The following is a 50,800-nucleotide window of genomic DNA, read 5'->3' on the forward strand; positions in this document are numbered from 1 at the left end:
TGGCCTGATAACCAGCAGTAGGAGCTCTAACATGTGTCTCTGAATTCACATCTCGCCATTCAGTTTGTGCCAATACTTCCAGGTTAAATTAATCAGGAAGGGTCATGTGACATTCATTTTAGTCAAACTGAGAATACAACAAAATAAAGTACAATACCAACAAAATTATGAAATTATCACACGCACACAAACATACACACTTAAATCGTGAAATCATAAAGATACAAACAATATAAACATTAATCCCTAAAATCGCAATACGTCCGTCATAACTCATAACTGACCTATCAGCGTCAGCTACATCATTTTCATATAAGCTGGGTCTAATTTCGGAGACTGTGTCATCCAGAGGTCGTATTTGAAGGCTGCATGGGCCTACGTCATTGGAGGCAGTCTCATTTAAGAAAAGTAACTGTTAATTTGCAAAGTAAAAACAAGTATTACAGCGTTTTACACCTCACAATGAATAATAATGAAGAAAACATAATTTTATTATGGTTACTTTTCATAAATAAGAAAAAACAAATATGCCTCCGAAATGCACAAAGTCTTATAGAGTGCTGCAGCTTTTATACATCGTTTTTTGAAGTTGAGGTTCATACATGATCTGAAAGGGAAATAAATAAGCTTTCCATTGATGTATAAGATAATATTTGTCCGAGATACAACTATTTGAAAATCTGGAATCTGAGGGTGCAAAAAAAAATCTAAATATTGAAAAAAATCACCTTTAAAGTTATCCAAATGTTCTTAGCAATGCATATTAGTAATCAAAAATGAAGTTTTGATATATTTACAGTAGGAGATTTACTAAATATCTTCATTGAACATTCTTTACTTAATATCCTAATGATTATTGGAATAAAAGAAACATCGATCATTTTGACCCATATAGGCCTATTGTTGGATATCGCTACAAATATATCTGTGCTACTTATGACTGGTTTTGTGGTACATGGTCACATATGTTCCCTATTTTCATATGGGGTTTCATAATGGGGTTGTTAGAGTAAAACAAGGTCTATGGTAAATACAAATTGACGATATTTAGATGGTATGCTGTATAGCATAAATTTGAAGCAGTTATGTTTTTTTTTTTTAAATGAATGTTTGCAATAGGAAACTGCATAAGAACATTAAAAAAAAAAAAAAAAAAACATATGCAAATAATGAGGGAAGCAATAGTGAATTTAGTTTCACATCTCAAGCACTCTATAAGGCTTTTCCTCACTCCTTTTCTCTTGTGAATGTTTTTGCCACTTGCTTGCTCACCCGAGAGTTTTGTTTCAGACCTCATTTGTTGTCAAGTAAATTCTATGTTAAAACATTCATATACAGATTTCACGCACGATTAGTGAAATAAAGCATTCTCTATCTAGCTCTCTCATAATTAAAGTAGTTTATTTGAAACAAACAAAAATATTTAGTTTGTTTGAGGGCTCTCCATAGGCGTAATGGTTTTTATACTGAACAAACTGTGTGTGCTATTGCCCTACACCAACCCTACACCTAAACTTAGCCTAAAATTACACCTACAACTACACCTAAAATTTAGTATGTTTTTAAGCCTTTTGAATTACGGGGACATAGGCAGTGTCCTCATAAACTACCTTCATATTGTAATACCTCTGTCATACCCATGTCATTATACAAATTTGTGTCCTCATAAACCACATAAACATGCACACACACATACACACACACACACATTGGTGAACATGCACAGCAGCATGTCAAATTAATTTCCTCTCCCATACCTTGTAAAGCCACAGACAGAATGACAGAAGCCCTTGAGAAAAGCAGTATTCAATTTGTAACTCTCTTCGACACAAGGCCATATCACTTCATGGGTAAAGTCATAGAGGCAGGCAGGAAGAAATTTGAGTTAGTTACTATAGTAACAGACAAAACCTCTCATAACACAACAAGGCAAGAAGAACAATTTGGCCCAAAAAAGTTGTTTTTTTTTTCTTCTGTTTTTAAAAACGAACTTGATCTTCTTTCTTTCTTTCATTTTCATTGCATATGGAAGGACACTAGACTAAACTGTTTTTTTTTTTAATGTTGTATAATTTATTATTCTATGAAATGTATTCATCAGAACTGTACAAAGCAATGCTATAGTATTGAAAAGATTACATATTTGCAAACAGAGGAAAAACGATAGAAGAAGGGTAAATAAAGAAAGACATTTTTCGTACTCTTCAAGGTTGCTGCTGCGAAGTTGAGCCAAATTCTTATTCTCATTGGGTCATGACAACCTAGTGGTCTGTTTCTGGGTTCTGTTTGTGCATGTCTGTAAAAGGGAGGCTGTTCTAGGCTGAGAATGGATTTAGTTACCACAGAGACGTTTATGTAAACATAAGCACTCTATGCAGACTGAAAACATTTTTGCTGTCCAAAAATAATGTGAAAATACATAAATGGAATATAATTCAAATACACTATTATAAATATACTATACTTTACTATACCTATACAATATAAATATAATATTACTTAATTCTGAAATTACAGTTTTTTTACAATCGCTATATCAAGTTTTTCAATACTTTTAACAATTTTCCTAAACTCTTAAAACAGTTAGCACAACATCCGTCTGTGTATAGGCTATACAATTAACACATTTCTTGTTGTTTTGACACAAAATGCATACAGTTAACACAAATTAAAAATGCTTGAACTTCTTTTACACACAAGCTCAACCTGTCAGACTTTGTCTCTGTGTCTTGTGTTTCCCCTCCTCTCGTGCCCATATTTGGTTAGTTCCTGTTCCTGTCCTCGTTTTGCTTATTAGTTCATTAGTTCCCAGCCCTGTGTTATTAATTATATAGATTAGCTTCTGTTTATAAGCCCTGTGTTTCCCTGTCTTCATGTCGGCTGTTAATTGTCTTTGTGTGCATCAATTCCCCTGTGATCTCCATGTTCCTGTGTTCCTTGGCATTTGGTTTCGATTAAAAGACGTTGTGAAGTTATCTCCTGAGTCTCCTCGCTCCTTACTCCTGGTGACCATGACAGAACAGGCAACCTTAAAAAATACAGTTACCTCTGCGTCGTTTTCCCCCGTTGAGACTGTGTCAAGCCAGCCGGCAATGAGTATGGCAAGCCCGCTGGCTAGGAGGATGGCAAGCCTGCCGGTTGTTGCTCACCCAAGCCCAGTGCCCGCTCCTCGACAGCACGCTCCTGTGCCCTCTTCTCTAGGGCCAGTCCCTCCAGTGCCCACTTCTCCAGGGCCAGTCCCCCAAGAGTCCGCGTCCTGGGCTGATGCGCAGCGTGCGGGAACCCCCGCTGATGTCGGTGCGGGCGGCGTGGTTTGCTTGCGGTCCTCCCGAGGCAGCGGAGCTCGCTTCAGGCCTCCCGGAAGTGGCGGAGCCCGCTGATGCTCCCTCCGAGGCAGAGGAGCTCGCTTCAGGCCTTCCCGAAGCGGCGGAGTCTGCTGATGTTGCCTCTGAGGCAGCGGAGCTCGCTTCAGGCCTTCCCGAAGCAGCGGAGTCCACTGATGTTCCCGCTGAGGCCGCGGAGCTCGCCTCAGGCATTCCCGAAGCGGCAGAGTCCGCTGATGTTGCCTCCGAGGCAGCGGAGCTCGCTCCAGGCCTTCTCGAAGCGGCGGAGCCTGCTGATGTTCTCGCTGAGGCCGCGGAGCTCGCTTCAGTCCTTCGAGGCGGGGATGCCTGCTCACGATCCTCCCGAGGTGGTGGATCCTGCTCATAGATCTCCCGAAGCGGCAGGGTCTGCTCACAGTTCCCCTGAGGCAGCGGTATCCACTCACAAAGCTCCCGAGATGGGGATGCCCGCTCACGATCCTCCCGAGGCGGTGGATCCCGCTCACAGATCTCCCGAAGCGGCAGGGTCCGCTCACAGTTCCCCTGAGTCAGCGGTATCCGTTCACAAATCTCCCGAGACGGGGATGCCCGCTCACGATCCCCCCGAGACAGCGGTGCCCACTCACGAGCCTCCCTGGATGAATCGACCAGATCCGCCCTGGCCTCCTGCTCAGCCGGCACTATCCTGGCACCCGTGTCTACCTCTGTCTCCAGGCCTTCTTCCGCTACACGGGCCTGGCCCACCATCCCTCCCCCTGTTCCACCTCCCTCCGGACTTTTGGGGTTTTTGGAGGAACGTCTGGAAGCCGTAACTTTAAGGAGGGGTCCTGTCATGAGTCCGGATCCTGCAGTTCTTCCTGTCACCACCGGAGGTCGCCATCTCCCATCCTCCCGGACTCCATCTCCCTAAACTCCACACAGCTGTCACAAACCACACACATCTGCCGCATCAGTCAACTATTATACTCATTACACCCGCAGCTGTTCCCCATTGCCACAAACTATATAGTCTCCCCTCTCCCACCACTCTGCCTGGTTGCATTAAATGTATTTTGTTTCTAGAGTTTGCTCTGGTCTGGGATACATGCACTGCGTTGCCGTTCGTATCCCATTCCTTTTCTGCTTTGTTTTTTGCCGTGTTGGCTTTTTGTTTTGAAATTAAAGAGCGCCTTACCTGCATTTGGACCCTGACCTCATCTTTTCACGGCGCATCTTTTCCGTTCCGTGACACGTAGGCCCTAGTGGTATTGACATTAGAGACTAACAATGTTTTTAACAAAAACATTGTAATTCAAATGCAGTTTTTTATGTTTTTTGATGCTCTTAATACGGCTCATAATTGTGGTTATGAAGTTCTGAAACAGTGAACATAACAGTTCCTGAATACTTATTTTTTCATTGTCTTCTCTCTCTCTCTCTTTTAGGAATGATGGAACTAATAAAAGGTTCTGTTAACCAGGCAACAATCAATAAAAAGCTGATAAACATGAACTTTTAACGTTTGAAATTCGCAAATGTTTATCCATCCATCCATCCATCTTCTTCCGCTTATCCGGGGCCGGGTCGCGGGGGCAGCAGTCTAAGCAGGGATGCCCAGACTTCTCTCTCCCTAGACACTTCCTCCAGCTCTTCCGGGGGGACACCGAGGCGTTCCCAGGCCAGCCGGGAGACATAGTCTCTCCAGCGTGTCCTAGGTCTTCCCCGGGGTCTCCTCCCAGTGGGACGCGCCCAGAACACCTTCCCGGGAAGGCATCCAGGAGGCATCCGGAACAGATGCCCGAGCCACCTCAGCTGACCCCTCTCAATGTGAAGGAGCAGCGGCTCTACTCTGAGCTCCTCCCGAGTGACCGAGCTTCTCACCCTATCTCTAAGGGATCGCCCAGCCACCCTGCGGAGAAAGCTCATTTCAGCCGCCTGTATCCGGGATCTTGTCCTTTCGGACATGACCCAAAGCTCATGACCATAGGTGAGAGTAGGAACGTAGATTGACCGGTAAATCGAGAGCTTCGCCTTGCGGCTCAGCTCTTTCTTCACCACGACAGACCGGTACATCGACCGCATTACTGCAGAAGATGCACCGATCCGTCTGTCAATCTCCCGTTCCATCCTTCCCTCACTCGTGAACAAAACCCCAAGATACTTAAACTCCTCCACTTGAGGCAGGAACTCTCCACCAACCTGAAGTGGGCAAACCACCCTTTTCCGACTGAGGACCATGGCCTCGGATTTGGAGGTGCTGATTCTCATCCCAGCCGCTTCACACTCGGCTGCAAACCGTCCCAATGCCTGCTGAAGGTCCTGGCTTGATGAAGCCAACACGACAACGTCATCTGCAAAAAGCAGAGACGAAATCGTGTGGTCACCAAACCTGACACCCTCCGGCCCCTGGCTGCGCCTAGAAATTCTGTCCATAAAACTTATGAACAGAACCGGCGACAAAGGGCAGCCCTGCCGGAGTCCAACATGCACCGGGAACAAGTCTGACTTACTGCCGGCAATGCGAACCAAGCTCCTGCTTCGGTCATACAGGGACCGGACAGCCCTTAGTAAAGGACCCCGGACCCCATACTCCCGGAGCACCCTCCACAGGCCGCCGCGAGGGACACAGTCGAATGCCTTCTCCAAATCCACAAAACACATGTGGACTGGTTGGGCAAACTCCCATGAACCCTCCAGCACCCTGTAGAGGGTATAGAGCTGGTCCAGTGTTCCACGGCCCGGACGAAAACCACACTGTTCCTCCTGAATCCGAGGTTCTACTATCGGCCGTATTCTCCTCTCCAGTACCCTGGCATAGACTTTCCCAGGGAGGCTGAGAAGTGTGATCCCCCTGTAGTTGGAACACACCCTCCGGTCCCCCTTCTTAAAAAGAGGGACCACCACCCCGGTCTGCCAACCCAGAGGCACTGTCCCCGACCGCCACGCGATGCTGCAGAGGCGTGTCAGCCAAGACAGCCCCACAACATCCAGAGACTTGAGGTACTCAGGGCGGATCTCATCCACCCCCGGTGCCCTGCCACCGAGGAGTTTCTTGACTACCTCGGTGACTTCAGCTTGGGTGATGGACGAGTCCACCTCTGAGCCCTCAGCCTCTGCTTCCTCAATGGAAGACGTGACGGCGGGATTGAGGAGATCCTCAAAGTATTCCTTCCACCGTCCAACGATATCCCCAGTCGAGGTCAGCAGCTCCCCACCTCTACTGTAAACAGCGTTGGTAGGGCACTGCTTCCCTCTCCTGAGGCGCCGGACGGTTTGCCAGAATCTCTTCGAGGCCAGCCGATAGTCCTTCTCCATGGCCTCACCGAACTCCTCCCAGGCCCGAGTTTTTGCCCCCACAACCACCCGGGCTGCAGTTCGCTTGGCCTGTCGGTACCCGTCAGCTGCCTCAGGAGTCCCACAAGCCAGCCAGGCCCGATAGGACTCCTTCTTCAGCTTGACGGCATCCCTTACTTCTGGTGTCCACCACCTGGTTCGGGGATTGCCGCCTCGACAGGCACCGGAGACCTTACGACCACAGCTCCGAGCGGCCGCTTCGACAATGGAGGTGGAGAACATGGTCCACTCGGACTCAATATCTCCAGCCTCCCTCGGGATCCGGTCGAAGCTCTGCCGGAGGTGGGAGTTGAAGATCTCTCTGACAGGAGACTCGGCCAAACGTTCCCAGCAGACCCTCACAGTACGCTTGGGTCTGCCAAGTCTGTCCAGCTTCCTCCCCCGCCATCGGATCCAACTCACCACCAGGTGGTGATCAGTTGACAGCTCCGCAAATGTTTATTAACATCATAATCCACAGATAACAGTCCATGAAATTAGCCTGAAGTCTAGAAAGGAAAAATAATTATTTAAGCAGAAGCACAGGAGGGAGAGAGAGAGAGAGAGAGGACACAAATCATCCAGCATGACCTTGCAATGAAGGGAGACATGATTGGTAATGCAGTAACTCTAACTTTTGATCAAATTGAAAATTCAAACACAAGCATGATACTTTTGATGGTCAGTCTTTGATTTGAAGTGTGCAGCATATGCATTTATAGTTTTTCTCAATTGCTTAAAAGCATTTCTTGAAATTATTGGAATTACATTCCTTTTTTTTTTTTGCGAAACTCTGAACACAAATCCATAACTTCTAACTCAATTCCCCAAACGTCCTATATTCAGGTCAAAATGAAGCACTCCACTCAAAACAACTCACTCTTGCTGAAAAACCAAACTTCGCTCTCAGACATGACACACAGTTGGCCTATTTATTTCTCTCTCTCTCTCATTCTGTGTTGTTCTGCATCCACAAAACCAATTCAAAGAGGTCTTTTTTACTCTGTTGTTGATTTAATGGAAAAGCTTCAACACCTGACTATTCCTCCAACTGAGACTGGAATCAGCTATTTCTAAATATTTCAGTGATCTGTTACTTAAAATTGCTTATCAGTTGTTACACTATTTTATATAGATTTTTTCAATACTTTCGAGCTGCTGATGTAGCAGAAGTAGAAGCTTTATACTATATATAAGGTTTGAAACATTAGGTTTTCATTTCTGACATGCTGTATTTACAGTTTTTCTTGATTGCTAACACAATTGATGAAACAATTCACCATTTTATAAACTATAAACACAATCTCAAAACTACACACCAACTTGTGCCAACTTCAAACTTCCAGGTTTCAAAATCAAATATTTCAGTCAAAAACACATTCTCTTTTGTCAGACTCAAACTTTGGCCTCAGATGACAAAGATGAATAACAGAAGAAAATAAAAATGAAGGGGATGGGGAGGGGAGGTCAAAGGTCATTTGTTCCTGATGAAATACAAAGCACTATAGTTGACCATGTTCTTCTGCATGCACTGACCAAGAGGGAAGCTGGCCTACAGGCTCATCTACAATTTTTCAATACTACTTACACATACAATATAATTACAGTACATAGTAGCAGTACTTCAGATGAGACAACTATTCTATGTACAGTAAATACTGTACACCCTCAAACTCATTATGTTGAATTGATTTGTAGCCAAGTAGTCCTTACATGTCCTCTATTTTTGCAGAACTGAGAGATGAATGTCTAGAGAAATCTTTTTTCAGAAGACTAAGAAACTGCTATAACAAATAAGGATATTACCAATACTGTAATGCAATTTGACAAAGGATGCTGAATGAATGGATGTATTTATTTATGCATTCATAATTTATTTATTTATGTAAAGTAACTGACAATATATTCCAGTGTGTGTCTACTGTATATTCAGTTGTTTGGTCTGTACTTTTCTCTTCTAGTGCTTTTCATCTACTGTAAGATCTCTTTACAGTAGTGTAATGAAAGTAAACTTTTCTTAAAGTTTATTGCTGAATTTCACTGTATCTGCACCGCTCTATTTATGTCGTATACTGTAACAGACATTGACTATCAAAAGGATTCCTGTTTCCAAAAAGGAGGTTTTTGTAACAGTGTTTTGAATTGATCTCACTAGTGTTCTCTAGACAGGAAAGTATTGTGTGTATTTGACATGTTTGTGTATCCTCTGAGGCCAAAGTTTGAGTTAAATTAAATTAAATTAAATTAAATTAAATCTGTCTAAAGTAGTGTGTGTATTTGACAGGTTTGTGTATCCTCTGAGGCCAAAGTTTGAGTTAAATTAAATTAAATTAAATATGTCTAAAGTAGTGTGTGTATTTGACAGGTTTGTGTATCCTCTGAGGCCAAAGTTTGAGTCTGACAAAAGAGAATGTGTTTTTGACTAAAGTATTTTTGACCCAGAAGTTTGAAGTTTGCACAAGTTGGTGTGTAGTTTTGAGATTGTGTTTACAGTTGTGAGAAAATGGTGAATTGTTTCATGAATTGTGTGTTAGCAATCGAGAAAAACTGTAATTTTCCAAAATACATAATCACCGGAGCTCCTGTTCGTATCATCCTGAGATTCTGACCTGTGTGTCATCAGTTTTGCTACTGAATGTTCACACAAGGATAAATGAGTTCTGTTTGAGTTCATTTTTTGATGCTTGAGTTAATTATATTGTGTGTTTGTGTTTTCTGAATGAGAACAAGGTTAAACCTGTGCAAAATGATAGTGGTTTTGTGTAGTTTTGCAGAAAACACTGAGAAAATTGGAGCATGTGTGAAAACAGGTGAAATGTGTTAAATGTTTTGAGAAACGGGTCTTTGTTTTGAGAACTGTATGAATGGTTTGGAAAATTGGGCCAAATGAATCAGTTATAGTGTGTTAGCAATCGAGAAAAACTGTAAGCATTTGTAAATATGACTAAAAAGATCCATGATTTTGGTTTTGGGTAACAAAAGGATGTTACCACCTCCTACTCTTCATCTTTTATAATTTCTTCCTCCACTCCCTTCTCCTCCTCCTCTCTGGTGTCCTTGACTGCTTCCTTCACGTCTCTCTGGATACATTGTTTCAAACCCGAATGAGCTGACTTTGGCCCTTTTATCATCGAACCTTCTGATTGGTGTGTGATAAATTTAGACTCCTAGTGCTTCCACTTGGGTAATTGTGTGCTAATTGAGCTCAAACTGTGCTTACTTGAGTGAACTATTGACTGCTAGTGCTTTCATGACCACATGGTGTAAGCACTGAGAAATGTAGGGATTTGAGTGTAACAGTAACAGTTCACCAAATCTGACTCATGTGTCAAAGCCGGGGAATAGTGTTTATAGTTTAGGGAAATGGGTGTGCTTTTTAAAAAATTGGCACAATTTTATTTCAAAAGCTTGGTTGCAGTGTTTCCGCAATAGATAAAAACTGTAATAAACAGCTGAAAGAAAAAATTCTGTCATTATTTACCCACCTTCAAGATGTTTCAAACTGCTCTTTTTGCAGACTTCACAAAGTTCTTTCCAGACGTTGATAGTGACCATGTCTCTGAAACCACAAAAATAAATAAATAAGAAACACTTGTGCATTGAAGTCACACAATAGCTTTGTGTGAGAAACAAGGGTAACTTCTGCTTTAAAATCTGCTCCTCCGCTGAAGTTAATGTCAAGCTTAGATATGTATGGTGTCTAGTTGTGTTAGCGGTCGGGAATAAAAAATGTCTCATTGCTGCTAAACAAATAAATATATAAACATTTTCTTTAGCCAATACTTATTCAAATGTATTATTCATTTTAATATAGCAATATATTTTCAATATAGCAACCCTGATTTTTTCACGATAGCTACAATTACGTCGTGAGAAAACGTTTTTTACGTTGAGATCGACAACTTTCGTTATGTCGAGAAAACAACTTTCGTTATGTCGAGATCACGAGAAAATTAAGTCGTGATAACGACAAAACAACTCACGAGAAAACAAGACAGAAAAATTATAATAATGCATGGCCGCTTAGAACTTCCGTACAGTGGAAGACGAGAGAGGACCAGGCCTGGACTTTATTTTGTGTTTTGTGTGCGGCAGTCGTCCGTGAGGGGCAGCCGCTTTACTTTTGTGTTTGGTTATTTTGTTATTAAATTCTTGAATGTTTGCCGGTTCCCGCCTCCTTCTTCCCGACCTACGAACTTTGTTACAATTATTATATGGCATTGTTAATTAAGAAGGTACACTGGGCTGCATTTTTACTGACATTTCTTAGAGTGTAGGCTGGCTGGATCAGTGTTTGCTAAAAAAGTTGAAGGCTAGTCACTTTAAGGGTCAATGGTCTCAAAGTCATGCTCATATTCACACTAAACTCAGAGAGAACAAGCTTTGCACGGCAATCAAAGAATCAACATTTAGCTGGCACTGAAATTCAGTTTAATTCATTTTCTCAATTCATGATTGACGAAAGTGAGCAAGATAAGGCATAATAAGGCATTTGAATTTGAACAAAATTACTTTTTACAGATTAAACATTACAGCTAGTAAAGACCATTAAGAATGAGTTTGATTTTTAAAAGATTCAATTGCATTCTTTGTACTCTCAGACAGTCAGGTACTACGGTATTTTGCGTGATGATTTCTTTCTTGACAATTCTAAAATTAAATAGTGACAGTAAACACTAGCCTTGTGATTATGTTATCTGGACCAACTCTTCTGATGTTGATCCTACAGTTACTGACAATGTTCTTGACGTGAGCTTTGGCCCTCAAACTCACTAAACAGAACATAACTAAGAGCCTTCATCCAAGATGCAGTCCCAGTTTCACAGATGAGGACAGGTAGGTGAAGAATATTTGCAAAATCTGGCAGTTAGACCTGTTGACCTTGAACAGTTGCAACATTATTGTGTGTGAGTATAAGTGTGTTGCTTCATTGGGGGGAGGGGGGCAGGTGTTAGAGAAGGCTGCGAAGGCTGTTTATTTGACATTGGCCTTGATGTAAATGGTAAAAAAACATTTCTTTTTTACAAATAGATCAATTGTGCGAGTTGTCTTTCACTGCACAATATTCTAATGCTTTCATCACTTCCACCATAGACTTGTCCTTCGGCTATTCAGCATCAGGAGTGGCGCCTTGATATGACTTTCCATACAGGCTGCAAATCAATATGCTTTTATATTCTTCTTCAGGAGAGCAATGACATCAGTACACCCCCGTCTGCCTCAGACAAAACTGGTAAACAGTGCACGATACAGGTGACCCTGGACTTTAATAACAAAACAAAAATAATAAATTATCACAAGCGCTTTAGAGTAAAGTGGCCTGCACACACACACACACACACATCATCATGTTACTATAAAACTGTCAAACCAGCAAGGCTAGACTGGGGCAGATGCCAAACAAGGAGGTAGCGCCTACTGTCACTTGTCATAGTATTCAGAAATGAATAGATAAATACCATGAGGCAAAACATCGGCCTTCTATACAAATCTTTGGTAGTGCAGTCTGGAAACAAGTTAGTTGTGGTCAGATTAGTGCAAGAAGTATGTCTGTGTAATCCAGACTTTTTGTTGTTGCTGTTGTCGTTGTTAACATATACCTAAACTTATTAATTTATTCCTCTTCTTGGCTTAATAATTTACTTTAATTTAGGGACTGGTAGAATTAATATCATTAAAGTAATCTATGAAAGCTTGCCAGATTTTATAAAAATTCTCTTCTATCTTTTTCAAAGAGAATGTGATTTTCTCTAGCTCCAAATGCTTCATGACATATCTCACCAGATGGAGGTGTGTAGGTACAGCTTTATGTTTCCAGAAATAATTGTAATTTTATAGATAATTAAATAATATAAAATTATATATTAACCCTCTTTGGGATATCGTCATTTATAAATGATGCTAAGAAAATTGCATGTAAAATACAGTTCAACCAACAAAATTTTATATTAGTGATGTCAAATAACACCCCCTTCAACCAGTAAAATTAAACTTTATTAGCCATGTGCTTCACATTTTTGTCAACAAAGTAGTAAAGAAGGCATTAGCACATGTTAGGTCACATGCTCTCAAGGCTCCATATTGAGCTCATTTTAGACTAGAAAATACAAATAAATTCAATTTAAAATATAATTGTACATCCAAATGTGTTTTCTTAATTTTATTTTAAATTTTTTGTCATTTTTAATGCACTTTTATAAAAACAGTAACTCACAGACCAAAAAATCTGAGCATCATCTATAACTGACAAAGTCCTTTAATGGGATGCATATTTGCTGTAGCTGGCACTATTGACCAGCATTGGCAAGAAGTATAATAGCCTTTATGCATGTGTTTTAGGTTCATTTTTGGAAGATGGAGAAACAAATCTGTACTTATTTCATAAGGTAATTGATGGCAGTAAAAGGAGTGCGCCAGATAATCAGGTTGTAGTAATAAAATAAGTTGTTGAGGACCAAGGAAGATAAAAGCGATGAGGATGAGGGCAGTGTTGAAGAATAGGTTGCTATTAAAGTCAGGCATTTGGGTAAATTATCGTATGCCAGTTTAAAAGATGTGACCCATAACCAGATGTCAGAAAAGATGGCATTACTATACTGACAGGCAGTGATGGTCCAATCATGACTGCACAAGTCAACATCTACGTACGTGTGGGATGTGTGACTTTCACTTAAGATAATTGATTTGAAACACGTGCCCCCTCACTTTCAATGGGCATGACGCCTCTGCTCTCAATGTTGGTTATTTTAGCTTTTATAGATTTTTTTTTGGTGACATTAGATGTCCAATCATGTACAGTAGGCACAACCTGTTGTGGCAAAACCACACATCACTACAGGGAATATAGCGCCCCCTATGTGTGCATCAGAGAGAGACAGTGGGAGGTGTCCAGCGCTCTTTAAAACTCTAAACTATTTTTGGCATTTGGGTGGATGGTAACACTCAGACATCAGCCATGCATGGACATCTCCAAGCGTAAAGCTCATAAGAGTTTCAGCAACGAAACGTAACAGTCCCCGCAGCACCAGGAGGATGGCGTACTTTGACAGCAGCTGCCACTGCAGCAGCGAAAGGCGACAGAACAGCATCTTGTACAGCATTTTAAAGAACGACAGTCAGTCTGCGCAATTTGGGAACCAGCCAAGGACCCCGAGGCTCGCCTTGTCCATGCGCGCGTGTGCGTGCGGCTCCAAGAGGAAGGTGTCTCTCCGCTCCCCTCAGACCACATGCAAAGCCGCTTCCGCGGTCCTGGTCAAGACCCTGAAGTTCGTGAAGAACGTGCCGTGTTTCCGGGAGCTGCCGGTGGATGACCAGCACATGCTGGTGCGGAGCAGCTGGGCGCCGCTGCTGGTGCTCGGCATGGCGCAGGACAGGATCGACTTCGAGACTTCGGAGACACAAGAGCCCAGCATGCTGCAGCGGATATTAACGAGCGGACAGGACAAGCAGGACAGCCAGAGTAATAACGGCGGAGTGGCGTTGACCGACGTTCAGGGTATTAAAATGTTTCTGCGGAAATGCTGGGGACTGGACATAAGAACTCAGGAGTATGCGTACTTAAAAGGGGCGATACTCTTCAATCCAGGTGAGATATAGGCTACTTGCCACACTGTCACACCGGAATTGGGACACTTCCAAACTGCCGTTAAGAATGACCGGTTTTATTATGACTCATTCTGAAATTAATTTATTAACATTCATAACAACAACAATAATAATAACAATCATTAATATGATGATGATTATTATTATAAAACCCGAATTAAGAGAGTTCATATAGATGCTTTTAACTGCTTTACATTTAAATCACATTGTAGCCTAATAAATAATAATAATAATAATATCCAAATTAGAACAGTTTATAGTTGCTTTTATCTGCTTTAAATTATCACATTGTAATAATTAATATTAATCATATTAATCATAATAATAATCATAATGCATACATACATGCAAACATGCACATACATACCTAAATTACAGTTCATAGTTGCTTTTAACTTTAACTGGCTTAAATTTAGATCAACTTGTAATTAATTATATTTATAAGCATTAACTGTATAATAAAAATAATGATGATAATACACACAACTAGAGAAATATAAATATTTTAAAAATAGTGCTTTGTTTTGCTTAAGCTGCTTTCAATATAAGTCACATTGAATTATTATCTAATCATATTGTAATAATAATAATAATGTTGGGGTATGTAACAGATCACTAATTCAAATATGAATATATGACAATATATGAATCAAAGTTTCATGACATGTTTCTTTGTTTTTTATGAATTATTTTCAAAAATTCATAATTTTGAGAATTAGAGTACAGGCAATCAAAAGGTATCTTTGCACATCATCAGGTTTTTTCTGGTACAGGATATAACAAGTCTCTTTCCATCACTTGCTCTTAGATGTTGCAGGGCTGCAGTGTCAACATTACATCCAGGCCCTGCAGAGCGAGGCGAACCAGGCACTTAATGAATATGTCAAAATGATTCACCGCGGGGACAGTGCAAGATTCGCCAAACTCTTCCTCGCCCTCTCCATGCTGAGATCCATCAACTCCAACGTGGTGGCCGGTCTCTTCTTCAAACCGGTCATTGGCGCTGTCGACATGGAGGAACTTCTTCTGGAGATGTTTTATGGAAAATAAACTCTAATGCAAATGCCTGGACAGAATGATCAAACTTGGAAGGAGTGGCAGTCAGCAGTCAATGGACAGATTTTGAAAATGACTGATTCCTTTTTACACATGCTATTTTTGTACGATATATAAGAGCTCTCTTTTTGCCTTCTGAGTTGAACTCATCGCTGAATCCAAAGTTGATGACAATGTTTTTTCCATTTGGGGAAAGAGCTTTATAACTTTGTTCTGATTGTGCAGTTTTTTTGTTTGTTTACTTGCTTCCCTGTGATGTCCTGCAGCCTTCTGATGAATGTTATTTAATTCTCTGACACATTGTAATAACTTTCATTAAGAAATCATTAACAAGCATTCATAAGCATTTATGTATTGCATGTAATATATACATTGAAATATAATTACACAAATTAACTAATGACCTGTTTTGCATTTTATAATAATTTTAATTTGTAATAATTTTGGTTGGTATTGTTAATGAAAGTTATTATAAAATGTAAACTATATTTGAATATTAGAAATCATTGAACATTTTTGTTATGCAATGACATAATGAAACAGTTACACACGCTTCACATTTCCCACAACATGATTGACAGGTAGCCTATGTCATTTTTTTGCATCACAGTAACAGTACGATTTCGAAAAACATGTCAAAGTGTCGACAGACCTAAGCACAAATACAAAACAGATATGAAAATAAAATATTAATTAGGAAATAATTGATTGTGGCATTGTTCTTACTTCAGTGTAGTTAACCATACCACTGCATATTTTGTCTATACCCCAGTAGGTGGCAACAAGTTACTCTCTTAATGAGTGACTCATAACGTTTCCTTCAGAAAAAGCGAATATCTTATATCACTGAATCCGTTTAACTTATTCAAACTCACTTAGACGGGAAACAAGGAAATGCTTCGATGTGTGAGTCACTGAATTCACTCAACTGATTCTTTCAAAAACACTGATTCATTCGAAAGTATTGTGCTTTAACAATTTATCCTGCTTTGACATTGAAACAGTTGTGAAAAATATTCAAAAACATTTTCTAGAGTGAATTATCATAGTGCGGTTATAATATTTAAGCAGGTCCTGCAGTGTCCACTCAGAACGTTATTAAGTCATTAGAGAATCATTCGCATCCTGTCTGCTCAGTGAGTCCAATTGTGGATGTTCGTATGGATCAAACCGCCAGAAATAAGTTGAACCAGGTAAGCATCTTTCACCTCGTCAACCTTAGAAAAACAGCAAATATTAATGAGGAAGAATAACTAGGCTCTCTGTGTGTATTTATGAAGACCTTGTAGGGCAGGAGGGAGGAGATGATATATGACTGTTGAGACGAGGAGTCCTCTCCTTCATTCATCCCGCTTTCCAATATACTGTCACCAAATGTATTTTTAATGAGTCTGACTAACTCTGGCGGCCTGTTCTTGAAGGTCGCAGTGACCCCATTTCTTTCCCTGTAACTGTGCAGCTAAGCATTCTGTGTCAGATATTCACCTTATGTATGGAATTGTGGCTCTGTAGCTTTAGTCATGGCACAAGGTTAGTCTGGTATTATAAAGCGCTGTTCTAGTCATTGTTGGAGCATAAAATTACAGAAAAACATGTGAAAGAAATCTATTAGGCTGCATTGAAATGTCCTTGTACAATAAAATAAAACAAAATAAACATAATTAGACACAAATCCAAGATGACCGAGAGAGAGTGTTGCTCTGCCTCCTTTTCATATAAAATAAAATACAGACACTACAAATGTCTAATGGTTGAAGACTTAGCTGAGCCAGGTACAGGTGAGATCGAAGAGAAGAGAGCTTGTCATAGTAGGTTGTATAGCTTCATAACTTAATCGTTGAGCCACTGATGTCACATGGACTATTTTAATGATGACCTTACTACCTTTCTGAGCCTTGAATGTGGTTGCATGTGTTGCTGTCAGTGCAGGGTTAAAAAGCTCTTGGATTTCATCAAAAATATCTTAATTTGTTTTCCGAAGATGAACGAAGGTCTTTTGAGTTTGGAACGAATTGAGGGTGAGTAATTAATGACCGAATTAAAATTTTTGGGTGAACTAACCCTTTATTACTTTTATTCAGCAAGTACATGTTAAATTGCTCAAACGTGACACTTTTACATTAATGCATTTTTTTCTCCAATATATGCTTTCCATTCATCAAAGAATCAAAAAAAAGCATTAAGGTTTACACAAAAATATTTAGCAGCACAACTGTTTTTAACAGTGTATGCAAATTCAAATATGCTTCCTGTAGTTGCGTCACACATTTGACGTCAAATACCATTGGCTTTCATGTATCACTATACTGACACTGATGTCAAACCTGGCTACTCATTTAGAATATTTCTTAAATATTTGTCATGATCATTGTCTTTTTTCATAAATCTCCACGAATGGTTGCTTGTCTCACTTGGCTAGCTGTTTATCCTTTAATCTGTGTTAATTTATGTCTGCTTATACAGTCTGTTTAAAAGCATTCTCTGGGGCATTGGTCTGAAGTGCTGTAATCTGATTTTATGAGATGCTATGTTAAGTTCTCTTTCCATTCTCACACACAGGGAAGGTGATGACAGCCATGATCAGCAGACCCAACATTTCACAGAAACTTAATGGCTGTAGCACACTGAAAAACCCCACCCTCTATCATTGGTATACAAATGGTCTCCTGTGTTCCTCTAAATGTATTTTAATGAACATCCAGCTGGTTTGAGGGATAAGCAAATCTTTGAACTTTTTAAATAGATTAGTCTATTTTATTTATCAAACTTTTGCTCAAAAAGGCTGTTCAGCACTCACAATCAGTATTTATTTGACAGCACACATAAAAATCATAGCTTTCAAGAATTTTTCACACAATCATGACAATTTTAGTTTTAAATATTTCCTATTTTCTCTCTAATACACGCCAGCATTATTTTTTTTAGATACTTTAGTATTTATTTTCGATATACTTCCTGTAGTTTAAGATTTTAATTGTACAATTTAATTAATTTTTGTTATGCGTTTTTGTCTTTTTTGTTTTTCCAATATTTAGTGTCAATCTATTTTTTGGTTTTAGCTTTAGCAAGTACTTCATCTTATACAAGTTATTTGATGAACATTCTAATTTTCATGTTTGTTTTTTAAATTTACATTTTACAGTCTCAGTAAACAAAACAAAAAAAAATAATCACAATCCACTGGTCTGTGAAACATTTATCCGATCTAATTGGTTTATAGTTAAGGTCCATTTGATTTGACACATTCATGTTATCAATATTCCATTCATGTCCTTCTTATTTTTCAGTTACTGTAAAGCCCCATGTTCATGTGTTGGCATCTAGCACATGCTTGAAAATACATGCCACATTCGTGGGCAGCGTTCACCATCATCCTGACATGCAGCTCTATAGTGGCATCTCTTTGCTACAAGAGACCTTTGAAATATTTATCTGCTTTCCTTGCCAGCAGAAGTCACTGCTCTTTAGTAGCATTTCAGCAGGTGGCATGATAAGAGAGTTGTCTGTGCCAGGGTCCCGATTATATCCTGCTGAGCGACTCTTCTGATTGCAGCTGGAGGAAGAAATGATGTGTCATTCTGTCTTCTAATGTTTTAATATATGCACTTTGAGCGGTGTTATAGTAACATCGAATGCAAACCGGTTTTGTTCAGCAGTCATTGCACAATCCTCACATATTTTCACTACAGTGTCCACACAGTCATTCTCAGGCTTTTGAAACCTGTGAATACATCAACAGTATACAATTTAATGAGTAAAATATTTAACGACCCATATTAAAGGCACAGTTCACCCAAAAATGAAATTTTGCTGAAAATGTACCCACCCTCCAAACAGGTAAGAATGTCACAGCAAGTAATCCACATGACTCCAGTCCATCAATTAAAGTCTTGTGAAATGAAAAGCTGAGTATTTGTAAGAAACAAATCCACCATTATGGTGTTTTAACCTTTTTTTTTTTTGCAGTCCATAATCTATAAAAATGCTTCCTTCAGTCTCCTGGTGTCCTGTTGCGGTAAACGGTACTTGATCTGTGCATATTTCTCTCTTGATTCAGATAAGACATTTTCACTGGAGAAAGCAACATTATGGATGGAGAAAATTAACCATTTCAAGTTAAAGAACTCTTAATCATGGGTTTGTTTCTTACAAACATACAGCATTTCACTTCACAAGATATTAACTAATTGACTGGAGACGTATGGATTATTGTAATGTTTTAATCTCATTCTGATTGATTGGTGAGCAAGTGATGTAATGCAAAATTTCTCCAAATCTGTTCTGATGAAGAAACAAACTCATCTACATCTTGGATAGCCTGAGGGTGAGTACAATTGTTCAAATGTTCATTTTGGGGTGAACTATTCTTTTGCTGAAGTAAAATATTCAAATATAATATGAATATTTCAATGGTAAAACAGAAAAACAACCTGGGTACTAGACGCTCTTTTACTTTTGCTATGGATAAGATGTAGGGTCCAATTTGTCGTGCAATGGTTGTCAAGCAGGAATTTTCTTGCTTCAACTGCAGAAGGTCATGGAGCTGTGCTGTAATTAGCAAACAAATTAGCTGACTAATTAGTGGAAGGAAACAGCTTAACATGCATGGTAAAATGAACCCTGAGGCAGCACAGACACCTTGTTGTTTTTTCCTCACCTTCGTAGATCTCTTGCTCTTTGGTTACTCTTTGAAAGGTTACATCCCATATCTAGAAACACATCCAGAATATGGTAAGCTGCTGCTGTGTTTTGAAAGAATAATGTTTTTGATGAAAATTATAATTTAGCCTCACCTCCTCAAATATAGCCCTCTGGCTCTGCACAGCAGAGTACTGAGATGCGATCTGTTTGTCAATGTGTAGAGACCTTTCCAGGATCTCATCCATAGCGTCCGTGTTGATGAGAGAGTGATGTATTGTTAAGTCTCTGTGCATCTCCTGAACCTCGTCCTTCAGCCTCTGGACCTCTGTCTGAAGAACCTGGTGCATAAAAAAATATCTAGAATTAATAAAATACTGTGGCGGGAGGAGCCAACGACAGACACAGTGGGCGTGGCGTCAAGCCTCGGAGAGGTTTTTATTAAACAATATATCAAAATAAAGTGTCCAGAGGGGGAAAAGTGTCCAAAATAAACAGGGATCTGGTGTCCTCGTCGTGCTGCGGGGCTGTGCAGGAGGGCAGTGTTCAGGAGGGAAGGGTCCAGGGAAGGGGCGGAGTCCGGTGGCCGCACGCGCTCCCCTCTCGGGGCCTGGAGCGAGTGGCGGCGGCGTCTCTTGCGCGGCTTCGTCCATCTTCGGAAATCCCGGCGCTTCTGGGGAGATTCGGCGGCCCAGCATCCTGGCCCGTCAGCCGCCTAACGGGTGCGGCAGTCCTCCTCGACGCTCCCTTCCTGGACCCACGAGGACACCAGCGTGCATGCACGGGGGAGAGACCGGTCTCCCGAGGAGAGGCGCGTTCGGCATTTAACGGCGGCGGTGATGAGGCTCTATTCACGTCAGGTGCGCCTCATCACACGCCGCCAGCCCTGGCTGTTTCAGCGCCCCTCCTCTCTCACACACCCACTCCTGTCGGGAGCCTGGTGAAGGGCGGCGAATATGGGACTGGGTGGTGATGATGGACAGGGGGGAGGCAGCCGACTCGTCACAATACACATATACGTTATTTTAAGGGACACTCCTGCCGATAGTGACCCCCGGCGGACGGCCAGGGTGGCGCGGGCAGGACAGACCACAGGGGGTCGAGGGGTAGAAATTTATTGCTGGCCATTTTGGCCGAGACAGGACAGACGGGCCCATCTCGGGAGCACCGTGAGCGGGCACCGCCGCCTCAGGTGGTTCGAGAGGGGCCACCGCCACCTCAGGTGGTTCAAGAGGGGCCACCGCTCTCCTCGGGAGGATCGTGAGCGGCCTCCGCCGCCTCAGGAGAATCCTGAGGACCACGTATCTAGTTCCCTCAGCTCCTTCCAGTTTACAGGCTCATCCAGGCCCGCTAGAAACAGGTGGATGAGGGTACTCTCTCCAATCCCTAGCCCCTGGCCTGCATAGAAGAGGTCTTCGGCATACTGCCCAAAGGGGCGATTTTTTTATGGGCAGGTATGCGGCCCACTGGCTATGGTCTGGTTCCTCTGTCGTCAGGGAGCTGGGAATAAAAGGATTCCAATCACTGCTGAATCTTCAAGTGGTTGGTACGTTCTGTCACGGTATGAATGGGAGGCAAAGACTCAAATGCAATAGATGGGTTTTTATTCTTATAACAGAAAATAAACAAATCAAACCACCCCGAAGGGGAACACCAAAATTTCAATAAACACACAGGGAAAAGCCAGGGAGCAGGCAATAAAGGTTCCAGGCAGACATCAGGGAAATATTGTGAGACGTACCAACCCCAGAAAGCAAACACAGGGAGCTTAAATGGGGGAAAAGGCAATCAGGTAAATTAGGAAACAGCTGGGCAGAATGGTGAGTGCTAGGAGAACATGTAGCCTGTGACAATGGGGAACAGCTGAGGGTGTAATCATGAGTGACAGGTGAATGGAATCTGGAGACTTGAGTCCGGGAGGATGGGAGATGGCGACCTCTTGTGGTGAGAGGGAGAAGATTATTATTTATGAATCATTAAAAAAATGATGAGGCTAACATATAAAAAAAATTGACAATTTTTTAAAAGACTGATAATTGTTTAACTTTGTCAATGTTTAGGAGTACAGTAACGTATCCAGACCTTACACACACACAGAATAAAAGCCATAAAACTCTTGTTTTGAAATTGACTTCATGTGGTCTGTAAAAGACTATATGGCTGCATTTATTATTGAATGAGGACTAATTCTTACCCTGTAGCTCTTCTCAAAGTTGCGGCAGTGCTCAGTGAAGGGTGACTCTATGCCCTCAGCCAGCAGCACCTTGGTGCAAATGTTTCGGTGAAAGGTGGGCCTGCAGCCAAAAGGCATTTCACTGAGAGAAGGGGACGGGCACGACATAAACAGAGGGGACAGCCTAAGGTAGGATAAGAAAGAGACAAGTATGACAACCCTCTATTTAAAAAAAACTCCCTAAAAAAGTCTAAATTGTTTTACTTATCCTGATAACATTCTTATTTGTCACCTGTTGGGCTTTTGCAATGCTCTCGTGAAGATTTGGACTTGGCAGCTACTGACAACGGGTTACAAATGTGCAGATCCTCAAATATGCTGACACCAATAAACAAAAGTATATTTAACAATGCTAAATTAGTAACAATTTTGATAAAAAGTTAATAAACAATTAAATGTACATAAAAAACTATTTTGCTATCTTTATAATTTTTTTTTAACCAAAACTATATTTTACAGTAAAGACTTTATAATAAATTTACATGTAATGCAGTGTTGTTTTAATATTACTATTGAATATTAATATATTACATACATATTACTATATTAAATATTATCAATACAATTAATATTAATATTTACTAATATTTTGAGTTTTGTTTTGTATTTGAATTGTATATTAAATTGAGTAATTATGTTAATTTGATTACTTTTTTATATTTGTACTTAGCTTTCATTTTTTATTTACATTATCAAATAAGTTTTAATTAAATGATTACATTTAAATTGTAAAGGTTTAGTAATTTTAGTAATTCTACAGTTAGCCAAGGCAACATTTCTACTCTTTGTTTACATTTTAAGTTTAGCTCATATTTAATATTTAATAAAGTCTAATATTTATATTTTCTTTTATTAAATTTTTTAATAGCTTTAGTAAACAATACCAACACTTATTTAAAAAAACAACAACAACAACTATGTTCTAAGCCTAAAGCAGAGCAATAACAGATTATATAAAAAGCAACCATCAAAACATTGATATTCAGACTTATTTAGAATAAAATTGAACTGAGATTCTGTTGCTTATCACGTTTTCAGAGCTTCATGACCATTGACCTTATATTTAACGGTGCACAGAAATGCAGCATTCCCACCTCTGCATTCACAAAAACTTAGATGGGAATTCCTGAGGTTCAGGAACAGGAATTAAAAGCTTAAGAATGAAAAGCCTATTGAAAGCTCATAATGAAGCAAACATCTAGAAAAAAGAGAGTTACCTTAGTTTCAAAGCTCGTTTAATCTCTCTTTCCTAGTTCCACATACCGTGTCAGTACAAGTCCCACGAGTGAGTCTGGACACTGTATGTTCTCTAAGCCTAAGTGACAAGTGTCCCACCCCCGAACTTTTACCAATCTAAGATGCTGGCACCGGCGTGACATCAGCGGCATAGGAACAAAGTGCTCCCATGGCCTAGCGCCTTTCTGTGAGCTCAGTGCTATGAGCAGAATCTGAGACGCTTCTCTGAAATTCTGTTAAAAATAGTGAGAGAAGCCTGACCTGTACTATCCTGTCTGATGGCGCAGGGACAGGTGGGGGAGGACGTATGTTTGATGGAGGACTTCACAAACCTGAGAACGGTACGGATGATTGATGTGGAAAGTAGTCACAGGGACTTGCGTCATTGGACTCTCTATGGCGAGATGGAGGCTGCTGTGGCGGAATGGCTGTATTCATTCTGATCTCTTATCACTTTGGGTATTCTGTGTAGATGCATTGAGGCTGTAATGCTGAGTCTTTTGTGTAAACGTGCAGAGCAGATGATGTGGCATGGCAATGAAAATTCAATATGGAAACTTTTAATCATGATAGTGGACTAAGAGGATTGGGACTGATATTTTGCAATGGCTCCAACAAATATTTGGACGCTTAGGCCAGACCTAAAATTGTATGACAAGCATTGCATAACAAAAAAAAAAAACATTGCTTCTACAGCCAAAGACCATTGTTTGTTGAAGAAATTGACACTGAAAATCAAGCATGACTGTCAACAAGTTCAGCTGAAGTGTTTTTTTTTTTCTTTCAGTGCTAAAAAAAACAAAACATCTGGCAACACAAAATTATCATAGTGATGAACAGTGAACATGTCTCGTATTGTAATTTTAATTTTCATATTGTAATTTCGTATTATATTGTGGCATCAAAGGGGCTCTTATATCATATTATATTATAAAATGTCAGAAATGTAATTAATTGTATTTTACAGATGTAAACATTTTGGTTAACATTTTCATCACAGAATTTATGTTCAAATGTACTCACCCACTTCCTTCTGCTACATTATTAAATCATTTATGTATATTACATTATATTATATGATATTATAGATTGCTTAAAGGGATAGTTCACATCCAAAAATGAAAATTTCCCCATGACCCCCTCCCCACCTTTAAACCATCGTATGTGTACAGTATATAACTTTCTTCTTTCGAATGAATACAATAGGAGTGACATTAAAAGTGAATGGGTGATATCAATAGTCTAATAAACTGCATCCATCCATCCATCATAAAAAAGTGCTCCAGACAGCTCCAGGGGGTTAATAAAGGCCTCCTGAAGCGACTCAATGCGCTTTTGAAGAAAAATATCCATATTTAAAACTTTATAAACCGTAATAGCTTCTGCTATCTATCATACTTGCGTTCACGAGAGTGACATTCCAGCGGATGATGTAGGACGTAGCGTAAGCACTAGTGAGAATATTCTAGTCTCACGAGAACCAAGTTTTGTTTACAGCAAAGGAAAACCAATCTCCTCTTGGCCTATGTTGAAATCCTTTGAAATTTTTCCTCACAAATCCTCATTTTGTGCTTCTAATTCGTGACCAGTGCTTTGTTTTGATCTCTCCTCTACGATTCCATGTTCGTCAATTGTCACCAGAGCTTACGCCACTCTCGTGAACGCGTGTATGGTAGTTAGCAGAAGCTAGAAATTACGGTTTATAAAGTTTTAAATATGGATATTTTGCTAACAAAAGCACATTTATTCGCTTCATGAGGCCTTTATTAACCCCAGAGCCGTCTGGAGCACTTTTTAAAGATGATTAAATGGAGTTTATTGGACTTCTATTTGACTATTGAATATCACCCATTCACTTCCATTCCAATGCTTGGAAGAGCCAGGACATTTTTTTAGTATAATGCTGATTGTATTCGTCTGAAAGAAGAAAGTCATATGCACCTTGGATGGCTTGAAGGTGAGTAAATCAGGTGGTAATTTTCATTCTTGAGTGAACTGTCCCTTTAAAATGTTAAGTGAATGGAATAAATACATGCATTGAAGTTAGCCCAAACAAAAACACTAATGTTGTGCAACATAATTATTTTATCCTAGACTTACAGAGCTTTAATAATAAAGTTGTAGATAAAGAACCATTTTCTCAAAAAATATAACATTTAACACTTGAAAATAGTTTCAAATTGTAGGTTAGTTTGTTTATATTACATCTTTAATCAGCATCATAAACTAGTGATATTTTACTAAATTGGCCAATAACAGAAAGGCTTGTTATAGGAGTCAAATGGTGTAACCGGTTACACCACTTGACATTTCAATTTAAAATCAAATTTGACATGCATTATCATACTTACATCGGACACCGATGTAAGTACATGGCCTTGGTGGGAATATTTCAAATGTAATTTTTAAAGTTAATACTCATTTTCATAATAATAATGAATTATTAATGTATTTCTGGGGTCATACCATTTGACATGTGTACCTAACAATACCTGTCCATACTCTAAAAAATGTCAAATTATCTCACATTTTAAAGAGAGTTACTAACCTTTGCATGCAACAGTTAGTATCACCAGAGGTCCTTCTCTGTGATATAATTTCCTGTCACATGATCTTCTTGCAAAACATTAACAAAATGGCTCCTTGAATGGTGGTTACACCACCTTGACACTCAAGGAATTTGTCTTGACTCCCCTAATTCCCCAAATTAATTATAATATTCAGAACAATGGTGCTCCATTTACTTTTATTTACTAAATAGTACTAATGTACGGTTATACCCAACTAGCTGATCTGGTTTTTTATTGAGAATTTCAATTTTTTTAAACAAGATAAATTTTTTGGTACAAGGTTTTTACACCACATTGACATTTTTGCAATAATCCCCCAAATATTCTCTCAAAATGAATTAAAATCAGTTGTAATTAAATTTTAGACTTGGTCCAGAAAAACGAGAATGTATGCAATTAATTTTCATATTTATTTTGAAATTTTAACCCTTTTAAATTTAATTAAACCATATGGACACAAAAAAAATAGCGTCATGTCATTGACCCTTGGAGAGAAAGTTGATGAGAAGATGAAGTACAATATGACGTCAAAAAAATCGTTCAGCCGTTTTGGCGGAAGTGATGAACTGCAAGCTTTCAGTGCTTATATCTTCTAAATGTGGATGTTGTCACTGTTTTGGAGCACACTGGAATACAGATAACCTTAAGACTAACACATTGATACTAACACCCAAAAAAACTTCAATTGTGATTTCGCAATAGTTCACCCAAAAAAGAGAATTCTGTAATTACTCACTTTTCACCCACATGTGTATGTTCCAAACCCGTAAGATCTTCGTTCATCTTTAGAACACAAATTAAGTTATTTTTAATGAAATCTGAGAGCTTTCTGACCCTGCATAGACAGCAACACAACTGACACGATATTGTCAAAATGGTTAAAATTATTAACGACATTGTTGACATCAGTGGTGCAACCATCATGTTATGAAGCTTTGAGCTTTTTGTGTGCAAAGAAAACAAAAATAATGACTTTATTCAACAATTGCATGGCCCTTTCTGGGCCATAAAACATTTGAGTTGCGTTGCTGTCTATGCAGGATAAGAAAGCTCTCGAATTTCATCAGAAATATATATAAAAAATATATAATAATATATATTATTTTCATTTTTGGGTTAACTATTTAATTCAGTACTGGTGTGCTGTCTGTAAAGCAGCTCTCTGTGAACGCTGGCATCCGACAAGTGCATATGTACAGAAAGCCGCCTCAGACTTTTGAGGAGTGACCTCGTAAACACAGTCTTAAATTAGTTAAAAAGTCCTAAATTACTGTAAAGAGTTGGGAGAAAACCTGCTGCAGTCTGTGTCATTGATGTAAATCACAGAACAAAAGAAAAAGAGAAATCACTTCAATGCTTTTCGATGATTACCTTTTGTTTCTTGATTAAAGACTATATTCAGCGTATAGTTTACCATTTATAGTGTATGTGAATATTGTATTTAAGTTCACTACTTTTCAAAACCTATTACACGTTAAAAACAATGGCTTTCAGTTGTATTGTAATGTGGAATGGCAACAATTAATGACTAAAATTTAGGGAAAAAAGCATTTAATAGAGACATCAGTAGCAGTATTGATATCATTGATACTGGCCTTCATAAATAATAGACTATTTATAAAAAAAGATTAAACATGTATTTAAAATATACCATCTTTATATTGTTTCTACATTAATTTGGAGATTCAATGTGAAATTATGACAATATAAAAATATTAACATGCAATTAATCATGATTAATTACAGAAAAGTGTATGATTAATTAGTTATTTTGTGCAATTCATTTGTAATTTTTTAATCAAATGACAGCACTAATATATATATATATATATATATATACTGTATATATACACATACATATATGTGTGTGTGGTTACAGATATGTTTAGTTAGTTTAAGTTTCATTGACTTTTAGTTTCTATTCAGTTGTTCCTGTGTTCTTTTGTTTGATAATATATATAAAATGTCCTTTTTGATACTTTCTGGTGTCAAACTTTATGGAACATGTCTACAGTTCCTGTAAAAATAATTGTTTTAATGGCAAGTTCATTCAAGTTAGGCCTGAGAAAAGATAATAATGGATATTTGTTATCTAACTCAAATTCTAATGTCCAGATACTTTGGGGCTGTTGTATGACCAATGACTAAAAAAACCCCTCAGAATTCGTTTCACAAGCTAGAACTGCAGCTAACATTCATCAGCCCTGAAAATAGCTACTACACTCTGCAGATAGACAGGAATCAATGCAGACATTAAGCAGATATCCCTCTCTTCTGGTTTCTTGGAAAAGTGCTTATCAAAACTCCATATAGTTCACTCCATGGTAACATGAGTTTGATACAACCCAGAATTCAATGAGATCTGAGGTGGATTCAGAGAATAGGAATTTAGGATCACATCCCTTTCTTTCGTAAACTCTGTTCGTATAGCACTCATATGCAGCTATATTATGAATAAGGCTCTGAAGTGCTCCAGTCAGTGGCATAACTCTCTGAGTCCTTCTCCCGGAATGAGAGCTTTCCAGGAAGTCTGGCTCCTGTGTCCCTGTGCCTCATGTTATCACCTCAGCTCCTGGCACCTCACAGACACAGGACTAACTCTGGCTATTACAGGACAGTTGTCACCTGGTGCTTGTCAGGGAAAGTTACAAAAATATTTCTCTGTTTAGGAGCTTAATAACCGGCTGAGTAAGCACCAGAGTAATGCCAGTGTCTCCTTCCTGTTGTGTGCTTTCAGCTCTGAGTCATTAGACAGAATTCACACGAAATGGGGGTCTTTTGCTACCCTAAGAAGTAATCAAACATAGAATTATTATAACAACAAATAAACTTGTGATTTAAAAATGTAACAAAACTATGTATTCTTTCATCAATATTACATAAAAAGTCAATTAAATATTATTTTAAATAATGTAAATAGCATTTATGATGATTAGGTAAGGTTTTTGGCCTGTCCCTCACTATGGTTTTTCTTTTTCAGATGTTTAATTTGCAAAATGAAGGTAAAATTCTATAAAAATCATATGTGCACATTGTTCTAAATACAGTTTCCTTGTTAAGCAATGTTTTTGGTATAAGTATAAATTTTTTTCTGTATAATATAAATCATTTTATTGGTCTGGACCCATCAATACATTATTAAAAATAATAATATAAAATGATTATACATATATATATATATATATATATATATAAATATATATACACACAGTGGGGAAGAGAAGTATTTGATCCCCTGCTGATTTTGTACGTTTGCCCACTGACAAAGAAATGATCAGTCTATAATTTTAATGGTAGGTTTATTTGAACAGTGTGAGACAGAATAACAACAACAAAAATCCAGAAAAACGCATTTATAAAAACGCGTTATAAATTGATTTGCATTTTAATGAGTCAAATAAGTTTTTGATCCCTTCGCAAAACATGACTTAGTACTTGGTGGCAAAACCGTTGTTGGCAATCACAGAGGTCAGACGTTTCTTGCAGTTAGCTACTAGGTTTGCACACATCTCTGGAGGGATTTTGTCCCACTCCTCTTTGCAGATCCTCTCCAAGTCATTAAGGTTTCGAGCCTGACGCTTGGCAACTCGAACCTTCAGCTCCCTCCACAGATTTTCTATGGGATTAAGGTCTGGAGACTGGCTAGGCCACTTCAGAACCTTAATGTGCTTCTTCTTGAGCCACTCCTTTGTTGCCTTGGCCGTGTGTTTTGGGTCATTGTCATGCTGGAATATCCATCCATGACCCATATTCATTGCCCTGGCCCTGACGGTACATGGCCCTGTCAATCGTCCCTTTGATGCGGTGCAGTTGTCCTGTCCCCTTAGCAGAAAAACAACCCCAAAGTATAATGTTTCCACCTCCATGTTTGACGGTGGGGATGGTGTTCTTGGGGTCATAGACAGCATTCTTCCTCCTCCAAACACGGTGAGTTGAGTTGATGCCAAAGAGCTGGATTTTGGTCTCATCTGACCACAACACTTTCACCCAGTTCTCCTCTGAATCATTCAGATGTTTATTGGCAAACGTCAGACGGCCTGTACATGTGCTTTCTTGAGCAGGGGGACCTTGTGGATGCTGCAGGATTTCAATCCTTCACGGCGTAGTGTTACCAATTGTTTTCTTGGTGACTATGGTCCCAGCTGTCTTGAGATAATTGACACGATCCCTTTAAGAGAGTGCTCCTAATCTCAGCTCTTTACCTGTGTAAAAGAAACCGGGGAGCCAGAAATATTGCTGATTGATAGGGGATCAAATACTTATTTCACTCATTAAAATGCAAATCAATTTATAACTTTTTTGAAATGCGTTTTTCTGGATTTGTTGTTGTTATGCTGTCTCTCACTGTTCAAATAAACCTACCATTAAAATTATAGACTGATCCTTTCTTTGTCAGTGGGTAAACGTACAAAATCAGCAGGAGATTAAATAATATTTTTAGGTTACACTTTATTTCGATAGTCCACTTTAGACATATAAGTAACTATAAGTAACTTTTTAACTACATGTCAACTACATGTCTACTAACGCTCAGAGTAGACTGTTAGGGTAGGTTTATGGTTAGTAGAATAAGTTGACATCACATAGCCAGAGCAACTGTTGTTACCCAAAAGGTCGATGCGGGTGGCGCTAAAAGCTCAGAAGACTGTATTGAGCACGAGCGTAAAGGTGTTGAAAAGAATAATTTTTCCACTTTTTTTTTTTTTTTTGCAAAAACTTTATTAACATTATAAGTAAACATCAATAAACATAGTATAATAATAAAAAAATCCATGTCGTGACCCCAGGAATGCGACAGAATGGAGATATTCCTGGGGTCACACCATTTCTTGTTGATCATGAAACACACTCCTCCACCCCTGGATTTACCGGCCTCTGCTGTTCTGTCCATCCGAAAAACAGAGAAGTTATCACTCAGCATTACAGCAGTGTCCGGGACCGAGGACGAAAGCCATGTTTTGGACAAAACCCTTATGTCCCATTGGAAACTAATCCTTGCTCTAAGATTGTCCATCTTATTCTCCAAGGATTGGACATTTGCGAGCAGAATGCTCAGAAGAGGAGGACAGTGAGCCCTTTTCCTGAGTCTATCTCGAATCCCAGAGCGTTTCCCGCAGTGTTTCTTGATCCGTCGCCTCGGGGGGTTGTTGTTCATCTCTGCGTTCCGAAGAATCTCAAGAGGCCATGAAGGATTCCTGGATAAAGTGTCCTGGAACAGGTTGGTGTAGCGGTTTCCAATGTCCAAAAGTGTTTCTATGTTATAGGTGATCAGTGCCGACGTGAAATGTGTAAAAAGAGAAAGTAAAAGTAAGTAAAAAAAAAAAAAAAAAAAAAAGCCATTTTGGATTCGTTAAGTTTTGGATTCATTAAGTTTTTGGATCTCTAGATTTATTTATGAAGATTTATTTATCTAGATTTGAACTTTGACCTGTGTGATCAGCATCACTGCTGTCATTGGAAGCTTTAGGCAAATCAGACTCTATTACATTAATTTCCAATGGATTTGGCATTATGTAAATATAATGAACTGAAATCAGTGTGCTGTGTTGTGCAGTTGTTTCTGTTTCGCAAACAATTTATTTGATCAGCAATCGAGTTATGGTTAAACTTGAAAGACTTGAGTATGTGCGTGCATGATTGACCACATCAGAAAGCAACGTAATTATATTTATAGAAATATGAATTTTAATATATACTATATTTGTACTTGAGGCAAACTGTTACATTTATTATTATTATTATTATTTTATTTAACTTTTTAGCAAATAGACAGTAGTACGGTGGCCGAGAGAGCTCAACTTCAGAAAACACATGCAAATAGAAAAAGCACCAGCAAATCAAGAAAACATTTTCATCAATTTGACAGAAGGTGGTGCAAATGCTCACAATGCAAGCAAATAAAGAATTTTATTTGCAGCGCGTTTCTTTGTTTGGTTGTGTTCTAAGTATTTACAGTGCGTTTCTTTATTTGGTTGTGTTGTGAACATTTGCAGTGCGTGTGTTGTCAAATTGATGAAGTTGTTTTCTTAACCTCTTAAGACCCTGCAGCCACATATGAGGACATTATATTTTAGTGAATTTCTCTGAGACTATACATGCCACAGTTCAAGCTCGTACCCCTCCCTATTCCTCGCCGACCCTGGTCTCACCTGGGAATAGATTTTGTAACTGATCTCCCTGAATCGGAAGGTAACACCTGCATTCTAGTAGCAGTAGACCGCATTTCTAAAGCATGCAAATTGATACCTTTTCGTGGATTGCCCATGGCCTTGGAAACTGCAGAACCTCTTCCATCAGGTATTCAGGAACTTCGGAGTGCCAGACGAAATAGTATCGGATCGCGGTCCACAGTTCGTCTCCTCAGACGAATGGCCAGGCTGAGTGGAAGAGTGGAAGAGCTTACTGCCAAGAAGATCAATTCAGCTGGAGCTGTTTCCTCCCGTGGGCCGAGTATGCACAAAATTCCCTCTGACAGAACACCACCGGCCTCTCGCCTTTCCAGTGCATACTCGGTTACCAATCCCCGCTCTTCCCGTGGATGGGAATTATACTACCAGTTGTTGACTACTGGTTCCGGGCGAGCGAGAGAGTGTGGGACTCAGCACACATCCACCTCCAGCGGGCAGTGCGGAGACATAAAAGCTTTGCAGATGCCTGACGCACTCCAACTCCCATCTACCACCCTGGAGACGGGGTGTGGTTATCCACCCGCGACCTGCGACTCCGCTTGCCCTGTAGGAAGCTAAGTCCCCGCTATATTGGTCCGTTCAAGATCCAGAGGCAGATAAATGAGGTCACATACCAGCTCCAACTACCCCCCAGATATCGAATTCACCCCACGTTCCACGTTTCCTTGATCAAACTATGTTCTTCTCTCACTCCAGATCAATACGAGCTGGACGAGCCTCCTCCTCCTGAAATACTGGACCAGCCATCTGTGTATCAAGTCCGCAACATCCTGGATTCGTGGCGACAGGGAGGCCGGCTGGAGTATCTCATGGACTGGGAGGGCTACGGACCCGAAGAGCAATCCTGGGTGGCAAGGGACGATACCCTTGATGGTATGTTATTACAGGAATTCCATCGTATCCATCCTGATCGTCCCGCACCCAGAGGCTGTGGTCGCCCCCGTCGCCGTATGAGGGCGTCAGGAGCCGCCCCTGGAGGAGGGGGGTAGTGTCAGAGAGTCACAGTCACAGTCACCGCCGTCAACAGCAATCACCAGATCACAGTCACCTGAGTTCTAATCACCCGGACCTGCAGTCCCTCATCAACACTCCTATAAACACCACTCTCTCTCTGACACTCATCGTCTGGTCTACGGTTCACTATCTCGAACAGTAACCAGACTCCGTATGTACTTACCTGTGTTTACTTACCCTATAGACTTCCCCGCTATTCTCCAGCGAGGATTCACGGATCTCAGGATCTCTCTCCACTCCCCTGTGAACGAGACAGATATCAGTTCTCAACAAGACAATCGGAATTAGTCTTAGCATCAAGATACTCACCTGCTCATCACTCTCCTCATGATCTGCTTTGCCTGTTAATAAATCATCCTGTTGTTTCACTTACCTGTTGTTTCTGCCTCTGTTTGTGACACATATCTGGACACTGGGACTAAAAGCATGTTTATTACGCATTTTGGGAGACAACAAATGAATAGGGAAATAAATTATATTTCAATATTCTCTGAAATATGATATATTATTATGAAAATCTGGTCAATTATTACTCCCATTATTACACTTCTTTTTTCATTACGTTGCCCCAAAAACACATTAATATGCAAATTAGATTTAGTTTATAGATACATTGTATATAATGAGAAAACCCATTTATGGCCATTTAACGCACATTTTGCATAAAGAAAAAAGGTATATCAAATCATTCTGTTATATAGTTGAGAATCATCTCTATACAAAGTTTGGTAAAAAAAAAAGAAAAAAAAAATCTTAAACTAAAAATGTATTGGTGATTTGAAAAATCAATTGTTTTTTCCCCATGCATGTTCATTCATGTCTTTTTAGTTTTGCAAAGAAATTGAGTCCCGATGTTCTCAACTGAGGACATAGCATAATTTATGAATGAAATATAATTTTTTACTTTTTTTTTTTTACATTATTCTAAATGCTCTAAAGAATTTAAATACATGAAAAAACTATTTTTTTCCTAAAACATTTTTCTCGGGTCTTAAGAGGTTAATTTGCAAGCGTTTTTTTCTATTTGCAGCGGCTTGAGCTCTCTCGACCACCATACAGTAGTATTCATAGTATTCTTGTGGAAATTTCTAATAATACTCCCCATTATCCCCATACCGAACCATACCGAAATATGACCCCAAAACTGCAATACATACCGAACCGTACAGAATTTGAACCATTACACCCTTAGTAAAAACAGTAATATTGTGAAATATTATTGTGATTTACAATAACTGCTTTCTTTTTTAATATATATTTCATCAGTGTCACATGATCCTTCAGAAATTATTTGTTTATTTGGGGCTCAAGAAATATTTATTATTTTTATCAGTGTTAAAACAGTTCATATTTTTGTGGAAACACTGAGAGAGTTTTCTTTTCAGAATTCTTTGATGAACGTTCTAAAGTTTAAATGTATTTTAAACAGAATTATTGTCTAACATTATAAATGATAAAACTTTTGAATCAAAGTCTGTACGTTTTTATATGTTTACATTACTATATTGTTTTATATTAAAATAGACTCAACCTAACAGCAAAAAAAAAAAAAAATTAGTTTATTGTTATCCAAATTATAATTAATTTATTGCAAAAATGTTGTGCAGTTTAGATTTTTACAATAGAAACAAATATTCTTCTAGTTATAAATATCACAACATTTGAAATGAGACCACCATCATACATTAATTAATGTATTTTTCAAAAGCATTTCAGCAAAGTAAGTAACACAGTCAGGACAAGGCCAAACAAACAGAGGTAGAATAACAGTGCTGTCGTATAACATTTCTTGCGTAATACTATGAATGATGTAACAGATAAACTGCTTACCTGTTACTCAAGGCAATTCCAGCAGGTACAGAGCCAGGCCTCCGCTGGCCCAACAACAGAAGAGGCCCTAGACATCGGGCAAACTCAGCATGGTAGTGTTTATCTGTAGGTTCAATGCATCTTTAGTGTCAGACATCTGCACAACGGTCAGTATGTTTGGTTGTGAACTCACCTTACTACTCTGGGCAGGACGAAGCTTGTGAGGAAGCTTTACAATGCTACACAGTCTGTCCATCAACTGCTGTTAAGGGTCATAGAGCATGAATTAAAATCATTAATTTTGTCTTTGAGGCATTACATTATCTGTCAAAAGTTTGGAAAAAAATCTAATTTTTGAATGTTTATGAAAGATGTTACCTATTCTCTGCAAATCTTCATTTATTTAAATAATTTAAACAACGCGACTGCAAAACGACTAATCACAATTAATCGCATTCAAAATAAAGGTTTATGTTGAAATACTATATATGTGTGTTTACTGTGTATATTTATTATGTATATATAAATACACACTCATACATGAATATATTAAGAATTTTTTTTAGATTTATTTATAAAATATTTATATTTATTTATAAGTATAAATATATATGCATACAAATATTTTTTAAAAATATATACATATATGTGCGTATTTATATAATCATGATAAATATACACAGTACAAAGTATGTAAACATAAACTTTATTTTGAATGCGATTAATCACGATTAATAATAGCCCTATTAAACAATAAAGAAATGTTTAAATCAACCAATTAGAATGATTTCTGAAGGATCATGTGACACTAAAGACTGGAGAAATGACTTTTGTAAAATCAGCTTTGCCATCACAGGAATAAATTACATTTTAAAATGTCAAATATAAAAGAGTTATGTTAAATTGTAATAATATTTCACAATATTATAATACTTACTGTATTTTTAATCAAATAAATGCAGCCTGTTTGAGCCTAAGACACTTCTCTCGAAAAATCTTAATTATTACACACGTTTGACTGGTATCGTATTTAAAAAAATTAATTAATTAAATAATAAAGTATAAAGGAGAGATCTTACATATCCCATATCTAAAAACTCATATTTCTTGGCTGAGCTGAGAAAAGCGGAGCAGGTGACCAGGTGCACCTGAGAACAAAGATAAGATATAAAGTCATATGATTTGGGAACGACATTAAGGTAAGAAAATGACAGAATTTATATTTTTGGATGAACCATCTCTTTAAAGTACCTGAAGCGTGGGCAGGAGGGTGCCCAAGTGAGAAAGCTGTTCCTTTAGTGCCTTCTCCTTCTCTTCATGTTGACTGTCAGAAATTTAATAAATGATAATATTAAAAAAAAATCATTTGAGGTCCCTCTGGGCCAATGTATACACAACACAAACTTTTCCACACAAAAAGGACTGCATATTTCCCAAAATCATTTCTTATTTTAGCATTTTGTCCTTTGTTTGCTCTTGCATGACCCTGATATAAAAACACACGTACACGCTGAGTCCTAGATTGCAGCCTGACATAAATAGCTTAATTCCTAGAAGACATCAAGCCAGCTTCCAGGCAATGATGGGAAGGGGACGGAGAAAAAAAATCTCAAATAACAAATAACAGGACTCATGAAAGCAACCCAAGCAACTGCTGTTCCAACACAGACCATCACACCACAACTCTGTGCTCTGCCAAAGCCATGTGGGTAAACTGTCACGCATAGACAATTTAGACTTACTGGATTTGTTTGGACAATATTGATCTTTCAGCTGCCTTTAACAGGGTCCCTTTCCTCTCTGCAAGTTTTTCCTTGGGGCAAAAAGAATGGATTTTACTTTTGGACTATTTTTATCCTCAACATGCAATTTTCAATGATGCTTTGAGCACATATTTAGCCTGTTTAAAGCAAATTACATTATCCTTAAATGATATGGTTTGGACGACACAAGATCTATGTCAAAGAATTCTTCATCTCTCACAGTAGCCCATTATTCTGGTCTGTGGTCTCAGTGTGCCCCCTCTTGGAGTGTCACCTCACCTGCATACTGTTGAACAGAGTACAGATAGCACTTTCCTCCTTCTCTGCACTTGTCTGCACTTCACCCAGCATGGCCTTCAGCAATATGATGGCCTCCCGCGCTGACGTCTGTAGCTCCATCACTGCCTACAGGGCAAAAGAGGTTAGTACAACATGCAGGGGCGTCGCTGAGAATTCTGGGCCTGTGCACTGACTTAGCTATGGGGCCCCCCGCGATCGCAAAATCACGTTCAGTGGATCTGTTCCACTATTACCCCCTGTTCGACACCCCTGACAAGATGTATCCACTTGTCGGCCCTCCACAGTGATGCTGTACTCTTTGACCCAGATGTTGGTCCAGCAGCTTCTAGAACGTTTAACAGTTCACCTAAACAATTTCAGCTGTGTTTAAAAAAATGACTTGCATTATTTTCTTCAAAATATACATACACTCCCAGTCAAAAGTTTTTGAACAGTAAGATTTGTAATGATTTTAAAGAATTATCTTCTGCTCACCAAGCCTGCATTTATTTGATCCAAAATAAAGCAAAAGCCTAATATTGTGAAATATTTTTACTATTTCAAATAATTGCTTTCTTTTTTAATATATTTTAAAATGTAATTTATTCCTGTGATCAAAGCTGAATTTTCAGAATCATTCCTCCAGTCTTCAGCGTCGCATGATCCTTCAGAAATCATTCTAATATGCTGATTTGCTGTTCAAAAAACATTTATTATTATTATTATCAATGTTTAAAACAATTGAGTAAATTGTTTCTGGATTCTTTGATGAATAGAAAGATGTAAAGATCAGCATTTATCGGAAATAAAAAGCTTTTGTAACATTACTACACCATTCAAAAGCTTGGAGTCAGCATAATGTTTTTTAGTTTTTTCTTTATGGGGGGGTAATTAAGAAATTATTATTTTTATTTTATAAGGATGCTTTAAATTGATCAAATGTGATGATAAAGACGTTTATAATGTTACAAAAGATTATTATTTCAGATAAATGCTGTTCTTCTGAACTTTCTATTCATCAAGTTCATTATTAATAATAATAAATGTTTTTTTGAGCAGCAAATCAAAATATTAAAATGATTTCTGAAGGATCATGTGACTGGAGTAATGATGCTAAAAATTCAGTTTTGAAATCACAGGAATAAATTACAATTTAAAATATATTCAAATAGACAATAGTTATTTTAAATAGTAAAAACATTTCAAAATTGTACTGTTTTTGCTGTAAATGCCGGCTTGGTGAGCAGAAGAGAATTCTTTAAAACACTTTAAGAATCTTACTGTTCAAAAACTTTTGACAGGTAGTGTACATTCTGAAAAAGAGTATCTTATACTGACCAAGGCTACATGTATTTGTTCAAAAAAAAAAAAGCAATATTGAGATATTATTATTACAGTTTAAAATAATTTAATATATTTTAAAATGTAATTTATTCCTGTGATGGCAAAGCTGAATTTTCAAAAGCCATTGCTCCAGTCATCAATGTCACACAATCCTTCAGAAATAATTCTAATATGATGAGTTGATGCTCAAGAAACATTTCTTTTTATTAACAAGATCAAAAACAAGTTGAGCCACTTAATGTTTTTGTGAAAATCACAATTCATATTTTTTAATGAATATAAAAATTCAAATGAACAGCAGTTATTTTAAATATCTTTTGAAATATTATGAATTACTTTACTGTCACCTTTGATCAATTTGATACATCCCTGCTGAATAAAAGTATCAATTTCTTCTAAAAAATATATTTTTGACCCAATATACCTTTCTGACCCTTGGTGTACAGTAATATTAATCATGAATGTAATATTCACTGTATAGACTGGAGTGTACATTCTATAATGTAAGGAGTAAAAACCATATGGCATATACACATTTCAGTTCATAATTTAAAGATTATAAGATGATTTTGCCATTTCTGGAACTATCCCTACTTACTTTTTTACTTACTTTACTTACCAGAACAACTTGATCCAGTATTTCACATCCCTGCCGTATGCAGTCTCAATGTCAATGCACTGGGTGCGATTCTCACTATATCATGAAGTTAAATATTCATTATATTCATTTCATTTATATTTTGTTCTTTTATAATTCAAATTGCAAAAGTCTTACATTTGCATGTCTCTGAAACACTTGATGCACAGCATGGACTTTTTCTCGGTCAAAAACATGATGTAAAGCCCTTCATGGAGGCTGTAAAAATGCAAATCATCAGATGAACAATTTATTTTGACTTTACACTGAATGAGAATAATTATGGTAAAGAAATTATAATGATAAACCAACAATTATTTTCTGGTTAACTGCCGGTAAATAAATTATAGATCAATCAAATCCATCAAAATTATCGATATTAAAATTCTGTACCATTGTGTCTGAGCAAACTAACTAAATTTATTCAGTAGCCATCATAGCTTTATAATAGACAGTATGAAAAATGGATATTCATTTTGAGATCTGCTAAATACTACACTTAACATTACTAACGTTATTTCACAAAAAAAAAATGCTAATTTGCTGAAATTTTTTCTGTGTAGGTGAGTATTTTAGCTTGAAGTTAAAAAAAGTGCCTTAATGATTAATTTGTTTATTACAAACACACAGCATTTTGCTTTACAAGACATTGATGGACTGAAGTCCTGTGGATTACTTGTGGATTATTGTGATGTTTTTATCAGCTGTTTGGACTCTCATTCTGATGGCACCCATTCACTGTAATTTCTCCAAATCTGTTCTGATGAAGAAACAAGCTCATTTACATTTTAGATTGCATGAGGGTGTGAAAATTTTCATCACTTTTTCAAAATTTCCATTTTTGGGTGAACTATTCTTTTAAATCTTAAACCTTTAAGTGAGAGTTAGATGGCAAAAATAAGGAAGGATGGTGGAATAAATTCGCAGCACTTGCTGTGGCCCTCTTTGGTGCATTTGGCCAGGGACACAATATCATGCTGGGAAAACATCCTGGCTTTGACAGTTAGCACACTGTATTAAACTGTCTGTCGAATTGTCCACCAGGAACTTGAGCAAACGGTCCTCTGGGGGAAGTGCATTTGTCCCCGTCACGACTGAGGGGTATCTGCAAAGAAACATATAAATCCCTTTTTGTTTACACGTTTGAATATCTACTAGGCACCTATAATATATTTTTTACTTAATTTTAGTAATTTAACCATTTAATTCATCTTAAAAATTAACATATCAGCTCAGCTAAGTAATTGTGCAATAAATAAATAAATTCTACATTTTATACACACAGTATATTATTCAGAAATTGCTTAGAAATTGAATACTCTTAAAAGTAAAGGTGCTTCATGATGCCATTTAGAAGAACCCAGTGCTTAATTTGTAAGTGAAGCATTGCCAGAATCAGCAAATCGGCAGTTAAAAGGTGCTGTGACCGAGACTGACAATACAACTTCAGTTTTCCCGGAACATTAAATGACGTCACTAAACGCAGAGCATCGTTCACAGGTTTCTGCATGGACCTAACTATACAGCCTAGGTTTTCAAACCCTGGGTCAAAGGATGATTTAAGGAAAATATATGTAAGTTACATTAAAAATAACAACATTTGTTTCCATTAAAATAAAATACAATCATAATCTATATAGAAAAGGTATAAATATGCGAAATATCTGACACAGGCTAATTAACAGATATAAAACAGATGTGAGACGCAGAGATCTCCAAACCGAGAACCGAGCTAACAGAATGCACATCCTGTTTGTTTGCTATAATTACAAAAACACAAATGTTCTTTTTATTGTGTGAGTGTGCAAAAATAAAAGTAAACACTTTGCGGGTTGTGTTACTCTTATCTGTGCGACCAAAAATGGAGCTATTTAATGTGTCAGCTGTTTGATCACGCTGGCGCCTCACGCACACACACACACACACACACACCACATATTCTAGCAATTCAAACTTGCCATCGCAGTCTGTTCATTATCAAAATAAAATACAGTCAGCCAAACATATAAATTTAAAGAGTCTGTAGTATAGCCGATCTACAGCTGCTGTTATGTCAAGTGTATTTTTGTGCATCTGACATAGCCTACATTCTATGAAGCCTAGTCTACATTATAAATAATCTTCTTAAATCTGGTAAACCACCAGATTCTTCTGTCAACCCTATTGGCAAAGGGCACAAGAACCACACTCCAGTGGTTTGAGTCTTACCTATTAGATAGGTATTTCAAGGTAACTTGGAGAGGTGAGGTGTCTAAGTCGCAGCATCTAACTACTGGGATGCCTCAGGGCTCAGTTCTTGGACCACTTCTCTTCTCTGTCTACATGGCATCGCTAGGTTCTGTCATTCAGAAACATATATTTCATATCACTGCTATGCTGATGACACTCACTCTAACTCTCATTCCATCCTGATGATCCGACGATAGCTGCTCTCATCTCAGCTGGTCTAACAGACATTTCTTGCTGGATGAAAGACCATCACCTTCAACTCAACCTTGCCAATCACAGTTGTCAATTGTCATCACAGTTTCACCTTCCAGTTAGGCACATCAACCATAACTCCTTCAAAAACAGCCAAAAATCTTGGAATTATGATTGATGATCAGCTATCTTTCTCAGACCACATTGCTAAAACTGCCCGGTCCTGCAGATTTGCTTTATTTAACATCAAGAAGATCAGGCCCTTTCTTTCGGAAAATGCTTCACAACTTCTTGTTCAGGCTCTTGTTCTGTCCAGGCTGGACTATTGAGGTGCTCTCTTGGCAGGTCTTCCAGCCAGTTCTATCAAACCTTTACAATTAATCCAGAACGTGGCAGCAAGATTAATCTTTAATCAGCCGAAAAGAATGCACGTCACACCTCTGTTTATCAATTTGCACTGGCTAACAATAGCTGCTCATATAAAATTAATGTTTGCCTACAAAACCACCACTGGCTCTGCACCCCTTTACCTAAATTCATTACTTCAAACTTATGTACCCTCTAGAAGCTTGCGTTCTGCAACTGAACGTCGCTTTATTGGGCCATTATCATCATATACTGTGCATTTGCTCAAGCAGACAAGAAAGAGGACTCAGACATACTATTTATGTTTAGTTAAACTGCATTCTCTTTATAGCAGGTAAATTTGCAGGTGAACATAAAATATGTTACATACCACTACTGGTGAATGAGCCAGTGTAATGCAAATATGTCTGAAGGGTCTGATATAAGATGCCGCATGACCGATACTGTATGAAGTGTTGTTGGTTTACATCACATGAAAACAATGTTTGGGATACAATGATCAAAACTTCGTGATATAGGCCTAGATGAAGTGATATTGATATAGTTATTGTATATGTTTAATATTCATCCAAATTATGGTGAAAACCAAAACATTTGAGAGTTAAAATAACATTTGTGTGTTCAAAAAGGTAAAGAAATGCTTATATTACTTTACTGGCCAGCGGAGCTAACAACCCCGTGACGTCACACGCGGTACTGCAAGATGGTGGTGCCCTAGCTCCAAAAGCTATAATAAAATATCCTTTTTTTCTTTAAAATGGTTACATTAATCGTGTTTGTTATGTATTTTTTAAATTAAAGTGGAAATCAGTTTACTAAATAGTGTAAACTTGACTGAATGCTTCACTTCCACTTTAATGCCGGATCTTTAAAAACCAAATCTAAATCCAAATCTGACATTTTCCGGAACAGGATCCGGCTCAAATTAAGCACTGGAAGAACCTTTTTTGCCTAAATGGCTCCATAGAGAACCTTTAACAGCTGAAGAGCCTTTCTGTTTCACGAAAGGTTCTTTGTGGTGAAAGAAGGTTCTTCAGATTATAAAAAGGTAAGAAAGAGATGGTTCTTTAAAGAATCTTTGACTGAATGGTTCTTTGTGGATCCAAAAACGGTTCTTCTATGGCATCGCTGTGAAGAACCTTTTAAGCACCTTTATTTTTACACTTGCACTTGTCTGCACTTCACCCAGCATGGCCTTCAGCAATATGATGGCCTCCCGCGCTGACGTCTGTAGCTCCATCACTGCCTACAGGGCAAAAGAGGTTAGTACAACATGTAGGGGCGTCGCTGAGAATTCTGGGCCTGTGTGCACTGACTTAGCTATGGGGCCCCCGCGATCGTAAAATCACGTTCAGTGGATCTGTTCCACTATTACCCCCTGTCTGACACCCCTGACAAGATGTATCCACTTGTCGGCCCTCCACAGTGATGCTGTACTCTTTGACCCAGATGTTGGTCCAGCAGCTTCTAGAACGTTTAACAGTTCACCTAAAGAATTCCAGCTGTGTTTAAAAAATGACATGCATTATTTTCTTCAAAATATACATACACTCCCAGTCAAAAGTTTTTGAACAGTAAGATTTGTAATGATTTTAAAGAATTATCTTCTGCTCACCAAGCCTGCATTTATTTGATCCAAAATAAAGCAAAAGCCTAATATTGTGAAATATTTTTACTATTTCAAATAATTGCTTTCTTTTTTAATATATTTTAAAATGTAATTTATTCTTGGACCACTTCTCTTCTCTGTCTACATGGCATCGCTAGGTTCTGTCATTCAGAAACATATATTTCATATCACTGCTATGCTGATGACACTCACTCTAACTCTCATTCCATCCTGATGATCCGACGATAGCTGCTCTCATCTCAGCTGGTCCAACAGACATTTCTTGCTGGATGAAAGACCATCACCTTCAACTCAACCTTGCCAAGACAGCACTGCTTGTGGTTCCTTCAAACCCATCATTTCATCACAGTTTCACCTTCCAGTTAGGCACATCAACCATAACTCCTTCAAACACAGCCAAAAATCTTGGAATTATGATTGATGATCAGCTATCTTTCTCAGACCACATTGCTAAAACTGCCCGGTCCTGCAGATTTGCTTTATTTAACATCAAGAACATCAGGCCCTTTCTTTCGGAAAATGCTTCACAACTTCTTGTTCAGGCTCTTGTTCTGTCCAGGCTGGACTATTGCAGTGCTCTCTTGGCAGGTCTTCCAGCCAGTTCTATCAAACCTTTACAATTAATCCAGAACGTGGCAGCAAGATTAATCTTTAATCAGCCGAAAAGAATGCACGTCACACCTCTGTTTATCAATTTGCACTGGCTAACAATAGCTGCTCATATAAAATTAATGTTTGCCTACAAAACCACCACTGGCTCTGCACCCCTTTACCTAAATTCATTACTTCAAACTTATGTACCCTCTAGAAGCTTGCGTTCTGCAACTGAACGTCGCTTTATTGGGCCATTATCATCATATACTGTGCATTTGCTCAAGCAGACAAGAAAGAGGACTCAGACATACTATTTATGTTTAGTTAAACTGCATTCTCTTTATAGCAGGTAAATTTGCAGGTGAACATAAAATATGTTACATACCACTACTGGTGAATGAGCCAGTGTAATGCAAATATGTCTGAAGGGTCTGATATAAGATGCCGCATGACCGATACTGTATGAAGTGTTGTTGGTTTACATCACATGAAAACAATGTTTGGGATACAATGATCAAAACTTCGTGATATAGGCCTAGATGAAGTGATATTGATATAGTTATTGTATATGTTTAATATTCATCCAAATTATGGTGAAAACCAAAACATTTGAGAGTTAAAATAACATTTGTGTGTTCAAAAAGGTAAAGAAATGCTTATATTACTTTACTGGCCAGCGGAGCTAACAACCCCGTGACGTCACACGCGGTACTGCAATATGGTGGTGCCCTAGCTCCAAAAGCTATAATAAAATATCCTTTTTTTCTTTAAAATGGTTACATTAATCGTGTTTGTTATGTATTTTTTAAATTAAAGTGGAAATCAGTTTACTAAATAGTGTAAACTTGACTGAATGCTTCACTTCCACTTTAATGCCGGATCTTTAAAAACCAAATCTAAATCCAAATCTGACATTTTCCGGAACAGGATCCGGCTCAAATTAAGCACTGGAAGAACCTTTTTTGCCTAAATGGCTCCATAGAGAACCTTTAACAGCTGAAGAGCCTTTCTGTTTCACGAAAGGTTCTTTGTGGTGAAAGAAGGTTCTTCAGATTATAAAAAGGTAAGGAAGAGATGGTTCTTTAAAGAACCTTTGACTGAAAGGTTCTTTGTGGATCCAAAAACAGTTCTTCTATGGCATCGCTGTGAAGAACCTTTTAAGCACCTTTATTTTTATGAGTGTAGTCCGTTACTGATTCCAAATTACATGACAAAAATTGTAGTTAGTAATGTATTCCATTGCATTACACATTTTAGGTAGGCCTAATGTAATCAGACTACTTTTAGATGATCATTTATCACATTGATTTAAATAGGATAATCTCATACCATATTGATATAAAATACAAAGGGAGAATATAAAGAGAAAATACAAAGAGTAAGAAAATATATTCCATTCATTGTAATTAATAACATGAAGTGCATTAAACATTACGTTACTTCAAGGTTTCTCAAACTGGGGTTTGTAAATGAACTGCAGGGTTTCATGAGTTTAATGTAAAGCTAATAATGAATTAAATAATAAAAATGGAAAATTAAAACAAGTCATTTTAGAATAATATCAATCAAAATAAAACACTTAAATATAAGATATATAATTTGTTTACCTGCATGTCATGTGACCATTAACCAGAGAACCATGAACATGCAAATGTGATGCTTAAATATTTATTTTTAAATCTCAAGGTACAGTAGCTACTTCAGGTAGGCTAAACATATAGGTGAAAGTTGTTCCGATGACTAAAAAGTTTGCAGATGCCTGCATTACATGTAAATAAGAAATTACGTGAATTTTAAAATTGTGCAATCTTTGTGTGAATGTTCACAAAACTGGAAGATTTTCTGTATATAAGATTTTGGCTATATTTTAAAAAGGAATATTTAAAACACGAAAAATAGGAATTAGGGAGAAAGAATGAATTATGAATAATTTACTGCTATTGTGTGAAGATGTAATCTAATAAAAAAAATTAACTGTAGTCTGATTACAAGTAGGCTATTTGAAAATGTAATTTAATCTAATTACAAGTACTTTTGATTTTTGTAATCTGATTACATAATCCAGATTACATGTAATCAATTACTACTCAGCTCTGTGTATATATATATACATACAATAGGGTCTAAATGACATGGTCACAAATTTGTTGGCATACCTAGAAATAGTCCAGAATCTTTTGTTATTTAATAACCTTTCTTTGTAATACATAAAATTGTAAAACATTTTAGGGTAAAAAGAAAACAAATGTATTCAGTGTGTTCTCAGACTTTTGGTCTCCACTGTATGACACACTGACACAAAAATGTACATCATCCCTCTCCATCAATCCACTAATTTATCTTGTTTTCATTATAATCATCTTTTCTTTGCCAGTAACAGCATCAAAGTGGTGAATTCCTAGATTACACTGCATGAGGGAGTGTGTGGTGCTGCAAAGTACAAAAGCTTCATTATTTGCAACTCTGAGGCAAAGCCAGATCCCACACTCACACTAAACTGAGAAAGATTACACCGCCACACTCACATACAAACAAACAGCCTACAGTATAACAGGATCTAAACAATAAAAAAGTTCCTTATTTTGGAAAAGTACACTGCAGCATTTCTATTGTGTTAGGATGTGGTAATAGACTGCAGTGCTGAATGAAGCACTGCTTTTACCCACTGAACCACACACTGCTGGCACCATTACACTGGTCTTGTAAAGCCAGGCTACTTAGATGACACAAATGCAAGTTTGCAGTGGGCAACAATGGATAAATATAGCAGGGAGAAGTTAGAGCTAGAGTTACAACAAGCTACATATTGTTTTTTGTTTAGTAGTTGGATAGGCAGACGTTAATGAGACCTGTATAGTGGGAAACCATCCAGACTTACTTACTTAGTTGTCAACAAATATATTTTTCTTAGCTGATGCAGATCTCTAAAGAACAGAATGCAAGATAGCTAAATACACTCAGTAATATTTAACTAAATTAATATTGGTACTCAAAAAGGACAATATTAAGCAAGAATATTATTAAACATATTAAGCAGCACAACTGCCATAAACATTAATATTAATAAAAATGACTTCTTTAGCATCAAATCAGCAATTTAGATAGATTCTGATGGATCATGTGACAGTAATACCTGCTGAAAATTCAGCTTTGCATCACAGAAATAAATTACATTTGGAAATAAGTAATATACAGGTATATACAGTTTACAGGTGTATATATATATAAGTAACCTGTTTAAAGTTTTGATGTTTGATAAAATAAAAATAGCTTTGTTGAGCAAAGCTCAAACAAAACATTACATAGTCTTACCGATCAAAACGTTTCATATAATTTAATGAGAACAACTAAGATGAATAAAAATTTAAATAAATCCTCAATTAACACAATATTTACTCGAGGTTCAACCAACTGACTGTTTGTTGATTTTGGAAATATTATTTCGATAATCAGATAATAAATATTATCTGATTAATTTCCCTGGTCGATATATCATCTATCACTAATTCGCTTCACCATAGTCTCCTGATTTTCTCTGTAAATTGTAAAGAAGCACATAAAAATAGCAGATCTCTGAGTCACTTCTAAACAAGATGAAATAGGTCAGCACCAGATGGTGTGTAATTGCTATAAGCTGCGGGATCAATGCACTATACACCTTTGCCAAGATGCTTGTTTTTATCAAATGACAATGCTGTGATGTGATCGGAGAGCCCATGTGAAGTGCTTGTTATGGGGCTAAAATCAGAACACTGTGGACATTCTGCAGCTGTCCTAATAATACCAACTGCCCTGTGCTGCTCTTAACAGATCTGCTAGCTGCATGTTGTATGCATTTCTGCTTTAATTTAAGCCTCCTTGTTGGCATTGATCATGGAACATTTCCATTGCACATAACGTTCTATAAAGTGGGGAGAAATTTCTAAGAACTGTTAAGAGAAAGTTTCTTTGGGGAACCCAAAATGGAGCTTCTATTATCACTTCTAAAACGCTCCTTTGGAATCTTTGTTTTTAAGAGTGAAGACCAGGAAACAAATCAAACAATGAGAAGAACATATGTTTGTCATCAAAACCTTGGACAACTCTTCAAAACAGAAGACTTGACAGTTATGTATACAAAACTGTAATGGGTGGGTTGTACAAAGAAAGATTACAGGAGTTCAGGTTTGGCATAAGACACATTTTGGAATTAACCCAACATCAGGCTTGAAGAAAACTAGAATACAGTGCACAGCATAAATGAGTAAACCGCCTCTGAATAAATATAAAAGATGTATTTTCTTAACGATTACTAATATAATTAATGGAAAGATGGCAAAATTGAAATGTATTAAACATGCTTAATAAAAAAAAAATATATATATATGCCAATATTTTCTGTAAGATAAGTAAATTAGCCAATTTTGTTTAAATGAAGGATTGCAGAAATGAGTTTAATTCAGAAAATATTATAAGTATAATATTATAGTACTTAGAATATTATAAAATAACACAACATTACATAAAATTAGAATATTACAAAAATACACTCATTCATCCCTATATAAAAGCTTTACTACCACTGAACGTCACTGTGGGTACCAAGCACTTCTCACTGTACTCCTCCTCTAGCAACACCAGAACATCTTGGCTGCTTTTGGATCCTAAATGATTGACTTGGTCTCTTGAGACCAGAGTATGGATTCCCAGAAGTCTCTGTTTTGTAAATATGGGCCTTGGAAGAGGTTAAATGAGTTTATTTGGCTTTGGCTACAGAAGGTAATTCTAGTGGTGACAACAACCATACATGTCACTTCTGCAGGCTGCGTCATACTCTGTGAGATAAAGTGACACTCTTTTCGTAGCTTTCCAAGCTCCGAGACACTCGCATGTTATTTCTCCTGCTCTTTTTCTAGCAAAAAAATCACTCATCACTAAATAAAAAATTAAAGTGAAAACCTGATTATTTCAGGAGCCTTGTCACAAGTCCATTGTTTTTGAATGTCGGTGCTTCTTCTGCTATATCTTCACACTTAAAAAAATAATTTGGTATTTCTCCTGTACCATTGTCCTCTTTTATGTTAAGAAATAAATCACCTGGCACTTCTCTCCAAAGTGGTTCGACAGCTGCCAGAATTAAGTCCAAGTATGATTCAGTGGGCTATATAACACTTTTAATTGTCAGGAAATTACTTGTCTTTAACAGTTTTGGTTCAACTTACCTGTCGATCCAAAATAGCCTTAAACCTATATATATATATATATTTAGTAACTTTCAGGAGGGTGTACTCATTTTTGTAACACAGCATTTTATCACTTTGATAAAAAAATCTTATTTTGCTGAATAATTTTGACATTCTTCTTTGGTAATTGATCAAGCAGGCTTGTTGGAACAGTATATCTCAAAAGAACCCTAACATGTCATATAAGTAAAGAGTAATTGCTGAATTTGTTAAGATTTAGAGGGGGTGTACTCATTTATGCCTTGCACTGTAAATGGAGAACCAAATGTAACCATTATGGAGGAACTTGGCTTCAGTCAGCTGTGGCTGGTTGATTGAATGCCTCTATCTTCATTTCCATTTATTCACCTCAAAATCCTTGAGGTAAAGGTTCCTGTAATGTACTAAGATCTCAATAAAGCTATTGGGAGTTTTTTTTAAATCCTTATTTAACTTTAAGTAGCATTTAAAAATGTTTTTAGTAACTTTTTATAACAACAAATATTCACATGGAGCAACTGTGTTGCGTTAATTGGTAAAGCATAATACATGCACACTGTTCCTATTTGATTTTTGTACTTACCCACAGAGGGGGCAATTGAGGCGATTTTTATTGGCCTTGCCATGCAGACAACTGGCACAGAAGATGTGGGGGCAGTCCAGAAGACATGGTTGGTGGTATTGCTCATGACACAGGTGACAGACGAGGGGATGGAGGCTGGCATAGTCTGGATCAAACAGCTCATCATAAGAGAAGATAATTCCTCCTGCCATCTGGAAAAAACAGCAAATAAAATAAAAATATTAAATAAATTAAATAAATATATGGATAAAAGTGACAATGTGTGTGCGCACACACACACACACACACACAGAAGATAAGATGTCCCTTCTGTTTTTATCCATATTCTCTTTCTCTCTCTGACTCTCTCTCTCTCTATATCTGTTTTTATCCAGAATTAATGTGCATCCCAGCTGACAAAAATATGTTTTATATATGTTCTATTAAGTTATGGAACACACGTTCTATTATTTAAAAATGTCCAGTTTTTAAAATGTTTAAAAACATTTTTTTGTTAGGGTTAAGTCAATTTTATCATTTTATCATTATGGAAATGCTACCTGAAACCTATGAACAACCATTCTATTAATGTATGTTCATAACTTTATGAGAATGTTAGCCAAAGTTCTGAGAACATTTCCTGTTAGCTGGGATATTATAGGCTAATCATAAATAAATAGGCTGATTATTTTCTGAGACCAAAAAAAAAAGAAGATTGTTAATTATTATAGGTACAGTATTAGCTATTATAACACGAGAAGTACTTATTTTCCTGTTAAGTTTTTTCAAAATGGATAAGAGGCAAATACTGACAAATAAAAACACATCATTAAAATGAATTAATTTATCATTTCTCATTAATTTATCATTAATATATCATGCAATGCTTGCATGATATATAACAAGTGCAAGAAAGCTAAGTCTGACCAGATATAGATCTCTGCACAACATCTTATGATCTTAAATTTCATGTAGTGCACATGTTGAATGTTTACTTTTGACAGGCTAGTGCTTTGACA

At 37.7% G+C, this 50,800-nt stretch overlaps 1 protein-coding gene and 1 pseudogene across 2 annotated transcripts; one reads left to right on the forward strand and one right to left on the reverse strand.

The window, feature by feature from the left end:
- The first annotated feature begins 13,557 nt into the window (after positions 1-13,557).
- On the forward strand, positions 13,558-15,994 carry LOC306856509 (nuclear receptor subfamily 0 group B member 1-like). Its single transcript, XM_079395848.1, has 2 exons — positions 13,558-14,220; positions 15,049-15,994. The coding sequence occupies exons 1-2, from the start codon at positions 13,668-13,670 to the stop codon at positions 15,288-15,290; spliced, it is 795 nt and encodes a 264-aa protein (XP_079251974.1). The 5' UTR covers positions 13,558-13,667; the 3' UTR covers positions 15,291-15,994.
- Positions 15,995-17,343: 1,349 nt separating this feature from the next.
- LOC306856614 (RING finger protein 207-like) lies at positions 17,344-49,993 on the reverse strand (annotated as a pseudogene). Its single transcript has 18 exons — positions 49,803-49,993; positions 39,938-40,112; positions 39,146-39,226; positions 38,990-39,064; positions 37,027-37,152; positions 36,727-36,797; positions 36,236-36,308; positions 36,064-36,132; positions 35,174-35,246; positions 35,006-35,108; positions 33,353-33,416; positions 33,027-33,133; positions 22,129-22,291; positions 20,090-20,275; positions 19,954-20,005; positions 19,727-19,844; positions 18,937-19,017; positions 17,344-18,849 (listed from the first exon to the last, which is right to left on the reverse strand). The product of its transcript is annotated as an RING finger protein 207-like (transcript).
- Between the last annotated feature and the right edge of the window lie 807 nt (positions 49,994-50,800).

The sequence above is a fragment of the Barbus barbus genome (assembly GCF_936440315.1).
Source record: "Barbus barbus genome assembly, chromosome: 37".
Classification (NCBI taxonomy): Eukaryota; Metazoa; Chordata; class Actinopteri; order Cypriniformes; family Cyprinidae; genus Barbus; species Barbus barbus.

Excerpts from the sequence above, each read along its gene's own strand:
- LOC306856509 (XM_079395848.1), top strand. The coding sequence starts at position 13,668 with ATGGCGTACTTTGACAGCAGCTGCCACTGCAGCAGCGAAAGGCGACAG. Across the intron at positions 14,221-15,048 it reads GGCGATACTCTTCAATCCAG|ATGTTGCAGGGCTGCAGTGT; the intron begins GTGAGATATAGG and ends ACTTGCTCTTAG.